Source organism: Neolamprologus brichardi, chromosome 16, assembly GCF_056152115.1.
Source record: "Neolamprologus brichardi isolate AB-2024 chromosome 16, ASM5615211v1, whole genome shotgun sequence".
Classification (NCBI taxonomy): Eukaryota; Metazoa; Chordata; class Actinopteri; order Cichliformes; family Cichlidae; genus Neolamprologus; species Neolamprologus brichardi.
The window spans coordinates 27262416-27328258 of record NC_142119.1 but is presented as its reverse complement, the minus strand read 5'-3'; the positions used below and the strand labels follow the sequence as shown (position 1 = coordinate 27328258).

Below are 65843 nucleotides of genomic sequence, written 5' to 3'. Positions count from 1 at the left end.
TTGTCGGGGTTGTGCATGAGCTTCTGTTTAAACTCCCTGTGCAGAAAACTGTGTATCAAATCCAATTTGTCACATCAGTATGAATTTATGCAGCGGCAACACACCTCCTGCTGTGTTTACTTAAGCAGTGTTCCAACAAAATTACTGTCAGAATTTTGATTCTCGTTGAGAAAAAGACTTCCCTTCAACGAGGCCGTTCACAATAGTGTGCTGCTTCTCTGATTGGTACCTGCCATCATCTCAATCACTGCCACATTTCATGGCAATGTTACATAAAATGAAACAATAAAGGTTCCGTATCTATGTTTGCGCATTGTTAAAATTATGCAAAAAAAAAAAAAAAGAAATCTTCACAAAACAGAGAACTGCTCTTCTAGAATGATGATGAACAATAGGTTTGTTTGTTTTTTCAGAGCCTTTCAAGACAGAGGAATTAAAATGATTGATGTTGCTGTTGTGTGTGTGTGTGTGCGTGTGTACTCCCACTGAGGGTGACACACGCACATATATATTCGGGAAAACATCACACAATGTACTCTCACATGCAGACACACAAATGCAAATGAGCACAAGGATACTAAGTAACCAGGTTTAAAATATGCAATATATATGTGCATGTACTACACGCTTGCAAAGTTGCTTTCTGCACTCTTGTAAGTTTTCTGTGTGGAATTGCGGCGGTAAAAGGCTCATTCATGTAGCCTGTACTCATGAAGTACATATATTTTTAGTCGAAGAAAATTAAAAAATTAAAAAGAAAATGCACTAAGTGGAGCTCAACAGGTTTCATAGTAATCCAGAACATGTTTATTGAAATACTAATTCCTAAGATTCAACATTTAAAATATATTCCATCACTTTTAGCCACTAAAGCAGCTGCTTAGGTAAATGATGAGGCATTACGGTAAAACAAAGTTTGCATCAAATGCACACAGAGTACAAATTTATCTGCAAAACTACAGTAAGGTTGGATTTTCACCATGTAATTGAGTTTTTTTACTCTCTCCATTCCCTTATTTTCTTTAATTGAGCTCTACAGACCCAAGCGAACTATGACTCGCGAGGCTGCGTTTCAATTTGTGAGAAACATCCCTAAACAGGCTGATAACTGCAAAGAAGCCATCCTGCTCCCAGAAATAGATCATTTTAAAAATAAATAAATAAAAGAACGAATGAGCTGAAATGGCTATAATTTAAAGATTAATCAACTGTTATTGTATATTCCTCCAGTCCTGTGAGGGGCTAAAACTAAGCCCCTGCTGGATAATCCTCTCGGTCTAAAGCAGAAGAGAGAAGCTGAGTTTCTAAGACTACATTACTCCATGAAAATATTCATGTCACTTTGTATCAATATGCCCATTTATGTCACATAGCTCGAACAACGTAACGAGGAAAAACAGTCTTGAGAGGAATGATTAGTCTTACCAAGACTAAGCTGGCATGATTGATTGATATCATTTAATATCTCAGTACAAAAGCGGGTCATGGATGGGTTTTATTTGTTTATAGATGATTCAGTAAAGCCCACTGCTATAATCAGTGCTTAAAGTGCAGGCATAACGTAAAAGGAAAAAAAAAAATGAGATGAAAGTAAATCATAAAGTCGCACCTTCTTTGTCACAAGCTTTTTGTAGACTCACAAAAGTGAAACCATAAAATAAAGTATACTTGTGGTCTGAATTTGAGATAGAATATTTTAGCTCTGACAATATATGTCATTTGTGGTTATGCCTTTGTGATTCGGTTGTTATCATGGTTCATCCTGCAGCACCAGCTCTGCTTGCCAAAAGCAATGCACTGGAAGGTCAAGCACTCGGTCACCCCTTGATCGGGGCCATTAGGGGTTTTCTGCAAAATAAGAGGTTCGAGAATCGAAGGAATAACTGATGCAGTGGTCAGGTTTCATTATGACCTCTAGTTCTCAAGCTTGTTAGAGTCAATAGACCTAAATAAATTTTAAAAAAAAAGGTGAGGACAAAGAAAAAACTTTCATTTTGTAACAAACCGGGAATGCAAACAAAAAGAAGTGGGTAGACAATGATCGAGATGCAGGTTAGAGTCGAAAAAGAGCAAAAAGCAAACAGGCTATGGTGACAAATGCACTGGCATATGCTTAAAGGGCAATCTAGGAGGGGATGGATGTGAATTACCGATATATATATACCGAACTAACAATGCAAGGTAATGTAAGCGAGTAAGAAGTTAAAGGCCATCATATTGGTGGAAGAGAAGGGCAAGTGGGAGTTCTAAGTCTGAAACAACAGGAGAGTTAGTGCAGAAACAACAGGCAAGCAGAAAGGAATGAATCAACATAATGTATTTTAGCAATAATACATCATCCAAATTCATGCCAATTAAGCCTCTTTAAATTGACCTGAACTAATGGACTGAGAGACAGAGAGAGTGAAATACAAGAGACAGAGAGAGAGGGGGATGCCAAATACTTCAGTGTGTATAAATCCACAAAGGCACAAGTGCCCTCAAAGAAAGAGGAGATGCAGAAAAGGACACGGAAAGGACACAGCAAATAAAAGTAAAATAACAAAACTTAAAAGGTTTCCCACAGGTACTGTACGTGCTGCAGCCATCTGAAGTCTGAGTCCATTTGGCATAGATTGTTTGTCAGCTGGCTAATAAGAACAACACTTTAGGGGCTAAGAAGGTCGATAGCAACCACTAAAGTAAAAGTACTCTTTTCACAGATACAGATAAGAGCTCTCAAATTAAAAGCTAAACATTTCTACTTGTGGGCAAACTCTGCTGTCAAAAAATGCAGTCCTGTATTTGCCACATTAGAGGTAGCATTATATTTAGATGTATAACTTGGGTAAATTATGTTTTTTTTTTTACTATATAATAAATGAATATGATAAAATATAGAAAGGTTTCCTGTGAAGTCCTAGCAGCAATAAGTCTCTACTGTCCTACAAGTTTTCACCCAATAAAAATAACAGCGTTGGATCCAAACATCCTATTACATTTTAATAACCCATCTACTCCAGGAACCTCAACCATGATGCATATTAATTAATGTTTTCTGGCAAATGACTATGAAAGAAACTGGGGTGAAAAAGGAAAGTTTTCATCTAGGAAAAACAAACACAGGTCAGTGTTGTCATACAAGCATTCAAAAACGGGAAACAGTAGGAGACAACAGGAGACAGGCTAACAGGCAAGCCCTTGTATCCTCAAAGTCAAAAATGTCCTGCAGGAAAACAGAAGAATGACAAAAATAATGACACATCAGGCTTCCTGTCCTCTGTAATACAGCACAATGTTGCAGGAAACAGTTGCACGGTAAAAACGTGATTTAATGGCCATGAAAATTAACATAACAGCTGTTCTCCTTTATTAAAACAGAATACAATTACAAAGCTGCTTATTCCACGTAATTCATTTCAAATTAAATGGTAGCCATGTCTTAGCAACACCCCAAAGATAAGGAATGTAATATCCACTTACCAAAGCAACAAAAATAAGGGGCGTAATGTCATAAATTGGCAATTTTTTCCCCCCTCAGACTGAGTAGACTCCATTTAGTTAAGGAGGAACAGGAAGTTGAGCCATGTGAGCTCTGAACTCCGTGGCCACTCAGTGAAGTTGCAGATCTAATTTATTTTGCATGGAAGTCATAATTAATGCATGCAGCAGCGGGCAAAAACATACATTTCTTGGCTGCTTTGCTATGTCAGGGAACAGTGAGTTAACTTTAAAAGAGCTGTCATGTATAAAAATGTGTACAGGTACAGTCAAAGATAAAAGTCCCGGGACAGCAGCAGAGTGAAAATGTTTGTCGTTGTTGGTGAAAGTGAGTCAGCATTTAACACTTTTCATGAATAAAATGTTCAAAGTGTAATGTCTTTGAAAAAAAATGGCGGAAGGGGGGCATTGAAGAAAAGATTTGACTTGGGATGGAAAATGTTTCACATCCTTTTGCCACCAGATATATTCTTATAATGCATTTTATTAGACTAAAATGTAGGGTTAAAGTAATTGCTATCTGACTAATTACAGCAAACGAGAACCACGTGGCGTTTTGGATTGTTAGGGGGTATTGAGATGTGAGTTCTCTACCTGCAAATCAAAGAGTCATTCAGGTCCTATTAAAATCCATCCATCCATCCATCCATCTTCATCCACTTATCCAGTTGGATAAGCTGGACACTAACCCTATCACACTCACACCTACAGCCAATTTACAATCACCAATTAAAAAAACAATTTAAAAGTCATACTCAAATAGATGTAGACCAGCAGTCCCTAACCCCCGGGCCTCGGACCGGTACCGATCCGTGAGTTGTTTGGTACCGGGCCGCAAGAGTTGAGGCTCAGGTGTGAAATGTATAGTTTTCAGGGTTTTTATCGGTTTTTAGCGTTATTTTGTTATCGTTTTTATCGTTTACTCAGTTTTCCTGGGTCTTTTCACGTGTGTTATGAATAAAATTTCTTTTTTTTGGTACCGGTACTAGTTTTATTTTGTTGTATTTATCCGCGACACCTTAAAGGCCAATCCATGAAAATATTGTCGGGCATAAACCGGTCCGTGGCGCAAAAAAGGTTGGGGACTGCTGATGTAGACTATTTGTAAGAAAAAAAACTATTATGATTGGTCAGAGTAAGAGTTTATTAGTTAGTCAATATAATTATCATTGTTTTTTGTGGTATATGACAGCAAAATACCTTCAGTAAAATGTATTCCTACAGGAGGATTCAGTGATGCTCTGCCTGCTTTGTCTTTAGGCTTAGGTCTTAAGATCGGCTAGCGACTGCCTGGCAAAATGAGCATTGCCTGACCAGCTGCACATGGCTGCCCTGCATATATTATTTAAAATCAGTTACTAAGAAGTATACGTTTCTGCCCACTTGTCTGCAAACAATCGCCAACTGCTCACTAAGTAGTTCGGAAACTGCGAAGAGTGTGACTCAGACCGGAAAGGGAGGCCATTCCCCGTCAAAATAAAAGCTCCACCTTTTGAGTATCGCACAGCTTTCACCACATAGGTGTACAGTCTCTGTTTCCAGTTTATTTTTTTCAAGCTTCACTACCACTTGGTGTTAGGTTAGCAAGTGTTTGGAGACAAAATTCTGTGTCTTCCATGCAAACTATGGATGACTGCAGCAATTTACTAGGGACGGTAGCGATCGCAAGGAGGTATTCAGTGCAACACCCACATTGTGACCGATTTCACCCAGCAAGGTCTCACCAAAACACACAAAATAATACGACATGCGACAATGCAATGCGACACAATGCTGCTCAATGTGAAGTGACTGAATGAAATGATGGATGAAAGGATGATATGATGTGAAGGAATAGGACAGTATGAGTAAAGTAGCAAATAAGATGAAATATGATAGGGCTGAAAAGAATATAATAGGTGCAGAATTTTACATGATTTCAAATATAATGACCATTTAAATAGCATATAAAGTCACTACAGACTTATTAGATTGGTCCAAGTCTGGCTAATTGCCTCAGTCCGCTTGTCTTCTCTGTCCTTTTTTCTTCCAGCTTTAAAAAAGCTAATGAGGCTGGGGTACAAAGAAATGTTTTTATTCTCAGCAAATAAGTGATCAGTACTAAGGCTTTTTTTTTTTTTTAATGAATGCTTAAAAATTTGTTGGGTGGGGATTCAATCAGTGTAATAAAAAAGAAGATTTCTGTGAAGGAATAACAAAGCCAAAAGGATTCAGTTTATTATTGAGGATTACATTAGTTTATCCAGGTTTCAACTTTTGATCTCTAGGTAAGTCAGGGGGACCACTCAACTAATGTGAGTATTTCACAGCCCTGTGGCAAGTATACATATTTTATCTGCCAGCTGCGGTTGGGCAGAATGTCAAACCTGGATATTTAAATCACACAGGGAAGAGTACTCTTTTACACACTGTGCACAATTTTTAAGGAACTATACATATATATATATATATTGTTAAAAAATAGTGCAGATAGATAGATATTGTAATAATAGTAATTTCAGCTTTTACATTTCACCTTAGGTGATTGTGAGTACAGTCAGTAGCCCCCAAAGCAGGTCACTCTACTTGGTAAGGTTTCAAAGGGCATAATGACCCAAAGGCCTCTGAGATTAGTCTCCCTTAATTTAATCTCTCCTTTCTAATTTTAGTAACCTTGCATCCATGCATCCTTCTCCTTCTTTTAGACTGCAGATGAAGAGCTGTGCTAGCCTTATCTGGAAGGACAAACCATAGACTTGTAGTATAAAAATACCCTCAACAGCCTTCAGAAGTGGGCGATAATACATCCTGTCAACACATGTGGTCATCTTCGTTCTCCTTGATAAGCTTGCTGCAGTGAGTGCTGCTGCATAAGACATCTGAGCCCCCTGAATGTTCTTCGTGCATGAGTAAACATGGTCACACTGAATAGATTACCTGCCTGTTTCCAGTGTAAATGTAACAGTGAATTCTCTAGGAAGGAAACACATGCAGGTAAAGTACACAAACACACACACACACGCACACCTACACACATAAGAAAACACCAATAGCTACTCTTAAGTTTACTGTGGAGGCTGTTTCTACTGATGAAAAGTCATACTTGCACACAAAACAGCACCACTATTCCTCGGTGCTTTTGTTGTACATGTCAAGCATGAGTGATGAACTAGATCTTTCTTTAGTACAAGTGAAAATGAAACACAACGGCTCCACTCTGCCTCCTTGTAGCTCGACCTTACATTGTTTTGTGCCTGTATCACTATCTTAATGTTCTCACTGTGAGCCCCAGCATGGGCGATAGACCGGAACGTCCATGGCTCTCTAACGCACTCATCTTGACAGTGAGGTTTGTAACTGGGTTGTAACCTTTGGTAGATATGACATTCACACATGCACACCCTAAGTGTCTGACCAACAGATGAATATATATGTGTTCCCACTGACCCTTTCACACCGAGCCTCACCTTTGGTGCTTGAACACATGCAATGTTAATCTCTGTAGACACAAGAGAATCTTTCATTCCCTGCAGCAAACACACACACGCTCACAGACATAAGCACACATAACCTTGATCTACCTTGATCTTTTGTGGACAACATCATCATCACCACATTCCTGTGACAAAAAAAAACGTGTGTGCGCACACACACACGTACACACAGTGCTGCCTCTGCTCTCACTCTCAAGCAATGGGCTGGAACTAATATACACATTCCTGCGGCTGTCTCAAACACACACAGGCAGAGAGGCGAAGAGGACACATGCACACATACATGCACGCAACGCAACCTCGTTTGTTGAATGCAGAAAAGCACAGCCTTGAAAGCACACAGATTCTATGATGTCTCATGTATACAAACCCCATGCTCTCTTCCTACAGAAATGAATCACATCAATGCATCCAGACAGATACGTACGCACAAATGACACTATGCTATCCCAGTGCTCATTACTGAAACATGCTACATTCAGGTAGCATTCATCTAATGTTATAGACAGTAGCCAGCATCTCTTCTAAACTCATTAAATTTGATGACTAGATACCACATTTAAAAACTCTGTGATACCTTTTTAATTAGTCAATCACATTACTTACCTTTTACTTTGCATCATTACACAACTTTCACACTCTTTTGCAGCCGTTTTGCATCCTTTGTCAACTGTGCTGTGTGTATAAAAATTCAGTGAGCATAGCTTTGTCCCCCAAAAGACAACACTTCTCAGTTTTAATATTTAATATGTTGTCGCTGCAATGTTTTTAAAATGAAATACGGGGTTAAACTAATTTGCATACGTCCTCTTTTAAATTCTATTTTCACAGTGTTGCTGCTGTTTGCTGGTCCTGGAGTTTTGAACCAACATACACACTACATGTACATGATTTGAACTTGACCTTTTAGGGCAACTGTGTGACTTGATATCTAAATATTTCTTCTTTTCACAGGTATTTCAACAGGATTTCTTCCAAATAAGAGGTTTGTGATACAAAGTAAACATGTAAGTCTGCTGCAAATGATGCAGTGCATCTTAAACTGAGAGGATTTCAGATGTTGAAAATACCTCAAGCACTTGTTTCTCATCTCAATTGTCTAAATGTAAATACACATGAGCACGTGTGGGTGGGCGTGCAAACACAATCACACATGCATATAAAATAATGTTTTCCAGCTACGGTTGCTGAATAAACATGATTACCTTGAACGCTTCACTAACTTTTAAATAATTCTAGTAGTTCAAAATAAAAATAAAGATATGTTAACGCATATGCATATTTTAATTTGACGCAAATATAGGATGATAAAATGAAAAATGATAATATTTTGGTATTGCATTTTTCCACATGAATAATTGAATTCGTTTAAACCTCATCCATAGATTAAAATCGATAGTTGCTCCTTTCCAGTGCCCTCATGAAATATTCACACATGGACGCAACACGTGCGACTTCAGTCATGCAGGCGTACATTTTCATTTTTTATTGTTGCTGCCGAGCTATTTAGTACAGTGTTGGGTGAAGTCTGTCCTTTTGAGGACAGTCGCAAACACATTTGAACTAAAATGTGCACACACACAGTTTTGACAGTACAATGAACCGACAAGTACAGTCAAAGTCACAGCCTTTGTTTTACTCGTCTGACCAGTACATGGACCCGCACAGTTCCAGACGCAGCTCACTTGCTTCTGCAGACAGTACTCCAAATCCCTCTCAGAAAAAAGAAAAGAACAGGCATCATATTTTCTCTTTTGTTCTCAGTTTTTCGCCTCTTTTCTCTTCGCTCTCGTCAGCTTTTATCTCGTGGAGCCTCTCATTTCTCTCAAATCCTCTTTTCTCCTTTTTGTCTTGGCTGTCTCTGTTGTCTTCGTTAGTCTGCCTCACACTATAGTGAAACAACTTCCACTCTTATCCAGAACTTCACCACGGGCTGAATTCATCAGCTTATCCAGTGTGTTTGTGCGCACCGGCTTGTGTCTTTAGCTACAGTGTGAAGCAGCATTGTAGGAGAAAAGCGTGTTCTGAAAATTGAAAGCAAGGGTTGGAGCGTAGAAATTTGTGTATGCGACCTCCTTTCCTGGCTGCCTAACAAAATGGGTAGGGTGCTTGGAATGGGTGGTCGTAGCAAAGCACTCAGCCATCCATCGACCGGCGGCCATTGATCTGCAAAATCCAATGACTCACTAGCTACTCTGAATGCAACCCACATTCATATACATGCAGACGCGACTGTTGTGTTAGTAAACAAGCACACATGAAGACACTGACTGATTAATGTAATTACAGTCCACAAATTAAATGACTATAATTGGACCGGACTATTTAGACAAAGTCGTTCTTTTGGAGATTGCAGTTAACTGAGATTACAAACCAGCCCACACATAGTAATTAAGAAAATGACATTGGAATCTAAAGGTGGAATTGAAATACTACCTTTGCATTTCTAAGTAAGTGGGGTCCTTGTGGGGTTTTTTGTTTTTTTTGTTTTTTTGTTTTCAAAACTATGCAAAAATCTAAAACGGGGGACCAGAAACAGGGTGGGGTGCACGTTTTCTTTTAATGCAATACTTTTTTTACGTGTTATTTTTGCCTTAAAATTGAGACACGTGCCACTTTATTAGGAACACCAGTGCATATGCTTATAAATGCAAATACTTAATCAGCCAATCACAAGGTAGCAACTCATAAAGATACCAAAGTTCAAACTGAGCATCAGAATGAGGAAGAAAAGTAATTAATGTCAATTTGAATGTGGCATGGTTGTTGCCAGACAGGCTGGTATAAGTGTTTATGATCTGCAGGGATTTTGCTACACATTGGATTACAGAGAACACTCTGAAACAGAGAAAATATCCAGTTTTATATCCAGTGAGCAGCACTTTTCTGAGTGTAAATACCCTTTTCACACCAAAAGTTAGAGGACAGCAGCTCATAAAAAGATGACAGTAACTCAAAAAAAAATTATTACAACCAAAGTATGCAGAAGAGCATCTTCTGAACAAACAATACAATACAATCTTGAATCAGACATGCAGCAGAAGACCACGCTGGATATGAATTCTGTCAGCTAATAACAGAAACCTGAGGCCACAAAGAGTCTCGGTTTCTGCTGCAACATTTGGATGGTAGGGTTAGAATTCAGCACAAACAACATGAAAGGACGGATCCGTCATGTCTTGTATTGACAATTAAGGTGATGGTGTAATGATGAGGGGGATATTTTCTTGGCACATCTAGGGACACTTAGTACCAACTGAATATTGTTTAAATTCCCCAGCTTACCTGAGTAATGTTGCCTGAGGTATAAGGCATGCCTGTCCCTTTATGACTACAGCATACCCATTTTTTGATGGCTTCTATCAACAGGAAATTGTATCATGTGCAAAAGCTCAAACAGTTCGAGAACTGTTTTCTTGAACATGACAGTAAGTTATCCGTGGCCTCCACAGTCACCAGTTCTGAATCCAGTAGAGCACCTTTGGAACATGGTGGAAAAGGAGATTCTCATCAGGGATGTGTAGACAAATCTACAGTAACTCTGGGATGCTATTATGTCAATGTGGGGCAAAAACTCTGGAGAATGTTTCCAGCACCTTGTTGAATCTATGCTATGAAGAACTGAGACAGCTCTGAACATAAAAGGAAATCAAACCAAGCTCTATCAATGTGTACCTAATAAAGGGGTCAGTGACTATACAGTCATTTTTTCAAATCTAGTGTTACAGAACTTAAAAATAATTCAATTAAATTAGCAATGAGAATGAATACATGTAGGGTTAATGGAATTTTCATGCTGTCTTTCATTTGTGTTTAGATAAATCCCGCAATATTCCTCGATATCTTTTTTTATGTAAGCTTGCCCAATTAAGGTTTCAGACATACAGGCACAAGTCGTTCAAGTGGGTGTGCAGATACTTACGAAGTGTTACATCATACTGTAAATGACGAAATGCAGGCAGGTAACAAATTAAAGGGAAAAGCAACATAACGTGTCTTTGTAAGGTGTCAGGTCATCACAAACTGCCAAAGAACCTTCAGTCTATACAAGTCTGTGTCATTGTTATGGAGGGATGTGACAGTATTCTTCCGAAGGATTTTTCCTCATTTGGTGATTTGATGATGGTGGTAAAGAGCATTCCAATAACAGGTCCAAGCTCTCCATCCAGAAATGATGATTTGATTTGATACCTGGTGACTGTAGAGGTCAGAGCTTGTTCACATAAATTTCAGCCCAATGCATTTTTGTCCGGCAGTAAGAAGAAATAAGACCGAAATGTTTGAACAAAGGATAAAGGTCACTCAGAGCAACTTTGTATTGATTCTGTCCAAGAGGACAAGTGGACCTAAAAATGCCAGAGAGATTCCCTCCACAGCAAAAACAGAGCCACTGGATTTCCTCACTCTAGGGTCAAAGGTTCAGGCTTTCCCTTCAATATGACACCATTTTTTAATGGCCCGTGTATTGATTCGAGCCCCTACAGGGCTTTGAATGTCCATCTCAATGGAGAGATTTTAAGGCAATGCCGAGAAACAAATGTGTTATCAAGCTTAAAATTCAAAGAGAAAAATCGGATAACTTTTGACAGCAAACCAACAAATAAAAAAGTCACTTCACTCGTGAGAGACTGAAGATGAAATAAATGAAAACGATCCACTGTCAGTCCAAAGCCTTTAATCCATGACCAGGTTGCAGATAAAGACTTAGGTAGAAACTCTCACTGTGGAGTGTTAAGCTTTTTATTTAATTCACCAAGAAAATCCACAGATTAAAGGCTTTCAAACTATCTCCATGAAGGCTCTCCTGTGTAGCTCGTTCTGAGTAACACAAAAGGCTTGCATACTAAAAATAATATTTCAAGTGTCACTTCCCAAACATACTTCTGTTACTGCAGTTCCTACACAATATTTAGGGATTCACATTAGTGTTTTAAGGACATTTGTTGCAAATCACGGAGTGCGTGATTTCACAGACTTCATGTTTCTTGATTTAAGTGTCAAAACTTCCACTATGAAAGTACAGTGGAAATAAAGAGAAAGTGCACCACTTATAGGAGAGATTTATAATTACTGCTTTTTTCTGCCCTAAATCATTTTCTGAAAGGGCATTTTAATTATCTAAGCATTGAGGATATAGTAGTACAAGCCCAGTTCAAACATTATCATTATCTTTTTTTTTTTTTTAAACAGAGAAAATACAAACTGCTCACACACCAACAAACACTCTTCCAAATCAATAACTTGTATAGAGTGTGCAGTTGGGCCCCATCGCTACGTATCCTACGTATGCCTATTATGGAGTGCCTTAAACCATGCTCAATCATCAGGGTAAGGAAATCCCAGAAAGTTGATTCTGTTCATCTGGACGTAGCGTAGCCTGTTATGGAGGTTTCTGCCATCAACACAGCACTGATGTGTCAGCACCGGCTTCACACCATATAAATTTGATATTTCTTTTCATATAACTTGGCAATTTCTCTTGAATACTATCACTTTAATGTAATTGCATTTTTCTTTAAAAAGTGTCATACCCACATTTTAGGAAGGTGTTATTATTTTCAATATGTTTCCACCAAAAATGGGTGCACTGTGGTCACAGAGGGATGGACATGGTCAGCAACAACACTTAGTTGCTGTTGTTTATTATGTAGTACACTGAGACCAAAGAAATAACCGGAGCCCTCTTCCTTGTATGTGTACAGATACTTTATCAGTAACACAGATTCTGATTCTGTGATGTTTAAATTATGCTCAGTTTATACGAAAGGGCTAAAAAGGGTGCCAAGAAAACATCCCCCACACAAGTACACCGCCACCACAATTTAATATGACTCTACAAATTCAGTAGAGATCATTTAAACCATGCTGTTCCCTTAAAAATATATATATTTAAAAACGCCCCCGCAAACTGGTAAATTTAGAGAGAAGTCTTTGACTCCACTAGACAGAACCAAGAGACATTTGATGGAATATTGAGTGGTGCGTTGTTTCAGAGTTTGGAGAATTTAATTCATTAAGGGTGGTTCTTACCATGCAATACAAAACACAAAATCTATTTCTTTAAACAATGTCATCTACTTATGCAGCAAAGTGTTCACAACGCTTTGCCAAATAGTAGTACTAGTATCCATTCGTTTTTCTACATATCCAAAACCTCTAGCTTAAGTATGAACAAGATGTGTTAAATCCACTTCAAATTACCCATCATGCCAGTGTATCGCTACACACCTTTAAAATCACAACGGAAAATTTCTTCACACAAACACTAAACTGTGGATTTTTTATTTTTTTTTTATTGCGATGCATGTTAGTACAGCCCAACTTGCAGCTGAAAATGCACGCACCCTCTATGGGAAGCTTTACTAGTCCATATTTATACTAATTCTTGTACTATTCAAAATAATGTTTTGTAATAATGATGATGTCACTGGAAAATTCTCCAGAAATTAAGATCCACATAAATATGACTTAAGTCAACAAAGCACAGGAGATCAGAAGTACATATCATTGAGGTTTTTAATAATCATCAACACATTTATGTACAAAGCAAGCGATGTAATATTCAAATGACCAAAAAAGGAAAAAAAAATCCTAAAATGCATCACCTTGTTTTTTTTCTTTCATTAAAATAGCTACCTCAGGGATCAAGTCAACCGAATAAGTCTTGTTAAAACTTTCAGATTCCGTCCTACAGTTAAACAGCCCTGGGCATGGGAGGAAGACAAAGCCAGATGGATTCAGAAATATTCCTCCCTCTAATGAAAACAAATGAATTATGAGTGCAAGATTTTTGTAAAACCAGCAAAAAAAAAAAAAAAAAAGAAGAAGCTCGTCCCTGTCAGTTTTCCCAAGAGCACCAAGTTTGTCTTTGTTCTTCAGTTAGGGACAAATTAATTCTATGAAACATGTTTTCCCGGCCCACATAATACAGGATAATGTAATAGCATTTACATGGAAAGCAAATATTAAATGTGATGAAATTAAATCAAAAGGGTTTGTTGGGCGTTTCATGTTTGCACGATACACTTTACTTGATATCAATTCACTCGTATTTGCCACCTGAGTACAAGACGTGTACATTTCAAGCAGCTACAGTTCTTTCTTCAAAACAAGCACATTGAGAGAAATAACCTGATTGTCAAATACACAAAAACAGAGCATCGTCAACTCATTCTACAGTATTAACCATGCGCTAACCCCAGCTCAGTACAACCATACCTTTCTTGGTACTGACATGCCATGTCTGCCTCTTAAAAAAAAAGGCCCATAAACACAAACAACTGACATTTAAATGTGTAAACTAAAAACCTGATAAACCTGTACTGATGAACTCTATAAATATGCACCCCTCTTTTTTCTCATCAGGAAACCTTCTCAACCGTTTCTGCCTGTGATCTAAATATAGGATATTCACTACTTGTCTTAAGTACCTCTAAGACAGCCCATCAATCTGCACTGCTTGACATGCCTGACAAATGGCACTTGTTGCCATACTGATGGAAAAATAAACTCCCCTTTCAAAATTTGAAGCAAAACATGTTCCTAAGTTCAAAACATCCCAACAAAGCCCAAATGAAAGACCAGGACAGAATCAAAGATCAGCTTGGTGCTATAAAAACAGGGGGGTGGGGAGGGGGAGACTCACACCCAGGGCAGTACAAACTGAATTAGTCATGTTTAGTGAAATTAAATTCTTTTTTCATTGCCACAATTCAAGCACTCTTTTTTTTTTTTTTGGCAACCTATATATTGAAATGACTCTTTCCATCAAAAGAACCTGTGGTTACTCTCTCACTCTGGAGATCCAAGCTTATTAAAACACGTGAGGATCTACTATCTCTACCTTAATATGCATTATTTATTTATAAAATCGGGGACTAGAGATAACCGAGGGAAAAATACAGCAGAACAAGGAAACAGTCTCCACTGAACACAATTCTTAAGAAAGCATGAAGGTAAAACAAATGTAGAGAAACTTGGAGGCAGTTTACAAAAACACTTGCGCCACTAGTTTGGTTTGATTCCTCTTCAGTCTTTACAACAGTGACTGCTTGCATAAGCAGAAACACCGAGGTGTTGGTGGTGTAAGTCACTATGTACAAACACACACGCGCACACACACAGTACAGTCGTCCAACCGTTGCACGCCCCAGAGTCCCCAGTTTTCTCAGTGGCATCACAGGTGGAAGTCTGGTTGTATCTCACTCCAATAAACCGGGGAGCAGAGTGGGCAGTGGCCAGTACTCCTATGTTGTGTATGACAACCATAGTGCTCCTCCACTCAACCAAGTCATCTGTCTAACAGAGAGAAAAGTCCTTTTGGGGGGAAAAAGACAAAAAAAATGTTTTCCTTCAGTCCTTCGAGGGAAGAGGCTGTATAGGCTGTATAGAGACAAAGGCAGAGGAAAATATAAATGTATGGTATTTTGTCTAGTTTGATTAATCGACACAAATCACAAAACTGATTAAATAATCACCATCTATGCACAAAAACAGGGCTGTAATGTGCATTTATTTTTTCTGAATTATTTGGTTTGGTATGAACTGTTCTCAGGTCGGTATACCCTGTGAGCTTAAACTATAATAGCTCTACTGATGTTGACGTGCTTGTGTTCTAAATTAGTACTAAAATTAGAGGGGGGCGCTCCACTCAAGGCGTTTTGGCAGTGCACAAGTTGTTGTCCACCAGCTATAGACTAAAAGCTGCATGCCTTTCCAGGCTAATGTATGACCTAGTGCCTAAATATTTGCATGAACAAAAATAACATATTTAGAGGTCTCCGTTGCTATGGGAAACACAAATAGTGTCATTTACAAGAACAAAAGTAAAATTTATATTTTCAACTGTCAGATGAGCAGCTATAATAGTAAATGTGCAATTTTTAAAGCTGAAATTGCACAGTTGGCTTTAGTGATTTAGTAATGTAGTTAAAACAAAGAACTTGTGAACTCTTTGGAATTGCCAAGATTTTAAAGTAATTACTTGTAAATGAGGCCTGACTTCGTCACAATTATTGACAAACAAACAGCCCACACTAATCACAGCAAACAGTCAGATAAAAATCAGACACATTATTCATAATCGCTTTTAAAATGTTTGTAATTTCAAAGAGTTTACAAGTCATTCCTTAGAAAATAATGAATGCTACACCTTTCTGAATGTACAACACGGACACTTCACATTTGTAGCATTTGATGGGCTATAACTTTGTGTCATTCAATTATATAAAAATTAAATTAAAAAAGTTTATTTGATGGAGCCTAATGATTAAGCTGCTGAAAGGTGTTGCAGCACATAGCAGAATGAGGAACCTACCGGAGAATAATGTATAATTTATGAAATTAATATAAAGACTAGGGCTGCCACGATTAGTCGACTAGTCACGATTACTTAGACTATCAAAAGTGTGAGATGCTCAAGAGTATACGCCGATGTCCTGTTATATTTTAGATAGCAAGGAGCAGACGGCTGAGTTTATTAAACTCCACCGAAACAATCTGCAAACTTCATTAAAATGTAATAAACTATCATCTTGTCTTTATTTTTAGTTAGCACATACCTTAAACACTTAAAGCTGTAAGCTAATGATAGTTATATAAGAGCAGATGCATGCTGGTGCAATAAGCTGTACAGATGCGTGATCTGATTAGTCGACTAATCACAAAAATAATCGGTGACTAGTCGACTATCAAAACAATCGTTTGTGGCAGTCCTAATAAAGACGAAGGTACAGACTGATATAGAAATGAAATAAAGACAGATTTTTACCTTGAGGGTTGGGGTGTTTAGCTTTCATCATCGGAGACATGTGGTTTAGCAGTGGCCATCTCCTCCTTGCTATTTGCTATCATCTTACACTTCTACAAAAAAAACAAAACAAAAAACATCAGGTCAAGAATGGTCCATACTTTACATATATGAACCATTACAGAAATATTATGGGGTTCAAAAGTAGAAAACACAAGCGAAAGAAATTCCATTGTGTTCTTTGCATGGTGACAAACAACTTCACCTCAATATAACTGAACCTTGAAAAACATTATGTCACTATGTCAAATATTTAATATTCTAACTGCTTTCAATTTGCACTTACTGTGATTTGTTTTAGATGGCTATATCCAACACATTATTCTTTCAATAGACATAAACCTACTCAAATAAAAAGATAAATGTACTAAAGCCTTGAACGATTTAAAAAATAAAATAAAAAATAAAAACAAAAAACACTGCACTACAATATTTTCTGTTCCACATGATTTCAGAAAAACAGCAACGTCAATCAAAATCTGAAGCAAAACCACACGTTTACCTCAGTAAGCTCTTTGATGGTATGTATGTTAGCCTGCTGAGTGACTTTCCTCTTGGCTTCCTCGATGTGGTCCAGGTTAAGAGATGGTGTTGGTGGGACAAGGCACGGGGGAGGCTTGTTAGTTATTGTAGGAAGTGGAGCAAGGGGAGGCATGGCCGCCAGGGCACCCATGTTGGTCAAGGCAGCGGTCATAGTAGCTGCTGTCATACTTGCCACAGCAGCACTCATAGTGATATTTGACATGCTGGGTATTCCCGGAATATTTGGTAACCCCATTGGACCCATGTTGGGCATATTCGGCATGTTCGGCATTCCCATGCCCATTGGAAGGGGCAAAGGTAAAGGTAAGGAGATGGGGGAAGGAGATGGAGTAGGCAGAGGGAGCTGAAGGATGGCTTTTGGTCGAAGACTCTCAGGAATTGGAACCCCGGCCTTGGCACACATGGCAGCAGCATTAGCCTTGGCTATCTCGAGCAACTGATCCTTATCTGAGGAAAGGAGGGTAAAAGATTGACAGAATGAGGGGTAACACATTAGGGCAAAGGAAGCTTAGATAAAAAAAATGGAATTAAGAAACAAAACCTCTTGCATATGTGGAGCACAAAAAGAAAAAATAATGTAAACATGTAGGGGTGCAACGATACACAAAATTCACGGTTTGTTTGGTTCAATACTTTGGTGTCACGGTTCGATATTTTTTCGATACAAAAAATGTTCATGCTTTTTTAATTTATCATTTATTAAAATTATAAATATATATTTTAACTCAAAAGTACAGTTTTTAAATTTAATGTTGCTGAAACAACAAAGTAATAAAAAAATAAATCTGATCGAGAAATCACTCATCTTTGGAAAAGAGAGTTTATTACAGAGAAATGGCTCTTTCCAAAATAAAAGCTATACTATACGCTTCTTCTGGGGTATACTCTCAGCAGCATATTAAACATATCAGGTCCCCATAAGGAGAATCATGTGCTAACGGCTGTCTAAATGACTCGGGTAAAGTTTGTAGCATGCGTGCTTGTTGTTTTTGTCTGCTTCCACTTGTCTTTGCACTAGGATGATGTCGGCGTAAATGTGCAGTCATATTCGTTGTGTTCCCACTAGTGCTGTCAGCGTTAATCTCGTTAAAATGACGTTAACGCCATAACGCGGCAAATCTCCATTAACGAGTTACCGTGGATCGCCCCGTGTGTGGGGCTGGACGGGGTCAACACGTTAACGAGCTAACTGTGCTAACGCACTAGTTCCCACCAATGTAATTGAGTATTGCGTGGCACATACAACATACTGTTTTACTTTTGTCCATAACGCGCTTACCTTCAGGGTCATACGTTACATGGAAACCAAAACAGTTCCAAACGCCAGATCTGAATGAGGGTGGGGGAGGTTCAATTTGCCATGTTGCAAGGAGAGCTTAGCTTCTGTCTCGCTAGCTTGCCCTGCGCTCAGTGAATCTGCGTTCGACTACTCTGCCTAGGCTGCACTGTCGAGCGCAGATCCACTGAGCGCTCAACACAGACAGCATCATCAGAAGAAAAGTTGATAAAATAAATTAAAAATTTTGTATTGTTCGATACATATGCGTACCGAAAGCACTGTATCGAACGGTTCAATATCGATGCGAGTATTGTTGCACCCCTATAAAAATGTTGCATAAATGTTTAGAAATATAACATCAAAATGTCTTACCCAGATCAGTCAGCCGTGGAGGAGTCTTGCTGGTGCTGCGTCGTGTCCGGGACCCTGAGCGACGTTGTTTGCGGAGGATGAGAACTGGAGAGTGGCTAGGTTCCCTCTTCCACCTGTCTCGTCTGTCAAAGGATCGACTGCGAAATACTGGGCGCCTCCCTCGACCCCTCGACCTTGACCTGCGTCTACGATCCGGTGAACGAGATCTGGATCGCCTGCTTCTGTCTCCTGATCTGGACCTTTTTCTGCGGCCTGTGGAGCGACTCTTAGAGCGCTTACTCCTTTCTGTGGACTTCCTCCTTCCTCTGGGATTTGGTGAGTGTGAACGAGATCGCCTCCTGCGGGTTGGAGAACGGGACTTGGACCGGCGCGTTTTGGTTCGTGACTTGGACCGTGAGCGCTTGCGTCTCGTGGCAGACCGTGACCTTGATCTCCGACGACGGGCAGGGCTCCGAGATTTGGACCGCCGCTTCTTCCTCTCTGATGGAGAAACAGATTCTCTTTTCTTCACTGGAGACTTGGACCTAAGGGAAGGTAAATGATAAGACTGATAACCGTACACTGTACTCACATTTAATATCTGTACACAGTCCAACAGTTTAACAACTACAGAACAAGCAAGAGGGAGAGATTTCTCTCTTTTATTATTTTGGTATCATGTAATACCACAAAACAAACCTGGACAGTTTTCTTCTGGATGTAGACTTTGATGCTGAACGTCGAGGTGATGAAGTTGAACGAGAAAGTTTTCGGTGCTCCGCAGGTGAGGGAGATGGGGAAAGCTGCTTTTTCTGTACTTCCGGAGATGCTGAACGTGAGGAGCTTCTCTGGCTTTTGGATCCCGTTTTAACTGGAGATTCCTCTTCCTCATCTGAGCCTTCCGAACAATCTGACCCATCCGTGCCAGTGCCAGGCTCTTGAGAAACAGACCTGGACCTGGAAGCATCTCCCACTTTTTGAGGAGAATCTGAACTTGTCTGATTAACAAGCTCATCAGGCAACTTTTCTGAAGAATTCCCAATTTCAGAGCTGGAAGATGTTGCTGGGAGTACCGGCTTCCAAGCACCTGCAACGTCAATGACATATCATATGAAGATATGCACATTTGCATAAACTAAACCAATCAATCAATCAATTAAATGAATTACTTGAATCTAATGATAAGTAGGGGCAATATATGAATTGGGACACTTATATGAAGATAAAAACATCTGGAGAAAGACATTGGTTTTCATGGCTTACTTAAATATTTTGAAGGGAAAAGGTCTCACCTTCTGTAGCTGCAAGTCCTCCATTTTCCCCAGCAACCTTAAGCAAGGGGGGCTTCTTCTGTTTAACTGGGGAAGGAGATGTGGATCTGGCTGGAGATGAGCTGTCAGAAAGCCCACCACTTGACTCAGACCTAGACCTGCAGTCGGCAGACTCAGATTTAGACTTTGATCTTCTTCCACTCTTCCTAGGAGTTTTGGACCTCCTTTTGCTAGGCGGTGGTGAATGTGACTTTAACCGGTGTCTTCGAGTCAATGAGCGAGACCTAGAGCGTCTACTAGACCGTGGTGGTGAACGGTTTCTCTTAGCAGGGGAACGAGAGCGCCTTCTGACTGGAGATCGGGATTTAGACCGCCGTCTGGAGGGAGGGGTCCTGGATTTTGTTCGTTTGCGGGGACTCCTGGATCTGGAGCGACGACTGCGCTTAAGCACTACAATAGAACGTGACCGAGTTCGTCTGCTCCTGCGGACCGACCGAGATCTTGAACGACGGGATCTGGGGAGTGGTGATCGCTTGCGCCGAGACAAGGATCGACTCCTGGAGCGTCTCCCTCCAGTACGTCTTGCTGGTGACCGTGATCTGGAGCGGCCAAAGGGACGTCTGGATCTAGAGTGGGAGCGGCGGGGTCTGGTGATTGAACGTGACAGCGAACGTCTGCCAACTCCACCCCCACGGCGAGGTGAGCGGGTCCTTGAGTGCCGCGTGCCTCCACGGGAACGGGACTTTGACCTTCGACTTCTCCTAGGAGACCGAGACAGAGATGGTGACCTCCGCCTGTCACGTTTAGGGGACCGTGATATCTTTCTTTTTGGAGACGGAGAAGGATGACGACGCTTTGGGGAAGCAGATAGGGAACTCCTCCGCCGTTTCGGAGACCTGGACTTCCTTGGAGACTTTGACACTTTCTTTTTAGGGGTGACAGAGTGAGAAGTAGATCGGGACCGACGGCTTACTCTTTTTGGAGACTTGCGGGGGGGAGACAGTGACTTCGTCTGGGATTTAGGGGTCTCGGAGCGGGACCGAGAACGGGCGTGCTTTATAGGACTTGCAGATCGTTTTCCCTTTGAGGTTGACCTGGAATGGGTTCTTGACCGTTCTTTCACTAATGATGTTGTCTGAGACTCCTGCCTGCTGGGACTACGTGATGTTGATCGACTTGGGCCTGACTCAGACTTCTTTATTTCTAGGGTTCTGGAAGGTGAAGGAGAATTACGCAATTCATCCTCCGTGACTTTCGCCCTTTGAATTGAATTTGTCTGATCTTTCAGTACTGGGTCATCTCTTTGAGCAGCACCTTCCTGTTTTGGGATTATGTCAGGCAATTCCTGGGCATGGCTGAATGTACCATCTCCCTGAATGCACTCTGTTTTAACTGTTGCCACCTGGACTGCCTCTTCCTGGTCTACAGAGGGTGATCTCATAGGCTTCTCCTCCAATTCATTAATGTTACTGTCCTGCGCCTCAGTTGTGGGCACATCAATATCTGATGTCTCTTCTTTTTTGACTCCAAGCAATTCAGATTTCTGCTCAATGATGGGAAGGGGTTTCTCCTCCCCTCGTTTGCCTTTTGGAACCAGTCTGGATACTGGTTCTTTCAGGTCAGATGCCACAGCTGGAGAGTATTTACCACCACCAGATGCTTTGCCTCCTTCACCTTCAGAGTCTGAACCTGAGGCAGAGCTGCTTTCAGAAGGGGAGCGAGATGGGGATTTCCTTTCCTGCTTTTCATCTTTCTTTCTCTTTTTTTTCTTCTTTTTAGCTGCATGCCTTTTTTGTTTTTTGGATTTTGTCTCTCCCTCTGTATCAACACGATCTAAAGAAAATCACAATTTAGAAAGAAAAAGAAGACCAAAAAAAAAAAAGAGTTGACATTAAACCATTGCTTTTTAAGCAATCATCAATTATAGCCATGTCTGACTTTCTCCTACCTGTAATTGGATCCTTTTTACTTTCTTCCTTGATTCCTTGGTCTCCAACTCCTGCAGCTGCTGCCAGTCTGGCACTAAAAATACAACAAAAACTAAGTTAAAGAGATTTTCCTTGTTAATCTGTTAAAAAAAAATTAACACAAATGAAACAAAAAATTCAGCTATTCTATCAAAAAAGGTTCACAGACAGAGTGAAAATTTATTGAAATAGCACACTGGGTTAATTCAGAATTCATTAAGTCTTTAGTCAAAGGCAAAACCTGCTACTTTTATGCTCAGATGTATAGATCTGTTAACTGGCTTTGAAGTGGAGGTCAGCCTAATTGCAACCATGGGCTCATTTAGACAAAATTGATTTGTCATGAGTGTTTTAAAAGAGATGCAGACAGTGTTATATTCATGCAATTTCAATTGAATGAATGGTACCAACAAAAGAAAGATAACAACATGTAGATATAGACCTTTAGAAAATTCAGATAATGTGCACGTGTCTGTTCTGCACCAAGGTTTAGAGAGGACACAGATCATTGGTTATTGAGGTACCTGATTAAATGTTGTGATTCCTCTCAAACTGCTCATCAAAAGAGAACAGATCCATCAAAAATATTTATAATTTGTGCAGTCTGTGCCCAACAAAAAAGGCACCTTGTGACTTTTCTTAGAAAAGCTTCCTATTTAATATAGGACATTTTTTAAAACAACTTCAACTTTTATCTTATTTTAGTGGTTTACAATTTCAGTTATTTCTACTTACATTAAAAAGAAAACAGAAAAATGCAACGTCTATGTGTTGTTTTAGTCAGATTACATTTATCTACAATTATGACTTACATAATAAACAATCACATCTTAAAATTTAAGATTGCAAATAATTTCCAATGGTTTGAATACAAGATTTTCCCTGTTCAAATGTAGGCCTTCAAGGCACAAGAGTAAGCATGAATCAGTCCATGTACAGTAACGGCAAAGAGTCATCTACAGAAATCTAAGCACTTCCGAAAAACAAAACTGATTGATTTGTTTTGGAAAATTAAACTTTTATTAACCAACTGCTTTTGTATGCAAGAAAAAAATCCTAAATATTAAGTAATGTACAATTTTTACTGTGCCAACTTATCAAGTCTCATATTTAGTTTAGAATTGTAAATTTTTCCAACCTGGCTCTGGTGGTCCTGACAGGTCTTGGTGGAGGTGGAGGCTCAACATCAGACTCTGCACCAGATTCTGAACTACTCTCCTTCTCACCCTTCCTCCGCCTCTTCTTCTTCTTGCTCTTGTGTTTTCTGTGTTTCTTGTTTTTCTTGTGGGAAGGCTCAAGCTCTTCCTTGGCATTCATGTCATCTTTCTCAGGTGCCTCCCCCTCACCTGCACAGGGAATCCAATATTTCAAATTACACAAGTCTTTGACAAACAGAAAATGAAAAATCTACAACGAGCAGATACCATTTAGTTCTGTACGGTTCATCTAGTTTATAGTGTAATGTTGTGTGCAAACTGTTATGAGACAGTTTACAGATATTGGTTAGCACCAGCATTAGGGCTGGGTCATATTGGTCATATGGTTCACAATAATACCGGTATAATGTCAGGCAACGATAAGAAAATGAAATATTGCAATAGAATATGGGTAAAACGCGCATGAGCAGTGCCTTTGTTTTCATATGCACATGGCGGAAAAAGCGTGCTGGCGACGGAGAATGAGAAGGGCGAAAGCAGATCGTTAAATGAAACGGATGAACCAGAATTGGTTTGTAAAAATACTGTAACTTCAGTGGTGTGGAACTGGTTTAGCTTTCGTCCATCAGATACACAACAAAGCACTATTTTTGGTAGCGCGAAGTGATACGTACTGTGCTTCAACATAATATTACCGTATTGTGTGTGTATAACCTCTTTTAAAGTCTTGTGGATATTATACATGGTTATGCTGAGGACATGTTGGCCAATTTCCACTGGAAATGCCTTTTGGTTAAACTGTCAGCAAGGAATTTGCATTTGCACTGTTAAATTTTTATATAACTTTAATCCACATAACAAACAGCTGCTTATTTAAATGAAAATACATTGATTTTTTTTTTTTTTTTGCACTAATAAAGTTGTGGAGTTGTAAAGTATTTTGTCTAGTGTCAATTATATCGTCAGTTACATCGTTATCGCAAATTTTCAAATGTATATCGTGATAAATATTTTTGGTCATATCACCCTGCTCTAACCAGCATCACACTTTTCTGTCTGAATTCATTTGAACAAGGATTTCTATGAACAATGACAAATCTTCAGCTCTGCTAGAGAAAAGACATTTGCACACATAGATTACTGACAATACCCAGAGAACCATGTTGGGTAATTTACCACTTTTCATGTATAGTTTTTTTTTTAGTTTTTTTTTTTAGGCAAGAGCACCCAGTAGGAAGGGTGATGGGCACACACTCTCTGTGAATTCACTCAATTACCTGCCTAATTTGAACACTTTTGTAACAAAACATCACACAGACTTTGTGCTCCAAACTGGACATTGAACTGGATATCCTGTTCAATGTCAAATCCAACACTGGGTGAAAACAGTTCAAGAGAAAACCAGAACCATCTAGAGAGAGGGATAACTGTAACCAACTCTGTACATGGTTCTGGGGAATGCCAGATGGTGTTCAAGAGCGCTGGTCAAACATAATGAAGCATGAGATACTCTGAATGCTCAGTTTGTTTTGATAACCTTCTTCAGCCAGTTTCAAGCATCTAGTAGATGGGATGAGCAGCTGATCAATGATACTGACAGAACAGCAGGCAGCAAAACCTGAGCCCAAACAACTACATCATTCCCAACAGGCTTTAAGGTTGTGTTTCCCATACAGTTGGAATACAAGGATTGACATCTCATTCACAATTTAGTTTTCACTGGCAACTACTTGACTGTTCTTTGGAGATCACAGCCCACCCAAACAACTATCAAATTACAGTGCATACCTAGATAGTAGCTTTACCTGTTTGAGAGAATACTAGATCTAATTATTGGTAATTATTTTACCCAAGATAAAAGACGACTTTTTGGCAGCTGCAGTGGCGTTTGGTTCTACATTTTCCTGTTTGTACAATGTAAACACATTTTTACCAATCAGATGCCTGCTTATTGTTTATTAGTGATAGGCAAACAGCTTGGATCAATACTACCACCGCCTGGCACTAATAGGACATTACATCTTACACAGCATTGCAAAAGAACAATATTTTCAGACAAAACAGTCATGTAAACCATTACATTTTTTTGTATTTTAATAATTTAATCACTATTCAAATATTCAACAATGATCGTATTTGTGTCCATGCCTAATAACAAGCAGTGTTTTCAGTGAGTCACTCTCGTTCTGAACAGATCATTATTTGTTGGGAAAATAACTAATTAACTGTAAACAGACTAATAAATCATTTAGTTATCTTCATGTCAATGGGCTTGCTATGTGCAAAGGGAAGTAAAGGGCTTTACACAAAAAGAGGAGCATATGGTGAAACAGAAAAACACAAGGTGAAACGAAGACCAGAGGAGAGAAACTAGCACAAATACTGTGGTTTATCCATCCAAAAAATGAAGACTGAAAGGCATCCTCAATCATGCAGTGAGACCAGTTCAGCATGGAGCTTTACAGAAATTAAAAGCAACTTGATATTTTTTTGTAAATTTACTTTAAATCTCACATAAATTAGAGATAATAAATATAAGTTATATTTTATTCATTTCACATAAATTTACTGAGGCACAGACTGACACTTTAACACTGAAATCTGTGGGGCAAAAACAAACTTCAACAAAATGGGTCAAATCTGAACAAATTCGGACCTCTTTGGGGCTTGTGCATTGCTTACCCGAGGGGATGTCCACTGCACACTCCATTATGCCGTTGTGCTGATCTTGTAAAAGATTCTTTCAATGTCACTGGTGTGCTGTTCCCTCTCTCAACTCTAGGGAGAGAAAAAGGTAATTTAACTTGAGCAACAAATGGATGCCATACCAACAGAAGTATAGATTCACCATACTTTAGCATACATTTTGGTAACACTACTGAAACTGCTTATATTTCCTGAAACTACATGTAAGGATGAAAAATTTCCTCTGATTTGGAGCAAAACAGTAATCATTGGTTGCTATGAGTCAACCACTGTTGATGACTAAATACCATTTAATACCATTTAAGTGGTATTCACGTATCTAATAAAAGAAAACAGCCCGATCTAATTGGTTTTAAATGTCGTGGGAGAAATATTCTTAATGCCTAACATGAGTCTGAAGAAATTTTTTTTTTTTACTACACTTGTGTTTTATTTGCCCCTGCAGTTATTCAAAGGTACAAAAACTGCCCCAAAGTAATCAGTAGGGCTGTGATTAAAGCTGCTCTGTTTTTCTAAAACAAAAGAAAGAAAAAAATCAGACACAGTGTACTCTACCCAGTCCCCATGGCAAGCCAACTTGATGCTCCCTCACAAATAATACAGCCATGGTGCGATAAATACTGATTTTGATTTTACCAAAACAAATTAATTGTTTGAGAATAGCCTTGTACTAGGAAACTAAGGTCGCTCATCTATGAAAAAGGATATAAACCAGTACATCAAAATCAGACAATATTCTGAAAGAAAACAGAATAGCTTGGCCTCTATTTAACCACAAGTTTTACCGTGAAACAACAACAGATCATCAAACTTCCTACATTTCTCTAATTTTTAAAAAGACTAACGATTAACACTTAAGTCCCTTGTCTTGAGCAGCAACTTCCATATTAAAACTGGTATATTTTTGGAAAAATATCAATTAACACTCTTCAAGATTACTTTGGAAATAAACAATGAAGTATCAACCAGAAAAATCAACATAGATAACACGGATTTAGCAGATGAGTATCCTTATTTACATGTCCAAAGAACAAAACATCGCTCTTTTATTCCGCTACTGAAGAAAGTGGTTTTCTAGCACTTCCAGTAATATGTCTACTATAAGCCAATATCATAACCCATTTAGCACATAATAACCAGAATCAGGTAGTTTACCCTTGCTGTCTACCAAACAAAGGTGAATCTGAATTATGAAAGCAAACATATTTCAAAAGTATTCAACAGTGTAACTTGGCCACGTAGTTTTAAGCAATAATGCTTCGTTAGCCAAAATCTAAGATCAACGGACATCTTAAGTAACATCTGAAAAACGATTCTATAAATCTTTTACAATCAGGTCCCAATTGCTTATTTGAGGATTTTAATTCGGTTTTTTCTTTCCATTAAACTCTGCACATTATTCACGGACGAAGTGGTTTTGTAGCGCTAAAGCTTTAACAAAGCCATCAGTATTCCTTGCCAGCATGGATACATAACCTGCGAAAAGCACCAATGTTCAGAAACATTATTAATAACGCCACTTTCGGGACATAAAGGCTTCACTTAAGGATGAATTCAGAACTGGTTACTTCTACGAAAACAAAGACGATACTACGCGCATCTTAGCGTTAAATAGCTAACACGTTTAGAGAACGTTACGTTTCTCTATTAAAGCTAAGGCTAACGCCAGAGAACACATTATTTTTGGATTCAGTTACCTTGAGCTAGTTTAGCTGGCCTTTCAGCAACAGATAGATTATGCTACAGTTTTGATTAACAGCGAAATACAACCCTCCTGTACTCGCAGACCAAACGCTAAATGAATGGCGAAAGCAAGGGACACAAAGTTTCAAACTGCGACAGTTCGTTAACACGTTAGATAAGCCGCTGTCGGGCCTGCGCTGCTAATGGTAACATTCATTCACAGATGACTGCAGCTGGTTGCTGCTAGTTAACGTTAGCTTACTTTTAAAGAACAATAATTCCGATGTTTGTCAAACTATTCCCTTTAACCTAAACGCTTACCAGCTAGGCAACACGAAAGCAGTAAAAGACAACTATACTGCCTGCACACCTCGGCCTCAATGTCGGCTCATTGCCCGCTTGCTCTCCAGCGAGGACATTACCGCTAGCCATAGCATGCTTGTTAGCTAGTTTGCTAATCACTTGGCTGCTACTTCTTTCAACAAAACAGATTAGTTCGTTCGTTCATCATACAGCCCTTTCGGTGACGCAAACTTACTGGGTTAATGTTGGATGGCTGCGCTTCCCGCGTAGAGGATGCCAAATGAATGCAAATTGACCGAAGCTAAGAAGTCACTGAATATGCTAACCGTAGTCGTTAGCCAACTAGATGCCCCGCCATGATGGGGAAGGTATCCCAACATGCCGTGCTCCGCGGGTTTGAATGGCGGCGTCACTGTCTCCTAGGCAACTCCAAACGCAGCCAAATGCATTAAAACTTGACATGTTCTCGGTGTTTTCCTATTTATTAATTACTTTAGCATACAATGCAAAAAAAAAAAAAACCCTCTATAGCCATATCGTGTACATAAGTGGTGGTGTGGAAATTTAGTCCACTGTACACATAGTTTAGGCATGTAGTTTAAGCTACTCTTTTGAACGCTATTTACTCAACAAACTTGGATTTTGGTTTTGATGCACTTCTGCTGATATTTGTTTAGAAATATTTTCGGCCTGAAGTGTTTTTCATAATTTTTCCAGAATTTGGTATGAATAGAAGGCTAGATTTATTTTTAAGATTTTTAATAAATAGTCTTCATAGACTCTTGTATCCATTCAATTTAGGGGCAAAAAACTGTTAAAACGTATATTTAAGCCACCGTTCTCTCTTTGAATCGTCTTTGGATTTCAACAGGGATGCATAGGTGGTTTATCACAGACACGTTTCTTTGAGACATGTATTCACTTTGAAAATCAGAGCCAAACAGAATTAGGGGCAATGCTTTGACATGAGGAACGAATGATAAAGTGGGACACCTAATCCCACTAATGAGGAATGACACGCATTAAAAATGTTCTTAAAAAGTAATGTTAAAAAACCTTCAAATCAGTTGCGGGTCTGTGTGAACGTGCACTGATTATTCGGAAATATCAAGACAAATTAAGGTCGTGTTGATAAAGTTGTTTTAACTTACTTGCATGTCATGCCAACAGTCTAGTTTAGTGCATAATTATCGCGTAATAACGCTTGTTTTTATCCTGTGACAGAAGGAACTGAAAAGGCTGTGTGCTTGTGCTTTTATTCTGATAGGATTGGCCCGGAAGTGCCGTTGCAACCTTGCATTGTGTGTCAGAAAGCGAGGTCTTGCAAGTTCAACTTAATGTTTTTACTTGAGAATTCTCCAGCTGTCAACAGACATGAAGAAGAGATTTAACATCAACCTGGACGATTCTGCTTTTACTAAAGAAAGAACACCGGTCTGTATTTTGCTAAAAAAAAAAAGTTCACGGTTACGTAGCAGGCTTGCTAGCAAACGAGTCTTCAAGCATACAATTTAAATTTTTAACGTAAGATTCGTTTAAAAATGAGCTATAAAAACGTATCTATAAAAGGTTTTCGTCAGGTGGATTTCCAGACTCGTGAATGGTGGTTTTATATGATTTAATTCATAGTTAAATTATCGGTTCTCAGAGAGTTGATTGTGATTGTGTCTGTGAAGGTTCTCAGTCATCCAGGTCATCGTAGTCAAAGGAGCTTGCAAAGAAAAGCGTCTGGACTTCTTTAAGTTACTTGAAGACGTTTCACCTCTCATCCGAGAGGCTTCTTCAGTTCTAAGGTCAAATGGTGGAGAGTCCCAGATATAACCCTAGTGGGAGTGTCCCCCCACAGAGGGACAAAAGGACCCCCTGGTGATCCTCTAATCGCCTGAGCCAAGGTGTGGAACTGGGTGTGGGTCCCAATCAGCCAGAGTTTCAGGTGAGTTATTGTGAAACCTGGCCCTCACCTGAAACTCTGGCTGATTGGGACCCACACCCAGTTCCACACCTTGGCTCAGGCGATTAGAGGATCACCAGGGGGTCCTTTTGTCCCTCTGTGGGGGGACACTCCCACTAGGGTTATATCTGGGACTCTCCACCATTTGACCTTAGAACTGAAGAAGCCTCTCGGATGAGAGGTGAAACGTCTTCAAGTAACTTAAAGAAGTCCAGACGCTTTTCTTTGCAAGCTCCTTTGACGATTGTGATTGTTGATTGATCATTGTGATTGCGTTTCAGCCAAAGCCACAGTTTCAACTCGCTTCCAAAGTTGGACAAAGCACTTCAGCTTCAGCTACCACAAAGCCTGCTCAGTCAGTGACCCAGCCGGTCTCCTACGCAGAATACATCGTCCAGAGTAAAAGCAATGCGGCTGCTGCTTCACGTAGAGATACTGCCTCCAAGTTGCCCAGGAGCGATAATGCTGAAGTTACCTGTGTGAGGCAAAGTGAGCCATCTACAGTGTCCTCCAGCACAGAAAAATATAAAACAGTGCAGGACTTGGCTAAAGGGCCCCATGTCAAAATGAGTGAAGAGGCACAGGAGGCTACAACGGGTCAAATAGAGGGAAGCGGCCAAAGGTCAGAACCAGGCACCAGCTTCGGTCCTAAACCAGTGGGATCTGGGAGCAGCATTATTGTCAGTCCTCGACAGGTATGTATTAAAACTATATAGCTTTGATCCAACAGGTGTATGGTTTACAGAAAACCGTAGCCTCCTTTCATGCATTCCTATTAGTGTCCCAGATTTGGCTTGCACAGCTGTGGACTCCTCAGTGTCAAGCAGTCTGCACAGGAGAAGTGAAGTACAATTCATAATTCAAAGTATATATTAGACACATGAAAACAGGAAATAATTGTGATTGGCTATTGATGGAGACATGCGATGGTTTAGACTTGCCGCCCCCTGATTTGTTCTCCTCAGGGTTCTTCCGCATGACAACGGTCATTAACCTCTAGTCAGGAATCTTGTGAGAAAACTGCTCCCTACCTTACAGTTGTTACCAGGGATGTTTTATTTTCATGTTGAAGTCAGCTTTAATTGACACAATGAAGTCTCTATTTCTTGTTGGCTATAGCACCCTGTTATTATACACTCAAGGTCAAGTAACCTTTCTTGTCTGATACTGTGTTCTGTAAGTGTGTAGCAATTTACCTTCTACACCCAACTCTTTCTATCTCTCTTAGTTCATCCTTTACAACATGGGGTTAATGCTTTTAATGAGGAGTGTGTCAACTCTATTATGAGCATTTATTGCAGTCAATGTTGAAAAGACACTTATATTTAAAAAAAAACCCAAAAACTTATTTCTAACACTACAGAGAGGAAACCCCATTCTGAAGTTTGTTAGGAGTGTCCCATGGGAGTTTGGAGATGTTGTGCCAGATTATGTCTTGGGACAGACAACCTGTGCTCTCTTCCTCAGGTGGGTTTTTGTGCTTCGCAAACTCTGTTTATGTGAGCAAGAAAAAGTTGTTGTCACTGCACACCCACTGGAACATTTTTGTTTTACTTTTTTTTCTGTTACTGTAATATCATGTTGTTATAAAAAAAAAAAAAGGTTTCTATTTCTATTGTGTATTTTGCTTTGCTTTGATGTTGGTTTATGTTCTTTCTGTTTGTTTGTTTTTTGACTCGACATAAAGTCTGAGGTATCACAATCTCAACCCAAACTATATCCATGACCGTTTGAAACAGCTTGGACACACATTCACACTACGAGTGCTACTGGTTCAAGTAGACGTGGTAAGTAAAGATGCTCTTTAGCATTAACCTTGATACTGATTATTTAAAGTATTCTCAACATTCAGTGGCCTGACTTTTTTGTAGTAACTTGGAAATTATTACTATTTATCAAACCATTAGCTCTGTGTCAATCATTGTCAAATCTAATCAAATTAAGATCTTTGAATGGCTGCAGCAGCTATTCTAAGGTGTCATTTCCTCTGATAAAGTAAAAATAGCACATGCTTATGATATACAGTCCAGTTTAGAGTTTTTCTCAATTGTCTTAATGTGTTTATTGTCCTACTTTTATGAAAACCTTACTGACTGCAAAAACGTGAGCCTAATGTTAAGTGTTCAGATTCTAAAAAAGGAGTGTATGTGCAGAAACAACAGCAGTTTGTACACATGCAACGGGAAATGCTAAGGTTGGTGGGGAAGCGTGTCATTAATTTGAGAAGAGCGGTGAGAATGGTGTTCCTGATGTGAGAAATGTGTCAAAGTGATTTGAAACTGTAGTCACATAAATAATGCATTAAGGCACTTTTTTTCTATTTCAAATGCAGCTCCTGCATCTTTTTTTAATCATTCAGTACCTCAGAAGCTGTTTAACATTACTCTTGTGAAATCTATATCTGAATTGCTTCAGTTTGTACATATCAGGAAAGGAGGAGGCTGTACAAAGTTTCCTGCTACAGGATTTCAAGACCGATACCATCTTCTTATTCTCTTTGTTTTCATCTAAATCATTTACACTTCCTCCAAGCAACTAGAAGCCGTCTTGTGACAGGATCAAAACAGTGGTGATGCAAATTAATTTGCGCTCAAGCTTCATTTTCTTTTGTTGTGCACTATACATCTGTGAAATATAATGACTGCATTTTGCACAGCTGTATGGTATTACATTCAGAAGATTTGCACACAGACAGCAGACGTGGGTACACACCTGTGCAGTATCACTTGGTTTTAAAATTGTGTCATTTTCTTGTAACTGGATTACATCTATGCTGAACAGAATTTTCTCTTAAAGTAACTCATTTTAGATCCTGTTTAGATCGACTATAATAAAAGCAGAATCAGTGCACCTACTGCAGTTTAGATCTTTTTATACTTTAATACTTTGTGTCCATCTTTATTTTTCACGACAGACTCAGTCCTCCTCCTCATGGAGTATACTTTTTCGTTTTCTTATTAGGTGGATGGTTTGTATTGCTCTATCCTTTCTCTTTAAACTGGTTCAAATGTGTTCGGTTGGATTCAAGTCAGGCAGCATACTTGGCCTGACCTGAAAAGGGCAGGTCATAGTGTTTTTTCCCTCTACTTTAGAAACTCTATTGTGATGTGGGCAGTGTGCCTTGGATCATTATTATGCTGGAATATCCCTCTTCTGTCAGCTTCTAGAGATTAGGAGTCATTGTGTCAGACAGTATTTTGGTACATTCACAGACATTCATAGTGCAAACTATAAAGGTCATCTCCCCAGCACCTTTTGCACCAATATATCCACACCTCATCAAACATGTTTGATCCCATTTGAACTGAACATATTTATATTGTTCTCAACTGCCCAAAGAACGTGCTCCCAATATTCATCGGTTTGTTTTGGGGTTTTTTTTCCATGTCCTTTTTTTTCTCCTCTAAGTTTAATATTACAGTTTTGTACTGAAGAACAAGCAAGTTCTTTTTCTTGGACGCCATCCACTGAGCTTAATGTTATGCATTGTCCTTCACAGCTGTCACAAAAGCTCTGATTTCCATTTATAACCCCTGTGCCAAGTCTTAAGCACTTACCCAACTGTTTCTCAGAGCTGGATTGTGCAAGCAGTGCACTGTTGGTGGCATCATTTTAGGAGGACAGCCATTGCAGCTCTGATGAGCGGCACTATGGCTCATTTTGTACCTCCTGATTACTGCTGCAGCAGCTGTGCTTCCACTGATTTTTAGGTGGAAATCAATCTTTCTTTATGTTTTTTCCATCTTAGTGGAGCTTCGTGTTGAGATCATTCAGTTCCCCTGACAGTTCTTTTCTATGTGGAACCATGAGGCAGACATGCAGATCAGACAAAACCCACAGGTCCAAAATTGAGAAAGTCCAGCAAAGAGTGTTACTTTTCATAAGAATCACTACTCTAAATGTCAGCTCAGGAGAATGCAAGTGCCATAAGGTGATATAATTTACATCGTTTATCATTTAAACACTGTATCGAAGGATTATACTCACCTTTGTTAAATACTGTGTAAACATCTGGCACAGAACTCAAAAGTAAATTTGTGATAGTTCTGCAAGTGTTCGTGTTTCCAGGGCCATTTTTGCCGCTTTGGGACATCTGGGTAATACTAGAAACAAAATTGGAGGCTTTTAAGCGAGTGAACAACAGAAACAGGGAAACAAATTACCTCTATGAAACTGTGGATTATCTAACGATAACAGCTGTCAGGTCGGTAACGTCAGCTGGCCTTATGAATGCTGACAAAAATGTAAACATCCAAAAGTTTTATATTTAACAAGACAGAACAATCTTTTCAGGACATTACAGCTCTCCTTTAGCAGCTTAATGTAAGTGATCAATGCAGATCTACTCATTTGTGAAGTGTGTCTTGCCTCAGCTGAATTAGTTTCGCTAGCAGTGGTGTAAATGAAGTGTGAAGAGGTGCAGCTGGAGACTATTTTTGGCACTGTGTGTAGGAAAATAAAGATCTCAGAGCTGCCAAATAATAGATACTGTGTAAGAAGACTCAGATTTGGGTCAAAATTAAAAAATGTTACAACACCTCAATTTGTAGCAAATCTAAAGCCCTAATGTGACTTCATGAAGTTTTTAAGAATGAATTGTTGTTGTATTTTGTTTTAACCCTAACATCTCTTCAACTACAGAAAGATCCTCATCATGCGTTGAAAGAGCTGGCTCGCATGTGCATCATGGCTGACTGCACTCTCATCTTGGCTTGGAGGTAAGCAGCTTGCTACAAGACATATATAAAATAAATAATCAGTGTGATTCTGGCTCCAACATCTAAAAACTATAGCTCAAAGACAAAGTCAAACACTTCTTGTCTTTTTAAACGTGTTTTGTTGTTTTCTGTCATTTTCATTTTGAACTGCCAGTCCAGAAGAGGCAGGCCGCTACCTGGAAACGTATAAGTCGTATGAAAAGAAGCCAGCTGACATGCTGAAGGAGCAAGTCGAAAAAGACTACCTGTCAAAGGTGTGTGTAGAGTCACCGTTTTCTATGTGAGCTCTTGGTGCTTTTTTGTCTTTTCGCCTACTTGTGCCCATTTAATAACAGAAATAGACGTTATAGAAATGTCATGGAAGATTTAGTAACATGGGAATGTACAGTATTTGCCAAAATCTTGCAGTAGCTTTAACACCATGAACACTGAAATTGCTGATTGGATCTCTGCTTACTTCAAGGTTACAGATTGCCTGACAACTGTGAAGTCTATCAACAAAACGGATGCCATTACTTTGCTGTCTGCGTTCTCTGTGAGTGCCTCATTTTTCACAATTTTCACTTCAAGTATTAATTAATCATGTTTATTAAATTTCTTTAAAGACTCACTATATATACCACAAGAGTCTGCAAAGCCTAAAGGGAGATGTGCAACTTGATTGGTTCATGAACAACTGAGAGTGTGTAATTGTAGTTCAGTCATGTTGTCAGTGGATATGATCCAATCGATATACAGACATGATGTATTCTTCAGTCTGTAGAAGGAATCGTCAGTGCCTCTAAGGAAGATTTGGTTGTCTGCCCAGGCCTTGGACCACAAAAAGTGAGGAAAACACATGTGCTGAGTATAAATATACACAGCGTAGATGAAGTGTTTGATGACTTAACATGTTGACATTTTGTGTTTACAGGCAAGACGACTCTTTGACGTCCTCCATAAGCCCTTTCTCAAGGCAAAGACAAAAGACAGCTGAGACCAAGAATGTGATATGCTTCTGAAAACAGTTCTACATTTTTGATCATCATGTTGAACATCACACTAAAACACTCAGGAGGACTGAATACTACAAAGTCTATCAATTTACAGAGTTAAGGGAGAAACATGTTTATCCCATACAAACTCAACTAGACCTCAAACTTCATGCCATGCTTCATGCTCTTCTTTTGTGGATTCTTGACATGAACTGGTTAGTTTGAAGTGGCCTGTGTTTAAAATGTACCTTCTTCCTCGCTGGAATCAGTGGATGTGTTTTAGGAATTTAAGTTGTGAACTGTTTGAGCTTCAAACGTATGTATTTTGTTTGTTTGTTTTTATTTCTGTGTGTGTTCGTGTGTGTTATTAATTTGTATAATTTTTTAATAAATATTTTTGTTATATTTTGGTTTTTACATTATTTTATTTTTAACAGACATTTGCAGACACACAAGACGACAATGATTTTGCTTGAATCTCTGCAGAAAGTGCACTAGAAAAAAACTAGTGCTTTAAAAAAAAACTTATTCAAAAAAGGAATAAATAAAGAAAAAAAATGAAAGTCTGATATAGAGGTATGGATAAACTGGTGACTTGTCCAGGATGCTTCTTGCCCTTTTTATAGCTTTTATGATCTAAGTTTTTGAGAAAGTGGATGGAAGGATATCTAAAATTCTTTGAGATGTCTAGCAGTATATTAAATCTGTTTTATCTTCTTGCAATTTTTTTTAATGTATTTGCATGAATGGTTCAAGGTTATTTTTAATCAAGAACCTAACGCAACAGGAAAAGCGTGCAGATCAAAAATACATTTTTTTTATACCCTCAAGTCATTTTCTTTTAAGTCAAACATTTTTTCAAGGTAAATTATGAAATAGTGAAATTCTGTTATTTGGTCTTTCAGGAAACTTTCAGTGAAGGGTCGCTTTAGACAAGCTTCAAGTCGGCCAGTTACTTAACATGATATTAACATAGAGGCCATTTGGAAATAGAAGTGAATATGACACCAGAAGAAAGACGAAAATGCAACTGTGAAACAAACCGAATATGAAGACCAACGTATCTCATAATGAAGCTTAATAATATTTGGTGCACAATGCAGTAAACGTTTTCTGATAGGGTTAAATGTCGTGTTATTTCGTTTGAGATGAGCTTACAGTTTCGAAACTTCCGACAGCACGTGAAGGCTTGATAACGCAACCTTACGTCGAAACAGGAAGTGTCTGCGGTGCGCGCTGTAGCTGAAAGTAGGAGTTTCGCCGCTCGATTCACTCTAAACACACAGTGGGGGTTTTTTTGTAGTTTTTTAGTTGCTCTGCACGTGCAATGGTTTGGCTTGTTTGTTAGAGAAAAACAACCAGCGAAAGTGTGAAAAGCAAATATGCAGACCGAGAACGAGGATGAGGATGAGGCGTCCTGTGAGGAGTACGTTGCCCGGTCAGATTTCACTGGAAGTAGCACCGATCAGGTCAGAGAGACCCGCAGACCTCCGAGATCCTAGCCTTAAAATGGGAGGTGGGGATATCAGCAATAACCGTGTGACTTTTTTTGTTTTGTTTCACAGCTTAGTTTCAGCAGAGGGGACATACTGCTCGTGCACGCCAAGCCCTCCTCAGAGTGGTGGTGGGCAGAGCTGCAGGGGGTCATAGGTTATGTCCCTGCCAGCTACATGAGCCAGGATGCTGCAGGGGAGGAGGACCCCTCAATAGAAGATCCGTGGCAAGATGAAGAATACTTTGGCAATTATGGAACGCTGGTTGGAAATTTTAAAGAAGTGTATTGCTTTGCATATGTCCAGATTATTATCATGAACTTGAAGATAATGATGATTTGAATCATAATATGCGAGTATAAACTGTTTCCCAGCGCGTTAAGCAGCCATGCGTCTTACATTGTAACTATAGGTAATCACCAGCATGCAACGACTAAGACTTTAAGTAAGCATCGTCTTTTGACGACACTACCCTGCAATGTTGCTGTGCTGGTTTAAGATGATGGTCCTCAGTGGTGCATGATTCAGAGTTTCCAGTGATATATTTACTCCTGAGATGCTGGGAAACCATGCTCAGAATAGATAAAAGATTGCTGTTTAGACCCTGATTTCCAAATATACACATGTAAGCCTTTTCTTGAATGCATTACCCCTGATAAACAAGGGGGGAAGCATGTAACTAGACCCTGCTGCGTTTTGGGAATTTATTTGGATCCCATTTGGAGTAGTTTATTTATCAGTGGATTAATTATCAAAAACTCTTGTTTAATTCAAGCAAATTTTATATGTCTGATTTTATTTCATATTGCCATTTAGAAATTAACGTTTTATTTCATGAAGCCACTTTTCATTATAAAGAGTTAGGTTTAACAGGGGCACAGTTATGCGACTGATCACTGCTTTGATCAGTATTTTATTATAGTTTTTAAAAAAAGTCTACCTTTTGAGCATTAAATAAACTGCCAGTGGCTACCTGTCAGTTTGCTGTACATACATTTTTTAGGCACTGTGTTTCATTTAGTCATGTTTCACGACACAGAGGCTTCACCTGGAGATGCTGTCAGACAAGAGCCGCACTGAGGCATACCGGCAGGTTATTCTCAACAACAGTGCTTCTCTCAGCAGCAAGAGGGTAATGGACCTCGGCTGTGGGACTGGCATCATCAGTCTGTTCTGCGTTCAGTTGGCACGCCCCTCAATGGTAATGTTGAATCTTGGATTTTGTGTTATAAGGAGAAATTAAATCCGATTGAAATGAAATGAGACTGCATTCATTTTTAAATAATGAGGAAAAATTTGCATATATTGTGAGTTAAGTTTAAGTTTCCTGCCAAATAACAAAAACAAATTAGAATCTAAGGGTCCAAAAGTAAAATCTTTCACATAAATGTGGTTACTTAGAGGAGCAAAATCACCAGTTAGGTATTGAACATTGGTGTACTTCTACTTCCATCTGCTGGACAAAGAGTGTTGCTGCATTGAGGAAACAGCATGATGGATAGAGTGCACGGAAGGAGATTATCTGTGGTGTTGTAGGTGTATGCTGTGGAGGCGAGCTCAATGGCAGAGTACACCAGACAGCTGGTGAAGCAGAACGGCTATGATGAGGTGGTCACGGTGCTTCAGGGGCGGGCTGAGGAGATCGAGCTGCCTGAGCAGGTGGACGTCCTGGTTTCTGAGTGGATGGGTAACTGCCTTCTGGTAATTATAACACTTCCTGTCCTGCTACTTTAAAAAAAATACATTGTTGTGGGACATCCTTTTCTGCTCTTACCCATGTTCAGGTTTTACTATAGCACATTGCTTCTTTCTTTTTCTTTTTTTGCCTTTTCCCCACGCTCTAGTTTGAGTTCATGGTGGAGTCAGTTCTGCTGGCCAGGGACCGCTGGCTTAGAGATGGTGGCACGATGTGGCCCTCCTCTGCGGCCCTCACCTTTGTGCCATGTCAGGCCGACAGCTATTATGCAGAGAAAATGGCCTTCTGGGAGCGGCCATACGGCCTCGACTTCACTCCTCTTCAGTAAGAGCCATTAGTTAACAGTTGACAGTGAGGAATGTCCTGTCACTTACAGATATGTGTGTGTGTGTGTGTGTGTATGTATGTATGCATATATATATATTAGGGGTGCAACGATACACAAAATTCACGGTTCGGTTCGGTTCGATACTTTGGTGTCACGGTTCGATATTTTTTCGATACAAAAAAATGTTCATGCCTTTTTAATTTGTCATTTATTAAAATTATAAATATATATTTTAACTCAAACGTACAGTTTTTAAATTTAATGTTGCTGAAACAACAAAGTAATAAAAAAAATAAATCTATCTGATCAAGAAATCACTCATCTTTGGAAAAGAGAGTTTATTACAGAGAAATGGCTCTTTCCAAAATAAAAGCTATACTATACGCTTCTTCTGGGCTATATTCTCAGCAACATATTAAACATATCAGGTCCCCATAAGGAGAATCATGTGCTAACGGCTGTCTAAATGACTCAAGTAAAGTTTGTAGCATGCGTGCTTGTTGTTTTTGTCTGCTTCCACTTGTCTTTGCACTAGGATGATGTCGGAGTAAATGTGCAGTCATATTCGTTGTGTTCCCACTAGTGCTGTCAGCGTTAATCTCGTTGAAACGATGTTAACGCCACAACACGGCAAATCTCCGTTAATGAGCTACCGCGGATCGCCCCGTGCGTGGGGCTGGACGGCCAACACGTTAACGAGCAAACTGCGCTAACGCACCAGTTCCCACCAGTGTAATTGAGTATTGCGTGGCACATCCGACATACTGTTTTACTTTTGTCCATGAGGCGCTTACCTTCATGTGCTTGTGTTAAAATCTGTTTTACCACTAGATGGCCAGCTTTAAATGAATCATCCTCTCTGATTCATATCTGACAGACAGCCTTGTGCCAGTTCATGCGTTGCCTTAAACACTTATACTGCAAAGCAAGTTCAACACATCCAGGCTTTCTTGATTTAGCTGGCTTGATAGAAACTAAAACCCCAGTCTGAGATAACAGGCTTCATTATGTTGTGCTATCAACAGCCAGTCTTTCTGCTTCAGGCTCTGTGCACGTTCACACAAAAAGTGTTTCACACATCATTCTTCTTCCACACAAAATCAGCTGTGGACAACATGGTGCAATCAAGGACAATATTAACAATATAAGAGCATCTAACCTCAATATGTAAAGATTATAAAACGATGAGCAAAATGCAACACTGGAGCTGCAAATAATGTGAGATTATTTCTTCAAAAACTACTCTGGTGATTTGATCATCACAAGCACACAGAGCAGTACAATAAATATATTTCTGTATTACTGCTCAGTGAGCTGTCTGTGTTGCTGTTTCTACCATGTCAGCTGCACGTTAGAGCTCTAGAACTTTAAACTTCTCAGGAAATGAAGAGTCAGTTTCAGCTCTTGTTCTGTCCCGCTGCCCGATGAATTAAATGTAGGAATTGCTGTAGTTTGTCACCAGTACAAAGTGAAATTACTTTTATTGATTGAATATTGATGGGTTGGTGATAAATAGCCCCAAAATGCAAGTGATCACTCTTTTAATGTGTGTTCCCATTACTACAGTTCCACTAGTGTAAAAAAAACAAAACCCTGGCAGTATTAGGACCGAACTATGAAAGCTTGTGTCCATTACTGAAAAGTGATATGTCAGATTTTCAGGTTATTATCTTGTAAGTTGTAATTCTGAAATAATAACACAAAATTTGGCATCATCAGTTTTATGCATGTAAATTCCAGTTACAATGTAACGTAGCCAGATTTTTTACCACAAATTTCTGTAACAAGTAAACAAGGTTTACTTATATAGCGCTTTACAATACAGAAATACGGATAACTGGCTTATCTTTAATGTTGCAATTGAACTCTAATGTGAAACTTTTTCATCTGGGGACTTGTTTTTTGTTCATCAGTATTTAAATAATATTTTGTTTAGCTGACTAAATACAATGCACTTGGAGGTTAAGATGCTCCTGCATTTAACATTTTTATATATCAGAGTTCATCACATATTGGCTAGAAATATATAAGGTTAGAATAATTTCCGAGTACACTGATAATTCATTTTACCCTTGTGCTAAATACTTTTGTGTTTCTGGAGGCCTTTGGCACAGCAGGAGTTCTTCACCAAGCCCAAGTTCAGCCACATCATTGAACCATGTGACTGCCTCGCTGCTCCTTGTGATGTCATCTCCCTCGACATGTACACTTTACAAGTGGGAGACCTCGAGGTCATTTTTTAATTTTTCTTTTTTTATGGGATAGTTGTAAATGAGCCAACTTGGATTTTGTTACTAATGCTTGACTGTTTCGTTTCTCAGGAAATGAAGGGTCAGTTTCATTTTTGTGTGGAGAAGTCTGCAGTTTTCCATGGATTCACCGCCTGGTTCACTGTTTGCTTCGAGAGCCTGGAGGCAGGAGGCGCAACTGTGGAGCTAAACACCGGCCCCAACTCTGGGTGAAAACATGAAAAGCACAAAAAAAATTCTGATGCGTAATTAGTTAAATATGATTTCATACTAACTAGTCCCTTTTCCCTACAGGCCAACACACTGGAAGCAGACATTGTTCATGCTAGACAGGCCTGTAAGTGTATGCGCAGGAGACTCGATCAGTGGAACCATTGTCCTCCAGAGAAATCCTGTCTGGAGACGCCACATGACCGTTACCCTGCACTGGACCATTAAAGGGGGCACAGACAATCCAGACAACTCCCAGGCAAACATTTTCATTTACTATATGCACTTTATCTGAGAAATGTATTGATTATAAGGAATTGGAAGGTTTCTTTATTACTTTTTATATGAGTGTTCAACAATGTCTTTTGCATTGTTGTTGCACAATCTCCTAACTTAACCCTGCCCATAAAGTTGTTCACGTGCTGTTTCCCCCTCCCCTCTGTCCTTAGGCTGGAACAAAGAGTTTCCCCATGTGGAGGTGACACATATTCGCTCATCACCGGTGGAGATCTAAAATAGAAAAAACAGTCTAATAAAATTAAACTGTTCGGCTGTGAGACTGCTGCTGAAGCGGACTGGTGTGTTGCAATGAATGTGCCAGAGAAAGGCCTGCTATCATAGTGTTGAGCCTGATTGCTGCAATCACACTATCCTAAGAGCACGTTTACTGCTCCTTTTTATTGAAGGACAAAAGTACTTTACATAAAGCAGCGCTGTGTCGCACAGCTGGAACATCAGTTATTTTTTTTGTTTACTGAGGTGCAAAAAAAAAGACAAGGTTGAGTCACACTAGGTTACTTTTCATCAAATGGCATATTGTTTTACAATAAGCATTTAACTTACATTTTTTATTGGTTGTACATACATGCCACTAGACTTTTATGCATTTAGAAGAACAGATTAACGAAAACCATAAATTACAATGGTTTAAGATATGACCTTTTTTTCATTTTAACATTGTAAGATCAGAACAATGTACGCCTCTGAAATGTTACAAACATTAGCCTAAAAGATACCTCAATAAAAAATATTATAGTGCTTAAAGATAACTGCTCACAATGGAAATCACCATCTTAAAATAACAATTAGTGAACTCACATTGATATAAATTAAATAAAAATTGGAACTGTTTCAACTATCAATCTGGTGTTTGTCCCTTTCTTACCATCATCTGTAAACATTTAACCTTTTAAAACACCAACATTACACTACTGCCACCATCTGTCTCAGCTGACGCTCTCCTTCTGACTATGGCTCTGTTTTAATCTTTGCTTTTGCTCTGGAGCGTGTGTTGACCTCCTGGGATAGCTGCTGAGCAGGTAAGGACTCAGGAGAAGAAGGCCTGGAGAGCGGAACAAACAGGGGAGGTTTGACAACTTTGTCTTCCGCCCCCTTATTTTTATCCTTTTTCTGTCTCAGGTGTTTGTCACAGTGGTTCACAAATGTTTCCAGTTTGACAAACGTCTTGTTGCACACTTTGCAGTGATAAGGTCGCTGTCCTTTGTTGAGGCGAATGTGCAGCCTGATATAAGATGACCTGACAAAAGTGCGACAGCAGACGCCGCATTTCAGATCTTCGCTGTTGGTTTGTGTTTTCTGAGGCTGGCTGAGCGGTGGTGGAGACAGTGACTTGGCCTGTCCGGAAGCCTCTTGAGCCTTGTGAGACAGCAGCAGTGACAAAGAGCGAAAGCCCTCGCCACACTGCTCGCACTTGTATGGTCTCTCCCCGGTGTGCAGACGAACGTGGGCCAGGAGCCCAGCCTTCTGGGTGAAGGACTTGTCACAGTAAGTGCATTTAAAAGGTTTTTCGCCTGTGTGGAGTCGACGGTGGGTCTTCAGGTGTGAAGCTCGCCCAAAAGTCTTACCGCAATCTGGGCATTTAAACGGCCTGTCTCCGCTGTGGATTATCTTGTGTGCCATTAGGTGGGAGGACTGATGGAAGAACTTGCCACAGGTGTTACATTTGAACTTCCTTTCCTTATTGTGAGAAGCAAGGTGAAGGGTCAGGTGAGCGGAGGAGATGAAGGTTTTGGAGCACAGGCTGCAGCTGTGAGGGTCCAGGCGGATGCGCCGGTGTGGCCGGCGTCCATTCTGGGGGCTGCTGCCTGCCTGGCAGGATGGGCATTTGGAAGAACTGTCTGTTTTATTCTGCTGTTTAGGATCGGCTGGAGTGTCATCGGAATCAGGCTCAGAGTCAGGATGTGAAAGATTGAAACTGCACCCACAGTCTGAGCAGCGCCCAGACTGCTGCTCCACTTGATCACCGGTGTTATCCAGCATGGTGCCATCTACGCCCACAGCAGCAGGGGAGGGGTTTTCACTGTCCTACAGATGATGGGAGCATCTGAGAGACAAACATGACATAATTATTGTTAATTTTTGTGGGGGGAAACGCACTGTTTAATCGATGCCCCCCTGCTTACTGACCAAACAGTTTTATCGCCGTTTCAGGTGAAATATTAGCCGCATATCCTTCATCGGTTTTTGGGCATATTGTATAGGTTATGATCGCATTAGCGCTCCTTGTTGGCCAAATAGGCGACAACAAGACCTGTGCGCATATAACAAGTATGTGCACTAGCTTACTTAGCAGCCTACCAACTATTGTAGGCCGTGGTTGGTTTTAAACAATGCGGAAGATATTTGAGGACGCAAGCAGCACACAAACAACAATTTTCACATACCGTTCTCATCCTTCCTAAGCAATGTGCTTGAATGTAAGTACTTTTCGCGCGAACGCTGTAAAAACACCATATTAACCAGAGTTAGATAACGGCGGAACACTGTCGTCTACATTTTATCGTTTTCCTTTGAGATGATGCTGCAGCCCGTTTTCTGATAAAAACGGGCTGCAGCATCATCTAGCGAGCGGCGGGACAACTGTCCTCACTAGAAAGCACTGAATGAATTTCACGAGATGCTCTGAAAGTTTCGTTTCACTCAGAACATTTGAAGAATGGGGCTGTTTTTGTTTCTTTTGGTTTCGTTTCTAACAGAATAAGGGCGAAAATGGGACAAAACCTGAGCAGAAGTCCACGTTCCACGCTGTGATTGGTCATCAGCAGCCTTTATATAAAGCAGACTGATGTATGATCGTTACTTTAACTGAACCAGATGGGACCACTTACTTTCATGAGCGAGGTACTATGATTTTATTTTTGTTAATATCATTGGTATTGCAGTTACCTACTTAGTATAATGTACTCCTTAAAGGATGTACAAATATGTACAAAGTGTGGCTCTTCATAGTTTAGTTTGCATAGCATTGCATTGTATCTAAAAACAGTGCAGCTTGTAGGTAGCTGATATTTGATTTTTTTTTTTAAATTCAAGCTGATTAACAGGAAGTTGGCTGCTATTCAGCGATAGTGTATATTTCCTTCCTCTTTGGGGGTGATAGAGGCCACCCAAACACATGAGATATCAATAGAAAGCCCAGAATGTCCTCTATTTAGTACATCAGGACTTAGTGGGATAACTCAAATAAGTCAAAAGATATAGACCAAAAAACAAATGTCTATTACAGAGGACATAAACGAATAGGCTGGTTCTCAGGAGGATATGTTATATGACTTTGTTCTGCTCACAAAATACCCTGAATTTCTTACAGGAACCAACCCTGGAACAATGAGTCTGAAAGCAAAGAAGAAAGCTCGGTGAGTTGCTTTGATTTTACTTTAATGTTATGTATACAGTTCTTCCTACTGTATATAAAACAATAGGAAATACTGTTATGCACTTCCTACAGAACAGTATTTCTGTAGGAAGTACTGTATGCAAAAAATATGTGGCTCCATAGTACTGTAGGAAGTGCTGATACATATTAATATGATTTTTGGCGCTAATGTTATTTTCTCATGTTACTTGTAGGTCAAATTATTTATTGAATTGAATTACTGCTCAGTGTGTAATTATTTGAATCACTATATGAAATGTTTTTATTAGTCTTTGAGTGCACATCTTCAGTCATCTCCATGAATGAGTTCAAAAATTTGTAACCAGTTCCCTAAAATTACATACTGAATGCAAAGTTCGTATTCAACGTTTTATCATCCAAAATACATCAAGTACCTTATAATAATAATTTATTGTCCCATAAAGTATCTTCTGATTTCATCACAAGCTGTTATCTGATTGAAAGTTGAGAACTTTATGGCTAAGAATACAAGTAAAATACACAAGCTTGTTTAATATTAGCTCTTTCCTATAATCAGTGTATCAGGAGGACTCACTTTGGTTTAAATTAAATTCAAACTCGGTGTTTTTTAATTTCTCTACTGATGTTGCTTTTTTATAGGACTTCTTTCGGGGCCACGGCACCGCCCTTCATTGACTACTTGAAAGATATTCTACGTCGATATCCAGATGGTGGACAAATTTTGAAGGTTGGTGTAATGTTTTGCCAAAAGCCCATTTCATCAGTTACTTCTTAAAGTACTTCATGGGTAGGGATGGGTATCGAAAACCGGTTCTTGTTGAGAACCGGTTCCCACTGTTTCAATTCCTTGGAATTGTTTGCCATTCTTGCAAACGATTCCCTTATCGATTCCAGTCACCCCGAATGACGTCACCACGTTGCGGAGCGTCATTTACCTGGCAGGAAACATGGCGCGTAAGCGGCTCAAACGCTCAAAACTTTGGTTATACTTTACGAGAACGGATGACAACAGGGCAACTTGCAATACTTGCAAAGTAGATATTTCATTTAAGGAAGGAAACACTACGAATATGCAAAAGCATTTGCTCACAAAACACGCGATAACCTTAAATGAATGTCGTGTTTTTAATTCCGCTCCGGACTCGTGAATCTCAACCCAGCAGCAGCGGTAACGTTTGCACGTCCTCTCCCGTTAATGCGGCAGGTAAATAATCAACTAACAGTGCATATTATGTTAGCGCGATCTGCCTTATTACAAAACCTGCCATTACTGTGCGTTTAGGTGACCATGATGAGAGACACAGACAGAGTCTGGCTCAGATGCTGGCAGTTGTCGCTGCAGTCTACCGGTAGCGTCTCCTTTCAGGTCAGGATAGACGAATGTCACCGAGCAGTGACTAAGTTTGTGGTAAAAGGTTTGCACCCATTTGCCACAGCAAATGATTTTCAGTAAGTGAATGTGTTTAATTGTAGGCAGGGACATTACTGGATATTCTTGTGTAATTGCTACTGAATAATTTATGTTATACTTTGTTATTGCTACAGAAGAATATTTATTTTATTATTTTACATTTACAATTTTTTTTTCCTGGGGACCCAGTGACACCCCATTGAAGAGCTGTAGGCTGTGGATCTCTTAAGATCTCACTGTTGGGTTTGTAAGGCCATGTTACTCCTAAATTTCTATCTTGTTCAAAGAGAAGATATAAAACAAAGTTCTAAGCTAATCGAACTTAATGTTCTCCTTTTTTTTTAAAAAGAATCGATAAGAGAATCGAATCGTTAAACAGAATCGAAAATGGAATCGGAATCGTGAAAATCTTATCAATACCCATCCCTATTCATGGGGTTGCAAAAGGATTTTCAGTCCTTTAGAAATCCGGTTTCAAAACTGTCCCTTGGCTCTAATCAGTAAATGCTTTCCTAATGATTAAATTGTCTCAGTTACTCATTTTGTACCTTGCTGATAAAAAAACATTAAGTCCATTTTGTAAATAATTTTTAAATAAATCATTATGTGATCATTTAAACTGTCACAAAGGAGGGTTATCTAGTCTGTGCTAACGAGCTAACTCCTTGTTATTAAAAAACACTATTTTCACAGTAAGATACACCATTGTGCACCCGGTTTCCAAAAAATAACAAGATAATGACAGCAAAAAAACACTAAGATTGTGGCCTCATAACAGACTTCAATGACTAATGTCACCGTGGTTCTGTCCAACTTTCATAGTGTGAAGAACTCATAAACTAATATTGACCAAATTTTACACAAATGGATACGTTTTAGGAAATGATGATATTTTATATCCAAAGGGTTAAATTTCTGGTTTACAGTAACATAATATTTTAAAAAAAACTTTTCCGGCCATTGTTCAATACTGCAACACTAATCCTGGATGTATACCTTGTGAGTATAGTGTGACTGTTTGATTTTTTTGCTGCTTGGATGCAGTTTCTTTGTAGTAACAAATATATTTAAAACTCTTTTGGCTATCATAGCTATAAACTTGTATGTGGAATCAGCTTTACAGGTCAAACGTGAGCACATGTTTTTTGAGCTTCAAGATCTGTACCGCAAACAACATTCTCTATCTTAGACGCTTGACTTGGATAGGGATCAAATTAGTGGATTATTGGACACATGGATGTAAACTGCAAACTGACTGCAAGCATTACTATAATTCTGTTTTTTCTGCAAGCATTACTATAATTCAGTTTTTTCTGAGGTTTTGCACCACATAGGCACCATGTACATTAGGGTTCTTCTGCATACTGAGTTGCCTTTTTTGTGTGCTTTAATGTTGGAAGAAAATGTGAAAATATAATACAGTACAATTTAACACTAATAGTATACAGTTGTGTTCAGAAGTTTACATACACAGGGGCATGAATGTCAGGATAAATTTTTCTTTGAAAACTAAGAATTGTATGCACAAGTTTGGATTTATTTTGGATTTTCCCTAATCCACCAAGGGTCAAAGATATATATTAAGTTAGCCTTCTTTATCCATCTCAAAACCGGTTTTGATGTGCGTTTAGGATCATTGTCATGTTAGAACACTCAATTGTGTTTAAATTTTAACTGTCTGACTGTTGATTGGATGTAAAGTTGAAGAATTTTTAAAGTAATCAGTTTTCAATATTCCATCCCCTTCGTGTAATGTACCAGTACCACAGCAAAACAGCCCCAACGCATGATGCTATTGACATCATGCTTGACAAACTGGCACACTGTTCTTAGGTTTGAAAGACTCAGCTTCACTGCTTTTCATTGTGGCCAAATACCAGAATCTTTGTTTTCGTATGACTATAAAACTTTTCTCCTGAATGTATTCTTACAGACCAAGGTCTGTAAGAAATAAATGTAAATCCTGTAAACTTTCAGTGTAGTCAGTCATGATTTAATAATGATGATAAGAATTTAATAGGCCTTGGCATTGTAAAAGACACTGTAGAACCTTCAGTAGCACTTAAAAGATTTAAGTTACTGTATGTGTAACGCTTCCAGCTCTTCAAAAATCACAGACGCTCAGAAAGGTTGGCTTTTCACAATTTATTCCTGCAGAAGACATAAAACACACTCAACAGGTGTCTTCTGATGGTACTAGCAATTGTAGCTCCCTCACAGTGCAAGCACGCGCTGTGTCGACAGACTTACAATTAACTTTTTAATGAAGAAAAGATGGAAAATAATAATTTCTCCCATTTTTCAGTCTGTCACACTGAACTTGTATACAAAAAGAAATCTTATGACTAATAAAATACATTTCACAATTGTATAAAACAAAATAACAGGATAACAGAAGTCTCAGTAAACAGTATCACCGGCTAAACATTGCCCTCTAGTGAAAAATTAACGGTAGCGCACTACATTTTCACTTGCTTGTGCTTTACAGACAAGATGACTGTTAACGGCTCACATACCTGCAGAAGACATAAAACACACTCAACAGGTGTCTTCTGATGGTACTAGCAATTGTAGCTCCTACAATGTAAAACAACATCACAAAAAGCACAGAAAAACAGTAAATCAAACACATTTCCTGCTATGCGCAGCAACCACTAGGGGGCTGACAAAAGCTCACTGCCAAAGAGCATAAATACGGCAGAAACACTGTTTAACAGCAACCAGCCTTTGTTTCGGTTACACAGAAACTTTCTAATATCAATATGAACCTATATACATCGACATGTACAACTTATGTAACAACATTCACACCAGAAACCATAAAAATGCCAGAGCCTTTCATTACAGAACTTACCCTCACAGTGCAAGCGCGCGCTGTGAGGAGCGGAAGCCGCAGCTTCTAAACGTTAGAGTGAGATCCGGTTTCTGGGTTTTCAAAATAAAATATAATAAAAAAATGATAAAATTCACACTTAAAATAATAATTAAGAACAGGTAAGTGCATGTTTTTCTGATGTATTTTTAACTCCGTTACATATGTATATAATATATATATTATATATTATATATTATATTTTGGCCTTCTGTGGATTAGAGAAAATCTAAAATAAATTCAACCTTGTGCATCCAATTCTTTTTTTTTTTTTTTAAATAATTCAAAATATATGCTGTACAATCATTCCACCGAGGAAAAAGAACAGTTCAAAGAAATCAGGAAAGTCCCAAATTACCATGGCATTCACGACCATGATGAGAGTATGTAAACTTTCAACCACAACTGTTTAGTTTTCAGTATTTCCGCTGAGTTAAACTGACACAAATAATAATTATGTCATAAAGCTTAAAAGATTTTTGTTTTTCATTGTATGTTGGTGAGCAAATAATTCTAATTAAAAAGTTGATTAACAATGTGCAAATAGATGAAGCAAATAAATGTTAACAGTAGAAACTGAGACGGATCTTTTCATTGTACACATTTTGATGTTACAGTAGGAAACCTAAATGGCTAATTAAAGCAGGGCTAGATCCCATTTAAACGAGTCACTTTCAGGGTTTGGTATGCAGGTTCACAGGAAAGATGGGACACTTCTTGGAACAAAACCATTGTTCACATCACCTTTTCCTGCTAAAGTAAGGCAAAATTGCTTGTAGGGGTGCGGCTATCAATTATTTTAGGGATCAAGTAATCTATCGATTATTCAACTGATTATTTGAGTAATTGATAAGAAATACTTTTGTCTTATTAATGAGCAATAATAAATAATCAAAAGAGAAAGAACCAGCAGTGCATTGGTTTCCATTTTACATACTGCAATGCTTTAAAGTTTAACTGCATACAATAATATTTACATAAATAAATAAAATAAAATAAAATCTATATTGAAATTTTAGCTTTTAAAGAAAACAGTTTCTTAAATGCAAAAGATATATAAAAATCTCAATCACAAACTAAACTAAGGAATAAAAATGTACCTTTACTCTGTCTTGTTGGAAGATTTTCTGACATTATTAAAAGGTAAGTTTAAAAACCCTCAGGTCAGGTACACCCCATCTCCCCCTTTAGCCTCACCCCTGTTTGCTGAAGGTATCGCTTTTATGAAATTAAATGATGATTTTACCAGTCTGGTGTCAGACTAAACTCCCAGGAGCTTTTTTCCAGTAAAGGTTTTAATGGTAATTACAGGAACAGCCCTGCTGTTTTGGATGCTAGAAAAGCATTTTCTTTCACTTATCCTGACCTCACCGTTCTCAGTAATGGCTCTGACTCTTTGCGCTGTGTAAACAGACTCTGGCTCCACATTAAACTGTGCCAGCATCAACATCACTGCTGCTATTATCAGTGTTTTTGAAAAGCTAACATTTACGTTGTTTGGCAAATGAGCGCGCTACAGAGCCGTGCATTAAACACAGCATAGAAGAATTTTTGTCGAGAATGTTTTTTAGAATTAAATTACTTGATGAATTTTTGCAGCCCTACTAGCTTCCATTGACTGTCTTCTGTTAATAGTTGGTTTTGTTGGTCAATCAGGAACTGATTCAAAATGCAGATGATGCTCAAGCCACAAAAGTGGTTTTCATCCATGATGAGCGAAGCTATGGGACTGAAAGCCTTTGGACTGAAGAACTGGGAAAATATCAAGGTATTTATTGATTAACAATAAATAAAAAACCTTTTCTCTAAAACATATGTTTCTAACGTTTCTTTTACTTTTACATGAAAAAATGTTAAAAAGAACAAAAGTGTGTGTGTGTGTGTGGGGGGGGGTCGTCACTCTTTTTTTCAGTCTTTCTTTTTTTATGTATTATCACCAAGCCATGAGAATGTTTTATTTTTACGAAGGTCCTGCTCTCTATGCCTACAACAATGCCGCATTCACTGAGGACGACTGGGGAGGAATTCAGATGGCTGGAAGGAGTGTCAAGCGTGACGACCCGAACAAAGTCGGGAGGTTTGGAATCGGCTTCAACTCTGTTTACCACATAACAGGTGAAACTACGTATAGTTATCACACTTGATAAGAGTAATGTTTTTTTAAAATAAACAATTGACAGTAGCATATCTTTACTTTGTTCATAGATGTTCCAAGTATATTCAGTTCAGGGCATCTTGGCATGATGGATCCCCAAGAAAAAGTATTTGGAGAGAGAAATGGAGGGTTTCAGTGGTCTTTGGATGATGCTGAAGACCAAGAAGTTCTGCTGAATATGCGTGATCAGTTTCAACCATTTAGAGATATAGTCTCACATGTGTGTGAACATGGATGGTCAAAAGTTGTCATGGAGGATCAGCACTTCAATGGGACAATTTTTAGATTTCCTTTACGCAATGAAGCATCAGAGATTTCTGATAATCTGTATGACTCAGATAAAGTGGTTGAGCTTTTTGATAGCTTCATTGCAGATGCAGATTTGAGCCTCCTCTTCTTGAAAAGCGTCACCTCCGTGTCCTTGTTACATATTAGTGAAGATGGAGCTGTTAACACCAGACTTGAAGTGAAATCCTCAGTCCCCACAGATGGTGTTTTGGAACCAGAAGAGGAGTCAGTCACTGAGGGTCTAACAAGGTTCAAAGTTATAACTGTGAGTTCAAAAGACCAAAAAGAGACAAAGTGGCTTCTGACAACATGCACCATGAAAGAGGGCGTTGCAGAAGATCTTGATTTGCTTACAAAGAAGTTGAGCTTTTTACCTCAAGTTGACCTGGCATTCCCCTGTGGTGAGAAGAGAGACTGTAGCCAGAGCAGACTGAGCTGCTTTCTCCCCCTTCCAAACAATGAATCCAATAAGACAGGACTCCCAGTTTATGTCAATGCATGCTTCGGCCTCACAGACAATAGAAGACACATCAAATGGCAAGAGGAAGACCAGAGACACGATGAACATGCTTTGTGGAATGAAATGCTGATGAAGAAGGTGTTTCCACAAGCATACATCAAGATCATTCAAGATGCCATTAAACTTGCCCAAAAATCTATCCTCCCTGTTTCCTCTGTGTACAATCTGTGGCCAGATCTCACTCAGATACAACACAAAGAAAAATGGCATGCTCTCACTCTGGATGTTTTTCATCACTTATTCAGACAGAACATGGCCATCCTCTCTCTTGCTAAAGATGAAAGACAGTTTGTCTCTCCATCAGAAGCTGTTTTCCCCTGCAATGGCCCAACAAGCACCAACATATTGTCTGCCATTAAAAGGGCTTTAGTGTCATGTGGAGAAAATCTTGTCACTTTACCAGCTAGTGTTGCAAGGGCCATAAATGAGGTCTACCCAAACCCTACTACCCTAAAACATGTGACTCCAGCATTCCTCAGGGCCATTCTCCACAGGACCGGTGTGGATAACATCACCAAAGACGACAAACTTAGTCTTTTGGAGTACATTTTAGGTGATGAACAATACAAAGAACTTGAGGGTCTTCACCTCCTTCCACTCAGTGATGGCTCTTTCAGATATTTCACATACAAAGAGGAAGACACCGCTTTGATTGACAGCCATGAATGTCCAAGGTAGGGTTTCCATACATGTATCAATATTTAAAATAAATGTTATATTCATTATGACTAATGTTGCCATTTTTATGTGTTATTCACATATTGATTGTAACTGAATATTTTGAAAGTTCAGGAATGTTTCTATACCGAATGAACTCTTAACAGTTTGATCGACAGAATCCATTGCACTTTTTTATAGAGTCTTGCTGCCATTCTGTAAACCCTTCTTCATCCCACATGATCTGACACCAGCCTGCAGTGCCCATCTGAAAGAACTGGCCAGAAGAAGTAAGTGAAAGTAATTTTAAACAATGCAGAGTCATTTGTACACAGCTACACATTTTAGCGCACACATTTATTCGTAACTTTAAAAAAAGAAAAAATCTTTTTAATCTGCTCTTCAGATTTCTTCAAGGTCACCAACATTGATGTATCCCAGTTGGCTGAATATGCAAGACGATATTTGCCACCAGACTGGAAGCAGACAGGGAAAAACCTTGTTACATGGGACAACAACAACAGTCAGCATCCACCTTCAGACTGGTTCCAAGAATTCTGGAGGTTTCTCAACAGTCATTTTAATGAGTTAAGTCCTTTCACTGACATACCTCTAATACCAGTTAGTCCTCTGTCTGGCAGTCAGACTGTATCAGTAGCAAAACTACAGCAGAACACAACTCTGATCTTTCAGAAAAGTAAACAGCTGAATTTGCCAGACCAAATAGCTCAGCTGGTGAACAAAGTTGGTGGCACAGTGGTGAGAGGAAATGAGTGGCTCAGGCATGTAGACCTTGACTCGTACGTGCTGTGCCCATCTCCAAGGAGTGTTTTGAAGGTCCTGATGAATTTAGATTTCCAGCATCTTGTCACAGAACTCAAATCCGCCTCTCACACAGCACGAGAAGAACTGAAAGACTATCTGTCTTATCTGGATTCTCTCTCAAAAACAGAGAAAGATTTTCTCTTGAAGTTGCCTTTGTTTCAAACCATGAAAGGATTCAGTGTTGCAGCTCAATCGAAACAAGCTGTGCTTCTGATCTCAGGCCTAACATTACCAACAGAGCTCCCTATGCCTGATTCCATAATCCAGTGTTCTACTGAGACTGACCGCAGACTGTTACAGCTGCTCAAAGTTCATCTCTTGGACACCGCCGAAGCAGCCAATGTTCTTGTTGACAGCATAAGGAAAGGCGCTTGCAGCAGGGACAACACTAACAAAACAATGACTTGGATTTTACAGCATGGTAAGGTGCTTTTCTCACAAAACGAATCCCTGAAATGCAGCTGTAAGGACTTGAGCTTCATTGAGGTGAATGGACAGCTGAAAAAGGCATCTGACTTTTTTGATCCAAGAATTCAGACTTTTAAAGTCATCTTTGAGTCAGACTTCTTTCCACCGCCTTCATACACTCATTCACTGCAGATGCTGGAAAGCTTAACAGAAATGGGATTACTGAATAAAGAGATGGATGTCTCACCTGAACATTTGCTACATGCTGCCACCCTGACTGACAAACTGTGTGTGAACTCACAAACCGAGGATCTAAGAAGAGCTCAGGTTCTGTTGGAAATGGTGGAAAGTAATAGTTTACTGTCAAGGTTTTCTCACAGACAACTTCATTGCCTCAAAATGTTAAAATGGATCCCATGTGAACAACCTGGAACTGACCAAAATTTCAGTGATAAATCTCAGAAGTATTGTTTGTTTTGCCCAAATGAAATAAGACATTCTGTGTATAAGGACATTGTTGGACATGTAATGCCACTAACAGGGAAGCTCAGTGACAGAGTTAGCAACAGCCTTGGTCTCAAAGACCTACCACCACCTGAAAAAGTGATTGAAAATCTGACAGTCTTGAAATCAAAAGCTCTGGAAATGGTTAATCCTGACACAGATGTAGACTTCAAAAGACAGCTGCACAGCATTTACAAACACATGCAAGACAATGTCTCTGTATTTGTTACAATGATGGACAATGAGACATGCTGGCTATGGACTCACAACCAGTTTGTTGCACCCCAGGATCTGGTTCTTGAATACCCAAATAATCTAGATCTGAGTTCTTACATTGGGAAGGTGCCAAGTGAATTTTTGCCATACAGAACATTGTTCCAGAGGTTTGGCCTGAGAACAGTACTTTCAAATGAGGACATTTTGGGCATTCTGTACTCCATCCAGGAAGCAATTGAAGTAAGACAACCGCCATTTGCAAGTTCCTCAGAGGTCAAAGTGTCAATAGAAATTCTCAACTGGCTCTGGAAAGAGGAGAAGACTGTTGAGGATGACATCCCAGTGCCAGTCATTGCTGGGGGAGGAAGATTTAACCTTAAACCACGATCAACAGCTCTTTTCTGTGATGTAAGCAAAAATGGACTAAAAGAACTAAACTGCAGAGAAGAGGAAATTTATGTCATACATGAGGAAATCCCAAAAGCAGCAGCTGAATGGCTGGAAATTCGTTTTCTCAGTACCCACATCCTTGATCCAGAGGAGATAGGAATAGAGCAGTGTGGACAATCTGAACCAATAACAATGAGGATAAAAAACATTCTTAAAGAGTATGATGAAGACAGTGACATCTTCAAAGAGCTCATCCAGAATGCAGAGGATGCTGGGGCAGATGTTTGCAAGTTCTTGGTGGATTTCAGAGTACACAGAGATGCCCCCGAAAGCCTGATTGACCCTGACATGGCTCTTTGTCAGGGACCTTGTCTTTGGGCTTTTAATAATGAGCAGTTCACAGCAGAGGATTGGAAAAATATTGTCAGAGTTGGCTCAGCCTCGAAGGAAAACAAAGTGGAAAAAATTGGAAAGTTTGGACTTGGATTCAACACTGTGTATCATGTGACAGATGTCCCCTCCATCCTTAGTGGCAACACTCTCCTCATACTGGATCCAAATGTTACTCATCTCACAAAACATATCAAACATAAATCAAATCCTGGAATCAAGCTGGATCTCTCTCAACAGCAACTCTTTCATTGTTTTCCTGGTCAGTTTGGATCATATGAAAACATTTTTGACTGTAATTTCACCCGAAAAAGTCCTCCTGAACCCTATCCAGGCACTCTGATCAAACTACCTTTCCGAAGTGAAGAAGAAGCTGTCAAATCAGAAATAAGCACAAATGTGTATCAAAAACCCAATATCCTTGATTTTCAACATCTCTTTTCTAAGAATTCACAAACCCATCTGCTCTTTTTAAAGAACATCATTACATTATCCCTCCAAAATATCCCACACAATGGATCAACTCCACCAAGAGAAAATGAAATAGAGACCATCTTCTCTGTGTCCAAAACCACTGTGAGTGCAATGGAGATTCCTGATGACACCAGTGTGTCCCAGCAACGTCATGCTGAGAAATCACTAATGAAACTTGATGGTAAATGCAAAGGACTAATTGAATCTTGCACAGTCAGAATTATCCAAATATCCAGTCAGCAGTCTAATGAAACTAAACTTCAGTTCTGGCTCCTGTACAACTGCTTTGGGACAGATGAGTCCTTTAAAATGGCCATTCACAAAAACAAGCAGGCCAGTTTCTCTTTGCCCATTGGAGGGATTGCTGTGCCCTTGCAAAATCATCCAGAAACTGGAAAATTCAGCACATTACAAACAGATCTTGTTGGACAGGCCTTTTGCTTCCTTCCTCTTCCCATTCACACGGGTCTTCCTGTCAATGTAAATGGCACATTTGCTGTGACAAGCAACCGAAAAGGTCTGTGGGAAACTGGAGTGAAAAATGACTGGAACAAAGCTCTCCTTCAGGATCCAGTAGTGACAGCATATGTTACTGTACTCAAGGCACTAAAGAAAATGTCAGAAAATAAGCAGCTGGTGAGTTACTGTTATCACACCTTTTGGCCTGATAGGGAGAAAGTGACTGAAACTTTCAAGCCTTTAGTGGATGCACTTTACTCAACCATTGTTGATGACTCTGTTGGTCCAGAGCTCTTTAGTGATGGAGAACAATGGCTCTCAATGAACAATGTTATATTTCTTCATGAGAGCATTGAAAATGATGAAAAGATTGGTGACCTTGCAGTTCAAGTTTGCCAGAAATATGCAAAAGGACCCAACCATGTTGTTCCCCTTCCTGTGTGGCTGAGAAATAGCTTCAAACAGGCTGGCCTTGAAAAGGTTTTACAAAACAGGACCTGGAACTGGGAGAAGTTCTACAGAGAAGCAGTGTTCAGTAACCTAACTACAATGGACTCGAAGAGTAGAGATACCCTTGTGCTGCATGCTATTGACCTTCATATCAAAGAAATTGACAATCTGCTGCTCTGCTATCCATGCATACCCACAAAGGGTGGACAGCTCCAACATGTCAGGAATCTTGTGAATCCTACAGGGAAAGTGGCCTGTCTTTTTGAATCAAAAGAGGGACGCTTGCTTGATGGATCCGAAAATGACTTCAGAGCTCCAAAAAGGATTCAGCGTTTGTTGGAACTCGGTATGGCAAATGACCATCTCCCATTGGAAGATATCACAGAGAAAGCGGGCACAATTAATAAAACCTGGAGCATTGACAAAAAGAAAGCATTTGTCCACTTGAAGTGCCTTTTTGAACTGATGAAGAATCACATTTATGATATAGAGTCTCACCACTGGAAAACACTGAGGACAACTGGATTTCTTCCAGCATATTCCCCTGGTGATGCAAAAATGGAAGGAAATGTAACACTTAAAAGGCCCACTGATGTTTTTAGTGACAAATGCTCCCTTCTCGTTAACATGACACAACCAGTGCTGGATAATAGTAATTTGAAAATACACCACAGTGATCCAGTCCTAAAGATCTTGGGCGTGAACAGCACTCCGAAGCCAGAGGTGGTGCTCCAGCAGCTGCATGAAGGAAGCAAACAAGCACACTCCATTGACAGATCCATGCTTTATAAAATAGCATTTGAGTGCTATAAGTGTCTGGATCAGTGGATCTGTGACTCTGGAAATGCCACTTACATTTCACAACAAGCGAGTTCATTTCCATTCATCCTCATTGGTGATACATTTGTGAATGTTGATCGTGTAGCTGAGAACGGGCAATTTGAAGCAAAGCCCTATCTCCACGTACTTCCAGCTGCCTTCACAAGTTTCAGGAACCTCTGGACATGTATAGGTGTTGAAAAACAATTCACGATCACTCAGTTTCTAACTGTGTTGCAGGAATTACAAGCTCAACATGGAAACCAGCCCCTACCAGAGAGTGATCTCTCAGTTGTCTTCACAATTTTAAACAAAGGGATATTTGAGGTCAAAGTCAAAATCACAGATGACTGTCTGATACCCAATGAGCATGGAGTTTTGCAGTTTGCTAGTGAGCTATTTTACAATGACAGCCCATGGATGCCACTCACTTCAGGGGTCACATTATGTCACGAGAATATCCCACGAGCTATGGCTTGCCACCTTGGAATCAAAACAACAAGGCATCATTCTCTGGAAACCCACACAGTTGATGACATGTCACCATTTGCTTTTGACTTTGAACAGCAGGAACAGCTGACTGTTCGTATTAAAAACATAATTTCAGCCTATCCATCAAAGAAGGATATCCTTAAAGAGCTCATCCAAAATGCTGATGATGCAGAAGCAACAGAAATTCACTTCATCTGGGACAAAAGACAACATGGAAAAGAAAAAACATTTGGGGAGAAATGGGACAATCTCCAGGGTCCAGCACTTTGTGTGTTCAACAACAAAGTGTTTTCTGATGCTGACATTAAGGGAATTCAACAGCTGGGAGAGGGAGGAAAGCACAGCACCCCAGGGAAGATAGGGAAGTACGGAGTTCGATTCAACTCTGTTTACCATCTGACTGACTGCCCTTCGATCCTTACAGGAGATGAAGTACTTTGCATTTCTGACCCCAATCAAAAATACATTGAAAATCACTCAAATAACCAACGATATGGCATTGGCTATAAACTAGCTGACACTTTCAAAGAAATGTACGTAGATGTCTACAAATCCTTTCTTCCAGACAAATTTTCTCTTAAAGAGGGCACCATGTTCAGATTACCTCTGAGAATAGGTACAAATGCAAAAACCTCCAAAATATCACAGCAAGGAGTCACTGACCGTGACATGAAAGAACTGTGCTCTGCTCTGTCTAAAGATCCTGAAGGACTAATTCTCTTTCTGAAAAACATCTGCAAAATCAAAGTCCATGAAATCAGTGAAGATTCAAGAGGACTTAAAACCATCTTTGAGGTTGAAAAAAATCTGCCACAGAAAAGTCGGGAAGAGAAAGATGCTTTTGTAAAACATCTACAAAATGCACTGCAATCAGACAAATTAGCAACACAAAAGACTTTCTATGAAACCACAATTTCCACACCGCACAAGATTTTCTATGAAACTGTGATTTCCACCTCAGATAAAAGACAAAGTAAGTGGATTGTTGCAGAACAGTTTGGCTCCTTCAAAGACAGCTTTGAATTAAAACTATCAGACAAAATTCCCCAAGCATCATTAGCTGCATGTGTGAACACAAAAGGGTCCGGCATCATGGATTTTAAAGGAGAAGCCTTTTGTTCACTTCCTTTGCCAGGGAAAACTGGATTGCCAGTACATGTCAATGGAAACTTTGAGGTTGATTCTGCCAGGAGAAGCCTTTGGAAAGAAGATGGGAAGAGTAAGAAATCAGACTGGAATGAGATTTTGAAACAGAACGTCATTGCACCACTGTATGCAGATCTCCTGCATTACATCAGGCGCAGCATTGCAGTCAAGAAAGTTTCAGTTGCAAGTACTGAGTCATGTTTCAGAACAGAATACTTGTGTTTTTGGCCAACTGTGTCCAAGGATGTTTGCCCAGACTGGCATGAAATGATACATGAAGTATACAGATCACTGAAAGAAAAAGGCCTTGATGTAATCCCTGTGATGAAGAGCTCAACACGGAAAATTGCAGATAAAAAAATTAAAGAATACTCTTTTGACTGGTGTAATGTCAGCGAAACAGACTCTACTGAGTCACCTTATCTGACAACCTCAGGAAATTTCAAGCTGAACAACATTTTGGAAGATCTTGGAATGAAGCTGGTTCCTTATTCCACAAACATGCAGTGGATTTGGACAAGTTTTAGATCTGCTGGGGTTGAAGTGAAAGCGGTCAGTCCCTCCACTGTGCAGACTTTCCTACGAGCAAAGCCTCTCAATGATCCAACCCAAACAGATGAGGATTTGCCTTTACCCATAAGTGCCACTTTGATCAAAGATGAGAAAAGATGTTCGGAGCTCTTGAGTTTTTGTTTAAAAGATTTCTCCTCAGAAAAGGTCACCCAGGACAATGCCAGTTTGCTCGAACAGCTTCCGCTTCTTCTCACAAAAGATAAAGTATTGACAGTTTTCAACTCCCAGTCACTCAAGTGGATATCAGGATATGAAGATCTCTTCTTTCACTACGAGAACAAATTTGCAGACTATCAGACAAACAAAGACCACATTAAACTTCTTCAAAGTTCAAAACTCATCCAAAAAATGACATTGACCTGCTCGGAGAAATATCTGAAACCATTAATTCAGCATCTTCTTAAGAACTGTGAAGTAGATCCACACACTGGTCTTCATGTCCCAAATGAGAAAATGTTAAAGTGGCTGAAATCACTTTGGATGTTCATAACAAGTGAAATGAAATCATCAACATATAGAGTTGATGAACAAAGTCTGACACTAAGTGAAGTGAGGAAACTCTTCAGTGACTGCTACATTTTACCTGTTCTGTGCCCAAGGTTGAACAACAGGCACTTCCTGCAAACAATGAAACACATTTCAAGTGTTGTGTTTGCCTCAGAAAAACACAAAGACATATCAGGCATCCTCTTCAAACTTGGTTTTATGAGTCTTGATCATGTTTTCTTCTCTAAAATGGACCGAGAGGTACGTTCATGTCTACAGCATGAGCTTCTCGATGTGGATGATCAAAGCTCAGTGTTGGATCAAGTCTACAACATTAATCATCCAGAGTTTTCCCAGCTTTCAAATTATGATATGAAGGAGTTTCAGATGTTCCTGCAATCGGGATTATCCAAGTCCAAAGACAATCAAGAGTATGTGACGAAACTCAAATCCTTACCAATATTTGAAACAACACATGGTGAACGAGTGAGGATTGATGGACCTAAAAAGGTTTATGTTCTCAACATCGAATATTCAGTCATGTTTCCAGATTTGCTCAACCTACCTAACAGCAACAGCATTTTTCTCAAGTTCAACTCTGAGAACCACATACTGTCAGAAACACTCAACATTCAGGTCCTGGATGATTTGCAGTATTTCATGAAGTTTATACTGCCTGCTGTACACCAACTCACAGAGACACAGATTTTTCACAGCCTTAAGCTGTTGCTGTCACTACATTACTTTTCAGAGGACAAGAAAACTATCATCTCTTCACTGAAGACAGTGAAACTGATTCGCAGTTCTCAAGGTAGACTGGAGCCTGCATCATACTATTTTGATGAAAGTGTGGAGCTGTACAAACATATGTTGCCCCAGGAGAAATTTGTTCCTGAGAGATTTTGGACTGAGCTTTGTGAAGGAAATGACTACACAACAAAAAAAGCAAAAGACCTGGTCAGAGAACTTGGAATGAAGCATGTTGTGTCAAACGATGAGATAAAAAACTTTGCGTACCAGCTGGAATCAGAAGCAAAAGGAAAAGGGAGACTTGAAGACCTGAAACTGAAATCATCATTGCTTTTCAGGAAAGCCTTGAATAAAGCATATGATGCCAAAGACGACAAGGAAAGGTTGCTGGAAAGCATTGCTGACATCAAATTCCTTTTTCCAGTCAATATTCGAAAAGAACTGTCCATCTACCACCAACCATTTGCTCCTGAAGGAACTACTGTTAAAATTAGAGGCTCGTTGATTGAAAAAAATCGAGAACATCAGGATTTGATTTGGACCTCAATACCAATTATTCAGTTACCAGTTTATACACAGAAACTTATGCAGATGATGAAAAATGCAGGAGCTCATGAAGAACCACCTCCAAACTGTGTAGCCAGTAACATAAGAAACATCTGTCAGTCACCATGTGAAACTGACCAGCTGATCAAAACACGAGCTAAAGTGTTCAGAAGTTCGTACGCTTACCTGCAAGCAAAAAGATTTGCAGGAAACCAGCTGCCTGGTCTTCCTGTTGTGTTGGTTGAAAAAGACACAAAACTTATGAGGCCTGATGATGTGTGTCTGTCGCTCCTCTGTGATTTGGACTTCAGACCTTATCTGTACAAGATTACTCCAGAAGATGCAATGTATGCACCGTTCTTTCAGAAAATTGGTGTGAAGAACGAAGCTACTGCGGAGCAATATTGTAATGTTTTGGCAGCAGTTTACGCTGATTCCTGTGATAAACAGAAACTACATTCAAACCAACTGAGAACTGTGAAACGAGCTGTTGAGCAGTTGTTTAAGTTAATCAGTGCTCAGGGAAATGAGACACTTCTTGAAAATGTTGAGACTCTGTATCTTCCTGCAGTAGATGGTAAATTATACCCATCGTCCACACTCTGCTACAACGACACAGTGTTTGAGACCAAAAGGTTGGAAGAAGCGCTGGAGAACAAGTTCCTGCTGCTTGAGAAACTCAGTGAATGTCATTTGGGCTACGACAAATACAAGCATCATCAGCTGTTGCAACTGCTGCCTCAGAAGCTTCAGCCAAAGATGCTGTCTGAGTTCACAGAGGAAAGAGTTGTGGAATCAAAGATGCAGCTTTGTGAACTTGGGACTGGCTGTGAATTTAGTGGATGGATTGATAAACATCTCTCCTCAGGAACCTTTAAATATGGATTAATTTGTCTTATTAGAGAGAATTCACAAGGCAAAATAACACAAGAAGATGCTTCTAATATATGTGAGCAGACCTTTGGCAGTATACAGATTATCTGCTGCAAAACTTTGGAAACAGCTCTCTGGCTCGATAACCAGCCACTTCCCAAAACTGATGAAGAAACAGATGTATCTGTGGAACGAGGGCAACAAGGGTGCACCTTTTACTTAAAGCACAATGATGACATTGCTCCCAAGGTAATAACTGAAGTCATCATGACACTGACAAAAGAGATTAATGTTCTTTTAGCAAACAGAATTGCATCGGTTCACCTTCCAGTGCTGGGACTACTCCTCATGTGTGATGATCTGCAAGATGTTCGGAAAACTTTGGCTAAAAATCGGATCCGTGACAGTGCTGAAACTGAAAGTTCCTCTTTTAGTCCAGCAGCCCCTGGGACAGAGATCCCAGAAGAATGGCATGATTGTTTGGACATGAATGTCCTCAACAACTTTGAAGAGGGGGAATATGTTGGCTACAGCATTGGTGACAAGTACATTTATGCAGTTATTGATGAAGAACTGCCTGGTCACAATGGACAATATTCATGGAGATACAAAGTAGATATTGGACAAGATGAGCCCATTGAAGTCAGCTGTGTTGATCTGTTTCAGTTTAAACGAGAAAAGAAGGTAAAACCAGAAGAAAACACTTGCATGGAGCTGGAACCACTGACAGGAGCTGTGCCAAATTCTTCTGAATCATCAACAAATTCTTTACCAGCCTCTGTTGAGGAAGCTAAAAGGGAAATTGATAAATGTTTGGCAGAGATCTGGAGGCTTCCTGAGGAGGAGAGGCACAAAGCCATCAAGAGACTGTACCTCAGGTGGCACCCTGACAAAAATCCGGATTGCCAGTCTCTCGCCAATGAGGCATTCAAATATATACAGAATCGAATTGATGAGCTTAGCAAAGGCAAAGCTGCAGGCTCGACCTTTTCAAGCAGAAACACAAATTTCAGAGGCTTCTATCAACAGTGGAATCAGGAGGCCAGGTATCACAGAAATAGTCGAGAGAGGTTCTCTAGAGGCTATAGAGGTTTCCATTCCTACAACTTCTGGACCCACAATGAAAATGTCCCAAGGCCAGACAGAGAAGAGGCCAGGCGCTGGTGTAGACAGGCTCGCTGCGATCTCAATGCAGCTCACAAAGACACTGGTGGAGGGAGCACAGAGTGGTGTCTGTTTAAGGTCCATCAAGCAGTGGAAAAGTCTCTCATAGCAGCATGCTATAAAAGAAATGGACAACGCCCCAAAAGCAGCTCAATTTCAGCCACTGCTGCACAAGTTTCCTGCTACAGCCTCCAACTGAGAGATCTGCCTGAGATTGTGAAAAACCTGCAGACACTCGGAGTAGATCCCAAAAGGACTCAATATCCCAACTGCCATCCATATCCCCACATACCGAACGGACGATTCAGATCAGAGAATGAAATGCTGGCACTGAACAAGGCATCTGAGCTCCTTAATAAAATAGAAGCATATGTGAATTAAGGATTTAAAACAAGGTATTGGTCAGTGTAACTGTTTTTCTAAATGTTAAAAGGATGATATCAACAGTGGAAAACTGAAATATTATTTAGCATCACAACCAAAAAGGAATTTAAGTTGTATTTTTTTTGAGTAATGATCACTGAATGATGTTAGTATGAAGTATAAACAACAAAGGTTTTTGTGCGCTTTCATGAATATTCACTTAGGAAACATGTAATGACTGTATTACTTTGTTTTGCTTTGCTTTCATTTTGAAGCTGCTCATTTGTGATATTGATATATTATGTGTTTTGTTTTATTTTGAAAATGCGTATATGAAGTATTTTTTGTATGCAACTTAGTTGGGATTTTTGACTACTCTTGGGGGGAGACTATTCATTGGACCGCTTCATTGTTGTTTGGTAAATACCTGCTTGGGAAGCAATATACTTACTGTAATATAACATTTATGAAAAGGCAAATGTGAAGACTACTTACTGAGTGAAGCTGCAACTACTGTAGAAGTTCTGTCTAATGTATTTAGAGATATTCTTACTTATTTTTCTTACATTTTAAACACTTATTACTATTGACATCCATAACTTTTGGTGACAGAAGACACTCAGCATGTAATTTTGTTATGTTAAGTGCAAATGCAAAAGAAATTGGCAGAAATCTGTCACAACCTATTATTATCATTTAATAAAAGTTTTCTTATGAAAGAAAAGAAATGGCAATGCCTGTCATATTTCTAAATACGGGTCAAGGGTTAGCCAATATTACTATAATTAAGTATAAGTATATAATAAGTTTAAGATTATTACTTCATTTCATTCCTTGTTCATTTACTGTATATTCAGGAGTTTGTAAAGGAATAAAGATTACCTACTTTACACTAACTGTGTTTGTTTAATGTGATTTCACTTTTTCACTGTATCATTTAATGTTAATGTGTCAGTAGCCAGTGTGACATAAAAACTGTACCCAGTAATACCAGTAAAATCTGACAGCAAAAAATCTCTGAAGTTTGCTGACTTTGACTCTCTCCCTGAAGTTAAACTTCAACCACCATGTATGGCAATGTAGAATTAAGATTGCTCAAATTCAGGATTACTTGAGCTCTGCAATTTATGAGTTGCGGCTGAGATGAACATACAAAAGACATCTATGCTAAGATGAGATCAGCCATGCACAAGATTAGACAAACCATTGAATCAAAGTGTTTTGAGCAGTTTAAAGACAGTGATGCTCACTTAAAGATTACGTTTACATATACTGAACTCAAAGAAACGTAATTAGAGACGAGATCCGTTAGAA

At 39.3% G+C, this 65843-nt stretch overlaps 5 protein-coding genes across 10 annotated transcripts; 3 read left to right on the top strand and 2 right to left on the bottom strand.

Annotated features, from left to right (window-relative positions):
- Window positions 1-13468: 13468 nt before the first annotated feature.
- On the bottom strand, window positions 13469-28424 carry sona (SON DNA and RNA binding protein a). 4 transcript variants are annotated; one of them, XM_006788603.2, is made up of 10 exons: window positions 28257-28424; window positions 26012-26107; window positions 23311-23518; window positions 22154-22227; window positions 20227-22038; window positions 19634-20021; window positions 18956-19479; window positions 17264-17751; window positions 16723-16814; window positions 13469-15335 (listed from the first exon to the last, which is right to left on the bottom strand). In XM_006788603.2, exons 2-9 carry the CDS (start codon window positions 26037-26039, stop codon window positions 16740-16742), a joined length of 3597 nt encoding a protein of 1198 aa, XP_006788666.2. In that variant the 5' UTR covers window positions 26040-26107; window positions 28257-28424; the 3' UTR covers window positions 13469-15335; window positions 16723-16739. The 4 variants fall into 4 exon arrangements, with proteins under 4 accessions (XP_006788666.2, XP_006788669.2, XP_035762578.2 ...); XM_006788606.2 differs by having other exon boundaries at window positions 13469-15269; XM_035906685.2 differs by lacking the exon at window positions 28257-28424 and adding an exon at window positions 28040-28090.
- Window positions 28425-29298: 874 nt separating this feature from the next.
- On the top strand, window positions 29299-36022 carry ercc1 (excision repair cross-complementation group 1). Its single transcript, XM_006788602.3, has 9 exons — window positions 29299-29455; window positions 30254-30667; window positions 31336-31439; window positions 31660-31759; window positions 34614-34690; window positions 34845-34944; window positions 35154-35225; window positions 35447-35515; window positions 35604-36022. The coding sequence occupies exons 1-9, from the start codon at window positions 29396-29398 to the stop codon at window positions 35664-35666; spliced, it is 1059 nt and encodes a 352-aa protein (XP_006788665.2). The 5' UTR covers window positions 29299-29395; the 3' UTR covers window positions 35667-36022.
- Window positions 36023-36887: 865 nt separating this feature from the next.
- On the top strand, window positions 36888-42776 carry prmt2 (protein arginine methyltransferase 2). 2 transcript variants are annotated; one of them, XM_006788601.3, is made up of 9 exons: window positions 36888-37133; window positions 37230-37421; window positions 38197-38358; window positions 38694-38858; window positions 39002-39177; window positions 41283-41412; window positions 41503-41639; window positions 41725-41899; window positions 42090-42776. In XM_006788601.3, the coding sequence occupies exons 1-9, from the start codon at window positions 37047-37049 to the stop codon at window positions 42120-42122; spliced, it is 1257 nt and encodes a 418-aa protein (XP_006788664.1). In that variant the 5' UTR covers window positions 36888-37046; the 3' UTR covers window positions 42123-42776. The 2 variants fall into 2 exon arrangements, with proteins under 2 accessions (XP_006788664.1, XP_087686251.1); XM_087830125.1 differs by lacking the exon at window positions 42090-42776 and having other exon boundaries at window positions 41725-41935.
- Window positions 42435-44459, bottom strand: LOC102783871 (uncharacterized). 2 transcript variants are annotated; one of them, XM_006788598.3, is made up of 2 exons: window positions 44325-44459; window positions 42435-43984 (listed from the first exon to the last, which is right to left on the bottom strand). In XM_006788598.3, exon 2 carries the CDS (start codon window positions 43918-43920, stop codon window positions 42889-42891), a length of 1032 nt encoding a protein of 343 aa, XP_006788661.1. In that variant the 5' UTR covers window positions 43921-43984; window positions 44325-44459; the 3' UTR covers window positions 42435-42888. The 2 variants fall into 2 exon arrangements, with proteins under 2 accessions (XP_006788661.1, XP_006788662.1); XM_006788599.3 differs by lacking the exon at window positions 44325-44459 and adding an exon at window positions 44068-44298.
- Window positions 44460-44756: 297 nt separating this feature from the next.
- Window positions 44757-65528, top strand: sacs2 (sacsin molecular chaperone 2). The gene is made up of 8 exons (XM_087830124.1): window positions 44757-44781; window positions 45251-45296; window positions 45938-46025; window positions 51238-51349; window positions 51550-51696; window positions 51787-53218; window positions 53403-53491; window positions 53608-65528. Exons 2-8 carry the CDS (start codon window positions 45268-45270, stop codon window positions 64545-64547), a joined length of 12837 nt encoding a protein of 4278 aa, XP_087686250.1. The 5' UTR covers window positions 44757-44781; window positions 45251-45267; the 3' UTR covers window positions 64548-65528.
- The last annotated feature ends 315 nt before the right edge of the window (window positions 65529-65843 follow it).

Bases quoted from the DNA above. Each gene is read 5' to 3' on its own strand.
- sona (XM_006788603.2), bottom strand. From the start codon at position 26,039: ATGGAGTGTGCAGTGGACATCCCCTCGG. The intron at 22,228-23,310 runs GTTGGAAAAATT...TTGTATTTTTAG, and splicing joins GTCAGGACCACCAGAGCCAG to TGCCAGACTGGCAGCAGCTG. The intron at 17,752-18,955 runs GTAAGACATTTT...TCCTTTCCTCAG, and splicing joins TCCACGGCTGACTGATCTGG to ATAAGGATCAGTTGCTCGAG.
- ercc1 (XM_006788602.3), top strand. From the start codon at position 29,396: ATGAAGAAGAGATTTAACATCAACCTGGACGATTCTGCTTTTACTAAA. The intron at 30,668-31,335 runs GTATGTATTAAA...CTAACACTACAG, and splicing joins TTATTGTCAGTCCTCGACAG to AGAGGAAACCCCATTCTGAA. The intron at 31,760-34,613 runs GTAAGTAAAGAT...CTTCAACTACAG, and splicing joins TACTGGTTCAAGTAGACGTG to AAAGATCCTCATCATGCGTT.
- prmt2 (XM_087830125.1), top strand. From the start codon at position 37,047: ATGCAGACCGAGAACGAGGATGAGGATGAGGCGTCCTGTGAGGAGTAC. The intron at 37,422-38,196 runs GTTGGAAATTTT...TTCACGACACAG, and splicing joins TTGGCAATTATGGAACGCTG to AGGCTTCACCTGGAGATGCT. The intron at 38,359-38,693 runs GTAATGTTGAAT...GTGGTGTTGTAG, and splicing joins AGTTGGCACGCCCCTCAATG to GTGTATGCTGTGGAGGCGAG.
- LOC102783871 (XM_006788598.3), bottom strand. From the start codon at position 43,920: ATGCTGGATAACACCGGTGATCAAGTGGAGCAGCAGTCTGGGCGCTGC.
- sacs2 (XM_087830124.1), top strand. From the start codon at position 45,268: ATGAGTCTGAAAGCAAAGAAGAAAGCTCG. The intron at 45,297-45,937 runs GTGAGTTGCTTT...GCTTTTTTATAG, and splicing joins AAAGCAAAGAAGAAAGCTCG to GACTTCTTTCGGGGCCACGG. The intron at 53,219-53,402 runs GTAGGGTTTCCA...ACTTTTTTATAG, and splicing joins GACAGCCATGAATGTCCAAG to AGTCTTGCTGCCATTCTGTA.